General features: G+C 54.2%; 4 protein-coding genes across 5 annotated transcripts; 2 read left to right on the top strand and 2 right to left on the bottom strand.

Annotated features, from left to right (window-relative positions):
• Positions 1 to 1,311: 1,311 nt before the first annotated feature.
• Positions 1,312 to 2,441, bottom strand: LOC119919615 (ADP-ribosylation factor-like). The gene has a single exon (XM_038740175.1). The coding sequence runs from the start codon at positions 2,312 to 2,314 to the stop codon at positions 1,745 to 1,747; it is 570 nt and encodes a 189-aa protein (XP_038596103.1). The 5' UTR covers positions 2,315 to 2,441; the 3' UTR covers positions 1,312 to 1,744.
• Positions 2,442 to 7,252: 4,811 nt separating this feature from the next.
• TIMM44 (translocase of inner mitochondrial membrane 44) lies at positions 7,253 to 28,862 on the top strand. Its single transcript, XM_038772664.1, has 13 exons — positions 7,253 to 7,291; positions 12,121 to 12,225; positions 12,724 to 12,894; positions 14,296 to 14,376; positions 17,546 to 17,695; positions 18,898 to 19,037; positions 19,552 to 19,637; positions 21,748 to 21,840; positions 22,005 to 22,129; positions 22,429 to 22,479; positions 26,041 to 26,130; positions 27,085 to 27,195; positions 28,616 to 28,862. Exons 1-13 carry the CDS (start codon positions 7,262 to 7,264, stop codon positions 28,733 to 28,735), a joined length of 1,353 nt encoding a protein of 450 aa, XP_038628592.1. The 5' UTR covers positions 7,253 to 7,261; the 3' UTR covers positions 28,736 to 28,862.
• Positions 28,863 to 34,860: 5,998 nt separating this feature from the next.
• Positions 34,861 to 37,630, top strand: CTXN1 (cortexin 1). The gene is made up of 2 exons (XM_038772772.1): positions 34,861 to 35,002; positions 35,134 to 37,630. The coding sequence occupies exon 2, from the start codon at positions 35,196 to 35,198 to the stop codon at positions 35,445 to 35,447; it is 252 nt and encodes an 83-aa protein (XP_038628700.1). The 5' UTR covers positions 34,861 to 35,002; positions 35,134 to 35,195; the 3' UTR covers positions 35,448 to 37,630.
• A 3,281-nt stretch (positions 37,631 to 40,911) lies between these two features.
• SNAPC2 (small nuclear RNA activating complex polypeptide 2) lies at positions 40,912 to 42,923 on the bottom strand. Of its 2 annotated transcripts, XM_038739828.1 has the most exons (5): positions 42,723 to 42,923; positions 42,471 to 42,590; positions 42,296 to 42,364; positions 41,517 to 41,817; positions 40,912 to 41,350 (listed from the first exon to the last, which is right to left on the bottom strand). In XM_038739828.1, exons 1-5 carry the CDS (start codon positions 42,921 to 42,923, stop codon positions 40,959 to 40,961), a joined length of 1,083 nt encoding a protein of 360 aa, XP_038595756.1. In that variant the 3' UTR covers positions 40,912 to 40,958. The 2 variants fall into 2 exon arrangements, with proteins under 2 accessions (XP_038595756.1, XP_038595757.1); XM_038739829.1 differs by lacking the exon at positions 42,296 to 42,364.
• Positions 42,924 to 56,892: the final 13,969 nt, after the last annotated feature.

Genomic DNA, 56,892 nt, shown 5'->3' with positions numbered 1-56,892 from the left:
TCTTTCAGGGGGACGGGCGAGGGTGCGCACCTGCACAGCTGGGAAAGGCCTCCGCCTCCCTAGTGTTTTTTATTTGTTGAGCGCTTACTGCGTGTAGGGCCCTGTACTAAGCGCTTGGGAGAGTACAACAGCACTATGACAAATTCCCTGCCCACAACAAGCTTGAAACTATGGTATGTATGTAAGTGCTGTGCTATGTTTTGAGAACTAAGAAGAGTCCCTCTTCTCTAGCTAAGATGGGTCCCTCCCCCTATAGAAAGAGAGCTTCCAGGCCAATACAAGAGCCCTGTGGGAGTGGAGGACTGGCGATGGCCTTCAGGAAGCCGTAACCATCCTGCCTAGGACTAGGGATGTGCTTGGGGCCGGTGGGGGGGAGTAGTACACAGTACCGAGGCTTCCCCTGCCAGACCCAACAACTTCCTCGGTGGAACTTTTAGAACAAGAGCTATCCCCCTCATCCCTTTCCTCTCTGATTCCCTCTTGGGGTCCTTTACAGACCCCGCTGAAGAGGGAGCAGATGGGGTTCTTGCGGGGAGGCCGTTGACTCCATTTTTTTCAGCGCGAGGCAGCCCGCACAGATGGCAGAGTCTGGGATTCTTGCACAGTGTACTCACCCTGGCATAGGGATCGTTTCCCCTTCTGTGCCAACACCGCGCCCCCCGCCCCCCAGCCGAGTATTTAGTGTGTGATTGGCAGGCTCAATCAAATGCAGACGGCATGGTTGTAGTCATATTGTTTTTATTGAAAGCAAGGGATTAAGGGGACATGTAGGTGAGTGGAGCCGGCCCCTGCGGCCTTCACAAGTCCCTCCTCCCATCCCTCAACTGCACCCAGTGGAAATCGGGCCCTGACCTGGATGAATGGATCACTCGTGTTTCTTTTTCCCAGTGTTTTTCCTCAGAGCCATCGTGGGAGAGGCTGAGAGGGGGCGGGGGGGGGGGGGGGTAAGTACAAACTAGAGGAATGATACAAGTGGGGCTGCTCCCCTTCTCAGACACCCATGGGGGTCTCATGTCCCTAATACTCCCCACCAACAGGGTGGGGGCTGGAAGGGACTGTTGGCATCTAATAGGCACGTCAGGAGCTGCTGGGCCTGAAAATGCCTGGTTGGAGCCCTCCGTGAAGTCTTTAGTGAGCTCCGTGGCTGAAAAGATGCCCGTAGCCACGTGGGGTCGGGAGGAGGGAGAACAGAGCAGGCAGCAGAGTGATACGGAACAGCCTGGGAGAGTACAGTACAATAAACAGACGCATTCCCTGTCCACAATGAGTATACAGTCTAGAGGAACACAGTGAATGCTCAACGATCACTATTGAAACAAGCAGAAATTGAAACCCAGTAGGTTTGCCTAGCTGTGATTTTAAAATATCCTCAGATCACCTCAGATAAATGCCCTAGGCTTCAGCAGGCTCTTAGGCTGTCCAGGAGGCACGGTTGAAAACGATAGTACACGAATCGACGCCGCACGGGGCCGTCTCGGCAGGAACCTGGAAGGGGATCGGCAACGGTCCGTCGGTCTTCCCCCACCGGTGTGGGTGAGAGTCACTGTTGTTGGCGGTGTCGTATTCAAAATGGGGCTCCCTCAAACCTCCTGGCGGTGCCAGTGGAAAACCTTTTGACGCCTTTGCGGAAAGCAAGCTCCTAGCTAGGAAGAGATCTGGGGTTGGGGAGGGAGGGTCACCTCCCCAGGGATGCCTGGGCAGGCTCCGCTACTTGCACCTTGGCTAATCCTCCCCGGCACGCGCTTTATTTGACCCGGCCCGCCCGGTGCTGCTTCACCATGGCCGACAGCCTCTCGAGGCCCTCCACGAGCCCCTCCCCACTCACTGCGCAGCAGGCCTGCACGTGCCAGCTGTGCCCCTGTCGTTTCCGCAGTCCCAGGGCTTCGGCTACCTGAGCGGGGCTGTGGGCGCCGGGCAGGTCCTGCTTGTTGGCCAGCACGAGGCAGGGGACGCCGCACATCTCCTCGTGGTCCACGATGGCCCCCAGCTCGGCCGCGGCTTCCTCGAACCTCTCGTGGTCGGTGCTGTCCACCACAAACACCAGCCCCTCGGTGTTGGCGTAGTAATGCTTCCAGAGGGCCCGGATCCTTTTCTGGCCCCCCACGTCCCACACGGTGAAGGTGACGTGGCCCGGCAGCTCCAGGGTCTCCACGGAGAAACCCACGGTGGGGATGGTGTGGACGGCCTCGTTAAACTTCCACCTGTGCAGGATGGTGGACTTGCCTGCCGCGTCCAGGCCCAGCAGCAGGACGCGGGCCTGCAGCCCCGAGAACCCTGCCAGGGCATTCCAGAGCCGGGTCAGCAAGATCCCCATGGTTCTTCGGTCTTCCCGGTTGCCGGGGAGAGAGGGCCGGCTGCCGACGGGCTCGCAGGGGTCGGACGGGTGGCCGTCGGCCACCTTCTGCTCGGAGGGATTGCGGTCTCCTCGCCTGGATGGTGGCTCCGGTGGCTAAGCCTGCTCCGGTGCCTCTTTCCCGCCTTCCCTCCCCAATTTATTTCTCCCCCAACCTGTTCTCATTGGCTTGGCCCAGGCTGGAAAGGGAGGAGCGTCGTCCGGAAGTGTCTTGTTGGCTGCCGACTGCACAGGAGCTTCTGATGCAGGCAGGGGGATTCCCAGGCGCTTCCTGGACGTTTCGGGAGGCGGCTTCCTGCCACATCATTTTGGAGTTGTCAGCGCGGGATATGTGGTGGATTTTCAGCGCTCTTCCGTCTCCCTACCTCCAGGCAGGCCTACCTTTCTACAGACCTCACTGAAAGGGGTCGTTCCTCCTGGACCACCTAAGAGCCTGCTGAAGCCTAGGGCATTTATCTGGGGCGTTCTGAGGGAATTTGTCACTGACAGCTCGAGTGCTAGGGAATCCTACTGGGTTTCAGTTTCAGTTAGCGCTTACTGTGTTCCTCTAGCCTGTAAGCTCCCTCCAGACGACTGTGTACTCACTGTCCGTTTACTGTTGTTGCACTCTCCCAAGCGCTTCGTACAGTCACTCATTCAATCATTTATTGAGCACTTACTGTGTGCAGAGCGCTTGGGAGAGTACACTGCAAAATAAACACATTCCCTGTCGAATGAAAGCACTGTATAATCTAGCAGTCCATTCATTCAATCGTATTTATTGAGCACTTACTGTGTGCAGAGCAACATACTAAGCGCCAGGGAGAGTACACTACAAAATAAACACATTCCCTGTCGAATGAAAGCACTGTATAATCTAGCAGTCCATTCATTCAATCGTATTTATTGAGCACTTACTGTGTGCAGAGCAACATACTAAGCGCCAGGGAGAGTACACTACAAAATAAACGCATTCCCTGTCGAATGAAAGCATTGTATAATCTAGCAGTCCATTCATTCAATCGTATTTATTGAGCACTTACTGTGTGCAGAGCAACATACTAAGCGCTTGGGAGAGTACACTACAAAATAAACACATTCCCTGTCGAATGAAAGCATTGTATAATCTAGCAGTCCATTCATTCAATCGTATGTATTGAGCACTTACTGTGTGCAGAGCAACATACTAAGCGCCAGGGAGAGTACACTACAAAATAAACACATTCCCTGTCGAATGAAAGCATTGTATAATCTAGCAGTCCATTCATTCAATCGTATTTATTGAGCACCTACTGTGTGCAGAGCACTGTACTAAGCCCTTGGGTAAGTACACTACAACAAAAAAGAGAGACAATCCCTGCCCACAACGAGCTCACAATCTGGGGGGCGGTGGGGGGAGACAGACATCAATATAAAATTATATATATATAATTATATTATGTATATAATTATATATAAAATTACAGATCGTTTCTGTTTCTGCATTTGTCTCAATTGAGAAGCAGCTTGGCCTCGTGGGTAGAGCCCGGGCCTGAGAGTCAGAAGGACCTGGGTTCTAATCCTGGCTCCGCCACTTGTCTTTTGGGTGACCTTGGGCAAGTCATTTAAGGGCCCGGGCTTGGGAGTCAGAGGTCATGGGTTCTAATCCCAGCTCCGCCGCTTGTCAGCTGTGTGACTTTGGGCAAGTCACTTCACTTCTCTGGGCCTCAGTTACCTCATCTGTAAAATGGGGATTAAGACTGTAAACCCCACGTGGAACAACCTGATCACCTTGTATCCCCCCAGCGCTTAGAACAGTGCTTTGCACATAGTAAGCGCTTAACAAATGCCATTATTATTATTATTATTATTCTCTGTGCCTGTTTCCTCATCTGTAAAATGGGGATTAGGACTGTGAGCCCTATGTGGGACAGGAACTGTGTCCAATCCAAATTGTTTGTATCCACCCCAGCACTTAGTACAGTGCCTGGCACCTAGTAAGCGCTTAACAATTACCACAATGATTATTATTATTATGCACTTAACAAATGCCATCATAATAATAATGTTAGTTGAGCACTTAATGTGTGCAGACCATTGTACTAAGTGCTTGGGAGCGTGCAACAGCTTTAATAGACACAATCTCTGCCCTCAGTCGTTGTATAATCTAGATGAGAAGATGGATGCAATTTTTATTCTCATTTGGGTTTTATGTTTGTGTCTGTACCAACCCTGCTTTTCACTACTACTAGTACTACTACTACTACTACTACTACTACTACTACTACTACTGAAATCATATCTTCTCCAAAATTGTCCTAACCCCTTATTTCCACACTCCTATTTCGTCCTCCTTTCTGCAAGTCGATTCACTTCTCTTAAGCACTTAGTACAGTGCACTGTACACAGTAAGCACTCAATAAATACGATTGAATGAATATATGAATGAATAAATATGATTGATTCTCTGTACCTCAGTTACCTCATCTGTAAAATGAGAATTAAATCCTCCTCCCTCTGAGACTGTGAGCCCCATGTGGGACAGGGACCGTGTCCAACCTGATTAACTTGGATCTACCCCATCACTTAGAACAGTGCTTGACACATAACAATAATAATAATAATAGCATTTATTAAGCGCTTACTATGTGCAAAGCACTGTTCTAAGCGCTGAGGAGGTTACAAGGTGATCAGGTTGTCCCACAGGGGGCTCGCGGTCTTAATCCCCATTTTACAGATTAGGTAACAGGCACAGAGAAGTTAAGTGACTTGCCCAAAGTCACACAGCTGACAACTGGTAGGGCAGGGATTTGAACCCATGACCTCAGACTCCAAAGCCCGTGCTCTTTCCACTGAGCCACGCTGCTTCATAAGTGCTAGTAGTAATGGTCAACAAATACCATTAAAAAAATACCCCATACCCTCTGTGCCAAGCATTGCGCTGAACCCTGGGGTAAAACAAGATAATTGGAACACAGTCCCTGTCCCACATGGGGCTAAGAGGCAATAATAATAATAATAATGGTAATAATAATAATGGTATTTGTTAAGCGCTTACTACGTGTAAAGCACTGTTCTAAGCGCTGGGGAGGTTACAAGATAATCAGGTTGTTCCACAGGGGGTTCACAGTTTTAATCCCAATTTCACAGATGAGGTAACAGGCCCAGAGAAGTTAAGTGACTTGCCCAAAGTCACACAGCTAACAATTGGCAGAACGGGGATTTGAACCCATGACTTCTGACTCCAAAGCCCGTGCTCTTTCCACTAAGCCAAGGAGAGCAGATATCATTTTACAGATGAGGATCTGAGGCCCAGAGTTTGGTGATTTGCCCCGGAAAGAGGATGGGCTTGGGAGTCAGAGGTCATGGGTTCTAATCCTGGCTCCACCATTTCTCTGCTGTTTGACTTTGGGCAAGTCACAACTTCTCAGGGCCTCAGTTCCCTCATCTGCCAAATGGGGATAATAATAATAATAATGATGGCATTTATTAAGCGCTTACTATGTGCAAAGCACTGTTCTAAGCACTGGGGAGGTTACAAGGTGATCAGGTTGTCCCACGGAGGGCTCACGGTCTTAATCCCCATTTTACAGATGAGGGAACTGAAGCCCAGAGAAATGAAGTGACTTGCCCAAAGTCACACAGCTGACGATGATGGCATTTATTAATTGCTTACTATGTGCAAAGCACTGTTTTAAGCGCTGGGGAGGTTACAAAAGGGATCAGGTTGTCCCATGGGGGGCTCACAGTCTTAATCCCCATTTTACCGATGAGGGAACTGAGGCCCAGAGAAGTGAAGCGACTTGCCCAAAGTCACACAGCTGAAAATGATGGCATTTATTAAGCGCTTACTATGTGCAAAGCGCTGTTCTAAGCACTGGGGAGGTTACAAAGGTGATCAGGTTGTCCCACGGGGGGCTTGCAGTCTTAATCCCCATTTTACCGACGAGGGAACTGAGGCCCAGAGAAGTGAAGCAACTTGCCCAAAGTCACACAGCTGACAATGATGGCATTTATTAATTGCTTACTATGTGCAAAGCGCTGTTCTAAGCGCTGGGGAGGTTACAAAGGTGATCAAGTTGTCCCACGTGGGGCTCACGGTCTTAATCCTCATTTTACCAATGGGGGAACTGAGGCCCAGAGAAGTGAAGCGACTTGCCCAAAGTCACAGGGCTGACAATGATGGCATTTATTAAGCGCTTACTATGCGCACAGCACTGTTCTAAGCGCTGGGGAGGTTACAAAGGGGATCAAGTTGTCCCATGTGGGGCTCACCGTCTTAATCCCCATTTTACTGATGAGGGAACTGAGGCCCAGAGAAGTGAAGCGACTTGCCCAAAGTCACAGGGCTGACAATGATGGCATTTATTAAGCGCTTACTATGTGCACAGCACTGTTCTAAGCGCTGGGGAAGTTACAAAGGGGATCAGGTTGTCCCACGTGGGGCTCACAGTCTTAATCCCCATTTTACCAATGAGGGAACTGAGGCCCAGAGAAGTGAAGCGCCTTGCCCAAAGTCACCCAGCTGACAAGCGGCGGGGCCGGGATTGGAACCCACGACCTGCGACTCCAAAGCCCGGGCTCTTTCCACCGAGCCACGCTGGCGGGGCCGGGATTGGAACCCACGACCTTGCTCTTCTCCAAGACCGCGGGCCCCAGCTATCACGGTAAGCGCTTAACAAATACCGTCATCTAATCGTTATTATTATTAGCTAATAATTATTATTAGCTAATTATTATTATTAGCTAATCAACGAATCAACCCGTGGTATTTGGGGCCCCACGGTTGCGTCAGGGCGGCCGCGCCCAACATGGCGGCCGGTCGCCTCAGCTCGCTCCCTCACGCGGGCCCCGCCGCCGCCATTACGGGCCGTCGCCCGCCGATGACGCTTTGGGGCCGCGACGCGGGAAGGTCACACGCTCCTCTCCACCATGGCGGCGGCGGCGGCAATGCGGGCCGGTTGGTGCCGTTGTCCCCGGGTGAGTCCCGGGGAGCCTGCTTAAGCGCTTACTACAGTGCTCAGCACCCAGTAAGCGCTCAATAAATACGACTGATTGATTGCTGCCGGGGCTGTAATAACGATGGCATTTGTTAAGCGCTTACTGTGTGTCGGCGTGGAGTGGGAGGTTCAGCCCGTCAGAACCCCCCGCTCCGACCGAGGTGGGAGTAGGCATCGACATTTTTTAAAAAATGGCATTTATTTTCACAGTCTTTTCGACTGTGAGCCCACTGTTGGGTAGGGACTGTCTCTATGTGTTGCCAATTTGTACTTCCCAAGCGCTTAGTACAGTGCTCTGCACATAGTAAGCGCTCAATAAATACGATTGATTGATTGATTGATTAAGCGCTTACTCTGTGCCAAGCACTGTTCTAAGCGCTGGGGAGGTTACAAGGTGATCAAGTCGTCCCACGGAGGGGGGGGGGGCTCACAGTCTTCACCCCCATTTGACAGATGAGGGAACTGAGGCCCAGAGCAGTGAAGTGACTTGCCCAAAGTCACACAGCGGAGCCGGAATTTGAACCCACGACCTCTGACTCCAAAGCCCGGGCTTTTCCCACTGAGCCACGCTGCTTCTCTTTTAATTGCTTACAATTAACAGGACATTATTTATTTATTTATCTTGTACACATCTATTCTATTTATTTTATTTTGTTAGTATGTTTGGTTTTGTTCTCTGTCTCCCCCTTCAAGACTGTGAGCCCGCTGTTGGGTAGGGACTGTCTCTATATGTTGCCAATTTGTACTTTCCAAGCGCTTAGTACAGTGCTCTGCACATAGCAAGCGCTCAATAAATACGATTGATTGATTGATTGATTGATTGACATTTCTCCTCCTCACGTCTCTCCCGTTTGGTCTTCATCGCCGAGGGGCCTGTGACCCGGCGCTCGGGCCTTTTGTCACGTAGGCAGCGGCGGCGAGGTCAGTCTCAGAGCCCGCTCCCCGAACTTTCTCTTGGAAAGTTAAAGATTCCCAAATTCCTCATTCCCCGCGGTGGCCCCAGGTCCTGGAAGTGCGGGGAATCCGGCTCCTTGCTCCGCTGCCTGGCGGAATAGGTTCCCTTAAGCCCCTCGTCCTCGCAGGAAAAGAAAAGAGAGAGGAGGAGAAAGCGGAGCAGGGCTGTGTGCAGAAGACGCAGAGCAATCAATCAATCAATCGTATTTATTGAGCGCTTACTGTGTGCAGAGCACTGGACTACTGGACTACAATGAATACGATTGATTGATTGATTGGACTAAGCGCTTGGGAAGTACAAGTGGGCAACATATAGAGACGGGCCCTACCCAACAGTGGGCTCACAGGCTAGAAGACTGTCACTCAATCAGTCAATCAATCGTATTTATTGAGCGCTTACTGTGTGCAGAGCACTGGACTAAGCGCTTGGGAAGTACAAGTTGGCAACATATAGAGACGGGCCCTACCCAACAGTGGTCTCACAGGCTAGAAGACTGTCAATCAATCAATCACTCGTATTTATTGAGCGCTTACTGTGTGCAGAGCACTGGACTACAATAAATACGATTGATTGATTGATTGATTGGATTAAGCGCTTGGGAAGTACAAGTGGGCACCATATAGAGACGGGCCCTACCCAACAGTGGGCTCACAGGCTAGAAGACTGTCAATCAATCAATCGTATTTATTGAGCGCCTACTGTGTGCAGAGCACTGGACTAAGCGCTTGGGAAGTACAAGTTGGCAACATATAGAGACAGTCCCTACACAACAGTGGGCTCACAGGCTAGAAGACTGTCAATCAATCAATCACTCGTATTTATTGAGCGCTTACTGTGTGCAGAGCACTGGACTAAGCGCTTGGGAAGTACAAGTTGGCAACATATAGAGACGGTCCCTACCCAACAGTGGGCTCACAGTCTAGAAGCTGTTCACAGTCTAGAACAGTTTAGGGCTCACAGTAAGCGCTCAATAAATATGATTGATTGATTGATTGACCGTAGGCTGGAAGATTTGGGGACTCCCTGGTTTACCAGACAGGATAAAATCGACACCGTTGTAGTTCCCTACAGAGGTGGTCATTTTTATTCAGTCAATCAATCATATTTACTGAGCACTTTCTGTGTGCAGAGCACTGTACTAAGCGCTTGAAGTACAAGTTGGCAACATACAATCAATCGTATTTATTGAGCGCTTACTGTGTGCAGAGCACTGTACTAAGCGCTTGGAAAGTACAAGTTGGCACGGTCCCTACCCAACAGTGGGCTCACAGTCTGTCGGTACTGAGACCTTGGAGGTTGTGGAAGCCCAGGGCCAAACTAGACGTGGCCGTCTTCGCTTGGCCCTGTCCCAAATTGGGAAAACCTAAATGCCTTTGTGTTCTGGGAAGTAGCCCGGAAAATGAGAGAAACGGGCCTGAAATAGTCGCACGTGGGTAGAGGCATCCACTCACACCGCCGGGGGCCCAACACACAAAACACAGACTTGCGGCTGGTGTTTTCCCGTTTTTCTGCGGACATTGTGAGGCTGTTGCCGAGATGGGTTTTCAAACATTCCCCTCCCCGGAGGCCTTAAAGTGGGGCGGCCTGCACTGTGAATTTCCTCTCCCCTTAGCCTCCGATCCGTTTCTTTCCTGAGCAGTGTGCCGGCAGCAGCCGGGAGTTCTTCAAGGGAAGAGAAAGCTGTAGTTTGGGTAGTGGTGGCAGAGCGTTATGGTCCTCAAAGGGACAAGTTGTTGCCAACTTGTACATCCCAAGCGCGTAGTACAGTGCTCTGCACACAGTAAGCGCTCAATAAATGCGATTGATTGATTGACTGACCGTAGGCTGGAAGATTTGGGGACTCTCCGGTTTACCAGACAGGATAAAATCGACACCGTTGTAGTTCCCTACAGAGGTGGTCATTTTTATTAAACGTAAATGGCAGAAGAGAAGAACTGGGGGGAGGTGAGTGAAAAAGGACCTAATTGGGAAGAGTGAGTGGAAAAAGAAAATATAGTGAAGGCGTATAACTTAAGTGCTCATTGTGTGCCAAGTCCTGTACCAAGCACTACGTGATAATCCTGTTGTGATCCCCCTTCTAGACTGTGAGCCTGTTGCTGGGCAGGGATTGTCTCTATCTGTTGCCGATTTGTACTTTCCAAGCGCCTAGTACAGTGCTCTGCACACACACAGTAAGCACTCAAAAAATACGACTGAATGAGTAATCAAGTCAGGCAAAGTCCCTGTCCCATATGGAGCTCACAGTCTAAGGGGCAGGAAGACTGGTATGAACAGGCAATCTCCATTTTACGGGCAAAGAAGCTGAGGCCCAGAGAAGTTAAGTGACTTGCCCAAGGTCATTCAGCCGGCAAGTGGTGGAGCCGGGATTAGAATCCAGGTTTCCTGACTCCCAAGCCTGTGGTCTTTCTACTAAACCACCGTGTGTGCCTGAGTGTGGTTTTGGTTACTGTGCAAGGTGTGGAGGGAGGCCTGGTTGACTGAGGTCACAGGGAGTTTGACAGGAGGGTCATCCAACTGCCTTTTAGCCCTGCGGAGTGTGTGCCTCATGTGGGGATCTCGGAAAGGTGGGTGGGCAGAGGCAGGAAAGACACCCCCCCGCACACACACACACCCCCCGCACGCAACCATGTTGGGTCTCCTTTGGGGGGAACTGAAGGCCCTGGCAATGGGGGCAGCCGTGGCACTGCTACAGGTGCGTAGTATGTGGCCCGTGCACAATAGGTTGGGGCAGCCGTCCCCCCTAATAATAGTAAGTTTGGTGTTTGTTAAACACTTAGTGTGTGCCAGCACTCTGCGGAGCACCGGAGTGGATACAGGATAATCACATCGGACGCAGTCCCTGTCCCAGGTGGGGCTACCAGACTAAATAGGAGGGAGTACAGTTATTGTATCCATTTTCCAGACGAGGGAACTGAAACTGAGAGGTGGTGAAGTGACTTGCCCACGGTCACGCAGCAGGCAGTAGTGGAACCAGGATGAGAAGCCAGGTCCTCCGACTCTCGGGCGCCTGCTCTTTCTCCTTGGTCACACCGCTTCTCTTCCTCTTCCTCCTCCTCTTCTGCTCCCCACTTCAGAAGTCTGGCTGGGTGCTGACCGCCTCATTCCTGGAACTTGGTCTGAGCTCCAGAATCTATCTATCTCCAGCCAATAGCCTCTGCCCCCTGGTCCTGTTATGTGCTACTTCTGTCTGCTGACGCAAAACCCGGCCCCGGTGTCGCTTTCTGCGTTTCTCCGGGTTCCTCCTCTTTCCCTGGGTTCCTTTGGATCTGCTTAGGAAGAGGCATCGTGGGAGCATAGATATGATGCAGCAGGTGTGAATGGAAAACCTAATCCCAGCTCCGTCTCTTGTCTGCTGTGTGACCTTGGCCAAGTCATTTCTTCCTTCATCAGTTACCTCATCTGTAAAATGGGGATTATGAGTGTGAGCCCTATGTGGGACAGGAACTGTGGCCAACCTGATTAACTTGTACCTACCCCAGCGTCTAGTACAGTAAGCACTTAAATACCATTAAAAAAAAAAAGGCTGTGGACTGAGGACCCCTCGCCCAAATTGTTAGCGATGGTGCTTTTCTCTCTCTAATAGAGAGAGCTCTGTTGCCTAGGGCTGTGGGAAGACCACTCAATCAGTAGTTGAATGAATTTGTTCATTCAGTCCTATTGAGTGTATACTGTGTGCGGAGCAATGTACTAAACACTTGGGAGAGTACGGTATAACAATAAGCAGACACATTCCCTGCCCACAACAAGCTTAGTATTTATTCGGCGCCGACTGTCTGTGAAAAATTCCTGTTGTAATTCCGAGGAGGGGTCCCCTGTCCCTTGTTCGTCAAAAGCGTCTTTGGTTCTGGTTTCAGAAATGCTTGAGGAGCGGACTCCAGCTATTCCCCAGCCGGGGTCTCGTGCCCGGTACCCACGGCCCCAGCTATCGAATATGCGGCCCAGGCATCGAGTTGCAGCCGGTATGTATCTCGGTTGAACTTCGGGGCGCTCCCGGGTTGATTTGGGGAGAGGGACAGAGGGACCCTTGGTGGATGCCTCCGGGTCTTGGGAGAGGGGACCCCTGCTCGCATGGCAGTACTCTGGCTCACTGGCTCAGCCACCCAACTCCCACATAAGCGCTTAGTACAGTGCTCTGCACACAGTAAGCGCTCAATAAATACAATTGAATGAATGAATGAATCTGGCCTGTCCTTCCACGTGTCCTCTGGTGATTGACGGCAGCTCCGAGTGGCTGGATGGGTCCGTTTCAACTCCCTTGGATCTCGAGCGAGGCCCTTCAGATTTTAACTCCGCTTCATCTTAACGGGTGTGTCGTCAGTAATTTTGGATTTCCCGCTTTGGAGAGCTTTTCAGGTCAAGCCAGTGTTCTGCTCCTTGGGTTTTTTCCTAGCGGTTCTACCATCGACAAAAAAACTCCGGATTTCTCTTTGTGCTAGTCATGGTGTTTTGTCTTCTAGGCCAAGTGGTACTCCTCTGGAAGCAGGAAAGGCTTCCTCTCTGGTTTAGTGGAAAATATCAAACAAGAATTAGCCAAAAATAAAGAGATGAAAGAAAGTATAAAAAAATTCAGAGACGAGGCGAAGAAGCTAGAAGAGTCGGATGCCCTCCAGGAAGCCAGAAGGAAATATGTAAGTCCCGTTCCTCGGCTGGCATCGGGTCTGCCCGTCGTCCCTCCCAGAAGGGCCAGCTGTCGGGATTGTTCGGGACTAGGCAAGGAGCGGGAACTGCCCTGGGTGAGGCGAAGTCTGGGCTCTGGCACCCGAGGGGATTGAGCAACCAGTCGGGAGGATGAGAGCGCATGTGGAGAGGGAGACCAGGGATTTGATGCAGGCCAGACCCTCCTTGGGAGAGGGCGGTCAGTCCCCAGATCCGTTGCTCCCCCACTTCTCTTGCCCGCCAGTAACTCACCTCCTCGGGCCCTCTTTTGGCTGACCGGGGGGTAACCATAGCAACGAGGCTCCACGGTACTGCAAGATGCCGGTAAGTCCATCAGTTCCAGTGAGATGGCAGTCCTCAGTGACACCCACGTGTGGCCCCACTGCTCTCCCCACAAATCAGTTTGGGATCCCGGGCCCAACCAAATTGGCTCCGTCTTGGGGTTCTGTCTGAGCCCATTTTCCAGGGCTGGCGCTTGTGGGGTCTGTACACACGCCCCGAGTGCATCAGCCACGATCCAGTCAAGCTTCCTGAAGGACCCCACATTCAGGCAGACCGGCTCCGTGGCCCTTTGGGCTGGATCGAGACCGGGCGCGTGCGCGCGACCGTTTCTTCCGGCAGTGCATCGTGTTCGAGCCCTGTTGTCGGAAGAATGTTTTCCTAATTCTCCGCTGGCATTCTGTCCGAAATGCGTAGTGAAAACGCGTGCCATGAGAGAACTGAATGCGCCTCTTTTGGAATTCATTTTTGTCACTTTTCAAGCCACTAGACAGTTCAGGCCTGGGAGAAAGGGCCCATCCCAGCAGTGTCCCCATCCCATTCCTTTCCTGAGCTGAGATTAGTTCCCTGGTCCAGGTGGGGACAGGGCCGAGGGGGGCAGGAAGAAGGCCACCACCGCTCCTTTGGCCGGAGAAGAGCCAGTGGCGGGCTGGCTGGCGAGTGGGTCGAGAAAACTCCTTGTCCCCGCCAAGTGTCGATGAAGCCGCGGTGGCCGTAACCCACTCCTCTACTAGCCACGGGTGGTTGCCTGCGCTTTGGGAAAAGGAGCCAGCCGCTTCTTTCCTCACAGAGGGGGGAAGGCGACTCACGTCTGTGCTGCTGTCCCCCTCTTCCTCCCCTCCCAGTTACTGGAGCTTTTAAGGTTTAAAGCTTGGCTGCGTGGATTCCCGCACACTTCCCCCGTCCCCTGCAACCCTTTCCACCTTTGCCCTCCCCCCCCCGCCCATCTCAGTTAAGGGGCAGGTGGTCAAACAGAGGTCCAGAGGTGTTGAAGGGGAATTGGGCCCTGGGTTTCCAACTCCCCAGCCTGTGGTAGACCCAGCCAGTACGCCCATGTATGGCGAGTCCAAAATGTCATTTCATTTTCATTGCAGAAAACTATTGAATCTGAAACTGTCAAGACCTCCGAAGTCATTAAAAAGAAATTTGAAGAAATCACTGGGACCATGAAGGAGGTAAGGCTCCCTAGCTTCCAATATGCCAGTTTCTCCTTTTCTGGACCCTTCCTTGATGGGACCAGTTACTCCAACCACACCGTCCAAGGACTGGTCTCTTGTTACCTTCTCAAACAGCCCTGTTGCGTGGCCAGGGTGTGAGGTTCTAGACATCAGCCCTGAACAATCATCCTGCTTCCCAGTGCTCAGCATTTACTCCCCCCAGCCCCCAGGGCCTATTGACGAGGCTTACCCAATAGTAATAACATTGATTATTTATTAAGTGCCGACTCTGTGGTAAATTAATTCATGCAGTCGTATTTATTGAGGGCTTACTGTGTGCAGAGCATTGTGCTAAGCTGTGTAAACTGTGTGAACACAGTCCCTGTCCCATATGGGACTCACAGTGTAAGTGAACCAATCAATGGGATGTTTTGAGCGCTTACCCTGCGTAGGGCACTGTACTAAGGGTTTGGGAGAGTGCAGTAGAATTAGTGGACATGATCCTCAAGGAACTTAGACTCTAGCCGGGGAGACAGACACGACGATGATGGTATTTGTTGAGTGCTTCTAATGTGTAAAGCACTGTTAATCGCATTGGACGCAGTTCCTGTCCTACGTGGAGCTCACAGTCTAGTGGGGGGAGCACCAGAGTGTAAAGATCTGTACAAAATTGCTCTGGGGGACTCGGGAGTACCCAAGCGCTTGGGTGGTGCAGAAGAGCTGAAGCGGCAGTTGGCAGGGATGTGGGATGGGGAGATGAGAGATGAATCGAGGAAGGCCCCCTGGAAGAGATGGGATTTCAGAAGGGCCTTGGAGACGGAGAACAATGGGCTGCTGGCTGTGAATAGGGAGGAAGGTCCCTTTGGACCAAAAGCCGGAGGCATTTTTGGAGAGCTGGGGTGGTTCCTGAATGAGATCTGCCGTCTCCGTGAGCTGCCGTTGTATCTGGAAGCCTTGGTCAGTAGGGGATTTAGCTTGGGTGGAAAGTCTGCACATTTGAAAGTGCATGACCTATTAGTTTGTAAGTGCCTTGAGGGCAGGGATTGTGTCAGTTAACTCTCCTGCACCCTCCTAAGCTCTTAGTACCTTGCCTGGCACTCAGTAGTAGGTCCTTTTTTAAAGTATTATTATTATTATTATTATATTTGTTGAGCACTTAATATGCATCAAGTTCTGTTGTAAGCTCCTCAATACATGCCATCGATTCATTCATTCGGTCACTGAGTGCAAAGCACTGTACTAAGCACTTGGGAGAGTACAATATAACAATAAACTGATACATTCCCTGCCCACAACCAGCTTACAGTGGTAGTGATGGTGAGAATAAGAGAATAGTGGTATTTGTTAAGAACCTACTATGTGCCAAGCACGGGGGTAGATACAAGGTAATTGGGTTAGACACAGTCCCTGTTCCACGTTGGGCTCACAGTTTTCATCCCCATTTTACAGGTGTGGTAACTGAGGCACAGAGAAGTTAAGAGACTTGCTCAAGGTCACACAGCAGGCAAGTGGCAGAGCCAGGATTAGAAACCAGGACCTTCTAACTCCCAGGCCCGTGCTCTGTTCACTAGGCCACGCTGACTCCAGTTTTTCTATTTCAACTGTGAACAAACCCTGAACCTTCCCCCTCCTGTTTTGTCGCACTGAGCCATTGTTACTTTGTTCTTTTGCATTCGAAATTTACTGCTGTTAGTAGCTTATCCTTATTGTTCCAGGAATCTGTCTTCCCCTCCTTTGACTTGGAGCCCCATGAGGGATATTAGGGACTGTATTGGGTCTGATTATTTTTGATCTATCTCAGCACTTTGGCTGAGATAGACGAATGTTTGGCAATAGAGTAAGCCGTTATTACTGCTAGAGTTATAATAATGATGGCATTTGTTAAGTGCTTACCATGTGCGAAACACTGTTCCAAGCACTGGGTTCTTCCTAGGTGTCAATTACCAGGTGTCTTGACCATCCCAGACATGCATCATCATGCCTGACCCAAAGAATTAACATCATTCTTGGTCCAAGAAAGATTGTCAGGTGGCAATGGAAGGAACCAAGCCACCTTTGGTATCTTTTCAGCTCAGTGGAAAGAGCTCGGGCTTGGGAGTCAGAGGTCGTGGGTTCTAATCCCGGCTCCGCCACTTGAGAGCTGTGTGACCCCGGGCAAGTCACTTCACTTCTCTGTGCCCCAGTTACCTCATCTGGAAAATGGGGATTAAGACTGTGAGCCCCACGTGGGACAACCTGATTACCTTGTAACCTCCCCAGTGCTTAGAACACCAGGATTGAAGCCCGAGGGCTGGGTTGCCCTGGGAGAGAGGTGAGGATAAGGAGGTGGGAAAGAGCTGATTGAGCACCTTACTGATGGCGAGGAATTTCCGTTTGATGCGGTGATGGATGGGCAACCAGTTGGAGGTTTTCGATTTTCAAGTAGTGAGGGGTCCTGTGGAGAACGGTTTGGCTTTTTTTAGAAAAACGATTCAGGCCGCAGAGTGAAGTATGGCCTGGAGAAAGGAAAGACTGGAGGCAGGGTGGTAAAAAAAAGGAGGCTGACGCTGATGCCGTTTCACGTAACTTTCTCTGCATCTGCGTTTCGCCCTCTGTAAAATGGGGATTAAGTACCCGCTCTCCCTGCCCCTAAGAGTGAAAGCCCTATATGGGACAGGAACAGTGTCTGATTTGATTATTTATTTTTATAATGGTATTTGTTAAGCGCTTACTTTGTGCTAGACACTGTACTAAGTGCTGGGGTGGATACAAGCAAATTGCGTTGGACACAGGTCCCTGTCCCACGTCGGGCTCACAGTCCTAATCCCCGTTTTACAGATGGGGTAACTGAGACACAGAGTGAAGTGACTTGCCCAAGATCATACAGCAGGCAAGTGGCGGAGCCGGGATTAGAACCCATGACCTTCTGACACCCAGGCCTGTGCTCTATCTGCTACGCTAAGACTGTCTTATATCTACCTGTGAAACCCATGCGGAACAAAGACTGTGTCAGACCTGGTTGTCTTGTTTCTACCCCAGTGTAGTTCTTGGCACTTAGTAAATGGCTCAACAAATACCACAGTTATCTACCAAGCACTTGGCACTATGCTTGGCACATAGTAAGTGCTTAAATACTATTATTGCTGTTATTAATAATAAGAAGAAATGGGTCTCTCATAACGTGCCCGTATTTCTTTCTTTTCTCTAGAGCTTGGATGAAGTTAGTAAGAGCGATATTGGCCGGAAGATCAAAGAAGGGGTGGAAGAAGCCGCAAAAACAGCCAAGCAGTCTGCGGAATCTGTGTCCAAGGGCGGGGAGAAGTTGGGGAAGACTGCTGCTTTTAAAGCCTTTTCTCAGGTGAGTCAGAGGAGAGCACAGCACGTTGAGTCGTCCAGGCAGGAAGTTACAGCAGCCCCAGGTCTGGGTTTATTAGTGAAGCTTGATTGCCCCTCCGTTTTAGGTGCTGTTGGTTGGATTTTGTGCCTTGTGGGGTTGAATGCGTAGACTCCTGAGGACTAAAGGGGAGAACTCTCCCGATGGGTCTCTGACTCCAGGTTCTCTGAGCTGAGAGAGCAGTGCGTTAGAGTTGCTGCCAAGGTAGCGGAACAAAATGGCACGGTCCGCATTTTGTCGAGCGAAGTTGTGATGAGCTGGCGGCCCAGAGGACGCCGGTCTACAGCTGTCCTCTTCGGGAAGTGATGAACTTGGTTTGATCCTGAATTTCAAGTGACTTCTGTGGGCCTGCTTCTCCTGAAATGACACCCGTTCCAGGGACAGAATTGCTGAGAAGTGTAAATTTGCAAACGTGTTGCGGGAAGCTGCAGTTTCATTCATTCATTCATTCATTGTCGTATTTATTGAGCCCTTACTGTGTGCAGAGCACTGTGCTAAGCGCTTGGGAAGTACAGATCGTCAACATAAGGAGACGGTCCCCACCCAACAACGGGCTCACAGTCTAGAAGGGGGAGACAGACACTTAAGTTTCCCCACTTAAGTTCACCACCTCCGGGCTGGGACAGAAAGCAGGTCTTTGCGGTGACGTGTCAGGGACTGTCGAGCTCCTCTGAACCTCGTGGCGTCATTGCAGGGTTATCCCAGGGTGGCCCTAGGTAGTCTGGAGTAGGCTGAATCTCTCTTGGTTCCCACTCAGAGGGCTCCCGAGTAGGGGTTGGGGCCATTCCGAGGACACTCCCCTGGGATTCCACTGGGGTGTCCTGAAGGGATCCGAGTCCCTCCTCGGTCCTCGGTTGGAATACCAGGAGGCAGCCTATCATGGCCCAGTGCTTCCCCAAGCGCTCCACCAGGCTGACTCCAGCGCTGTCAAGGTCCCGGCTGCCCCTGAACCTGCAATCCCAAGGTCTGGAATTTGGGTCCCAGCACTGGGGAATCCCGCTGCCAGGGAGCGGCATCGGGCAGGGTGGCTTCTCCTAGGAAGCCAGGGCCAGGGCTCAGCTTGGACCGCAGACCGCCGGCCCGTCAGGTGTCCAGGAGCCGGCACTTGGACCGCGAGGGGCGTTCCGAGGGCCCCGGCGCGGGGCTGGAGAGTTATTTCCTTGCAGGGTGTTGAGACAGTGAAGAAGGAGCTAGACGAAAGCGTTCTAGGGCAGACGGGCCCGTACCGCCGGCCGGAGCGACTGAGGAAGAGGACAGAGTTTGCCGGAGAGAAAATCAAAGAGGAGAAAATATTTGAACCGAACGAGTAGGTATCGGCCAAGCCAGTGTGGTCGCGTCCAGCCGGCCGGCACTCCTCTGTAGCCTGTCTCCGGCGTGGGTTTTCCAAGGAAACGGCATCTGTTTCCTCAGTCCCTCCCTTATCGCTCCACCCCAGCCTCTCCCTCGAATCTCCCTGGGCCTCAGGTTCGGTCGGGGTCAGGGCTCCTGGTGCCCCCCTTTTTTCATCCGGATGCTCCCCGGGTCTCCGAAAGAGGATCCCTGCCGACTGGCCCCGGGCGGGGTAACGTCCGGCCGTCGTCATCCCTCCCGCCCCCACCCCCCACCGCCGGAAACGAAAATTCCCAGAGGGGAGCAGGGGGCCAGATTGCCTCCCGGGCCCGAGGAGGTCGGAGAAGCGGGGGCGCCGACGTCCGCAGGCGTGGAGAGTGCGAGGGGTGGGGAGAGGCAGCCCCCTCCTCGCCCCGTGGATTCTGTTTGTGGAACGCTTCCTCTTTGGCCGTGGCAGGCTGCTGTAATGAACGCCTTGTGCTTTTCTTCAGGGAGGCGATGGGAGTCGTGTTGCACAAGGATTCAAAATGGTATCAACAGTGGAAAGATTTCAAGGACAATAATGTGGTTTTTAACAGTGAGTGCGCCAAAGTTTTCTGGATCGTTTCAAACTTGGGTGCTCTTGGGCCGCCCCGGGGTCTGTGTTGGGCCCCCCTGAGGCCGGGGGGCAGGGGAGCCTGGCGGCCACCCTACAACCTGGGTGTGGAAACCGGGGACGGATGGATGGATGGATGGACGGACGGACGCGCGGGGGGGCCGGGGAGGGGCTCCCCGTGACCTCAAAGGCTGGATGGAGAAGGCCTTTTGAAGTGGGGAGATTCTGGCGCCGCCAGAGCCCGAGGGTCAGGAAGGAGGGCCATCTGGGATTGGTTACATAAGCCCGTCCTAGCTCGGAGCCGCAGCCTGTACTTTCCAGAGCCGGTTTCTGGTTCCTCTCTCGGGCCTGCCCCCAGGAGAAGCCAGGGAGCGGGTGGCCACCCCAAGTTCTCGACTAAGTAGCGGACCGACAGCCCCGGGGCCCTTCCGTGGTGCTTGTTTTGTGCCAGGACTGCCCGGAGGCCAGAGCATCCGGGGGTGGGGTGCGTCGGTGGCCCCTCCAGCTCCCCTTTGGGGCACCAGGAGGAGCGTTGGCTTTGGCCCTTCTCAGTTGGTGGACTGGGTGAGGCCCATGGTGCCTGTGGCTCATCCTTCACTCCCGCCGTCCCCCTCAGAGGTGGTAATAATGATAGACTAATAATAATAATGGTGTTGGTTAAACCCTTACTCCGTGCCAAGCGCTGCATTAAGCGCCGGGGTAGGTACGTGATAATCAGGTCGGACACGGTCCCTGTTGGGCATAGCCTAAGGGCGGGGAAGACCCTGTCTGGCAGGACCTGGCCTGAGTCCTCAGCCACTCGCGCCTCCTTTCCGTCCCGCCCCCGTTATCTTTCAGCCTTCGGTATAATAAATAATAATAATGGTATTTGTTAAGCGCTTATGGCGTGCCAGGCACCAAACTAAGCACTGGAGTGGCTACAAGCAAATGGGGTCGGACACAGTCCCCGTCCCATGTGGGGCTCACGGTCTCAATCCCCATTTTCCAGATGAGGTAACAGAGGCCCAGACAAGCAAAGTGACTTTCCCAAAGTCACACAGACAAGTGGCGGAGCCGGGATTAGAACCCGGGACCTTCTGACTCCCGGGCCCCTGCTCTATCCAGTACACCATCCCAGCAGCTTGTCTGGGGCCTGGTATTCATTCATTCATTCAGTCGTATTTATTGAGCGCTTACTGTGTGCAGAGCACTGTACTAAGCGCTTGGGGAGTGCAAGTTGGCAACATATAGAGATGGTCCCTACCCAACAACGGGCTCACAGTCTAGAAGGGGGAGACAGACAACAAAACAAAAAACGTGTGGTCAGGTGTCAAGTCATCAGAATAAATAGAAGTGAAGCTCGATGCACATCATTGGCAAAATAAATAGAATAGTAGAGAAAAAATCTGTACAAACATACAGGTGCTGTGGGGAGGGGGAGAGGGAAAAGGGGGCTCAATCTGGGAGAGGAGGGGGGCGATGATTCCCCACTTTCTTCCACCTGTCGCACTCCCTGCCCGGCTTGTGGGTCTGAACTTGAGATTCCCCCTCGCCCCCCAGAGAGGAACTGGCTGGCAACCCCTGGGGTCCCTTCCAGCGGGCTGGAGGGCCAGAGAGGCAGGTGGAGACAGGGCCAGGAGGATGAGGCGACAAGTGGGCTGGACCCAGATCAGGGAGAGACGGCGGGTCCCCCCGCGCTTAGGCTCACGGTTGTTCCTGTCTCCTCTGAGGCTGGCTGGGACCAGGCACGCTAGGGTTTTGGGGAGGAGAAGCTGCGTTGCTGGCAGAGGAGAGTGGCCTGGCCTCCCTTCACACTCGGAGCTTGAGATTGCCCTCCCCCCACCCCACCCCAACTCGGATGTACTGCTGAGGGAGGCCAGCCTACAGCCCATCTGGTCAGTGCCTCGTGGTGACCAGTCTGGCACCAGCGGAGCAAACGTCCAGCAGCCGTCTGATGGGCCAGGTCAGAATAAGGAGCAGCCCAGGGCAACCTGGCGGCTCTCCGCTGTCGGGGGCAGCGTAGCCCCATTCCCGTCCACTTACAGCCAGAGCAGTGGCGTCCAGAAGGATCCCAGAAGGATCCGCTGATGTTTCTCTCCGGTTTTCCCACCAGGATTCTTTGAGATGAAGATGAAATATGACGAGAGCGACAACGCCTTCATCCGGGCGTCCCGCGCCGTGACGGACAAGGTCACGGACCTGCTAGGTAAGGTCCCCAGACCGAGCCCGTCTGGGTTGGACCGAGCGGGCGGGGGGCAGAAGGCCGCCCGGGCGGCTCGGAACGGCTCCTCCGTCTTCTGATGGGCCCATGGCTCCCAAGTGGGGAGCGGCCGCGTCCTCCTGTCGCCGACGGGGCTCTGTGCCGGGCAGGGGGCCTGTTCTCCAAGACCGAGATGTCTGAGGTCCTGACGGAAATTCTCAAAGTGGACCCGGCCTTTGACAAGGACCATTTTCTGCGGCAGTGCAAGGATGACATCATCCCCAACATCCTGGAGGTGAGTGCTTCCGGCCAGAGGACGGCGCGGGACCCGGCTGCCGAGGGTCCAGCTGGCCTGTCGCCATCCGGGGAGCGTGCACACCTTCCCCTCGGGTCGGCCGGGAGGGAGGGAGGGGGAGCGTGTAACGCTCGAGAGGCCAGGTTTGCAGAAGGGGAAGCGGAGGCCCGGGAAGTCCTCCAGGATGGGATCTAGAGGGAGCTCCCCAGCTCCCTGAGTGCGCCTGGGAGTGGGTGGCTGCTTAGCACCTTTCCCTCTGAGGCCTCATCCCCGGCTCTTTCCCCTCCCTCCCTTTCTAGGCAATGATAGCGGGAGAGCTTGATATCCTCAGAGACTGGTGCTACGAAGCAGTGAGTACGAAAGCGGCCTCCAAGCTGGGAAGTCAGACGGGCAGGGGAGCATCTTGATTTCTGGGAGGAGAGTGAGGCGGGGGTGGCAGTGGGCGTGGGGAGGATGGCCTGGAGAGAGAGAAACAGAGAAATTGAAGGGGGAGAGAGAGAGAGAGAGAGCGCGAGAGTGTCCCCGCATGCTTAGGATAGAGAGGTGTCTCTTTAGTCAGTACTATTTCAGGCTGGCCAGATGCAGATCACAGAACACAGCCTCTGCCTTCTAAAAGGAGAGGTGTGATTCCCTGACTGGGAAGGAGATGCTAATCTTGGCTGTGCTGCGGCGGGAATCTAGGTGGGGGTTATCCAGGCCCCCGGCGTCTATGGTTCAATCGTCACCGTTAAAAGCATCCCTGGCACTGCTGATCCGTCCCCACCGCACGCGCCCCCCGGCCCCCCGTGCTTGGGAGTGAACCAAGGGAACTGGAGTTTGATCGGCAGCGGGGCTGACAAGGCTGTGGTGGGAGTCAGGCAGGGAGTGAAATGAAGGCTCATCCTTGCCCTCTGAGCTCTCCTTTGGCTCCTTGAGTTCTGGTCCATCCGTCCCGGCCCAAAGCTCGTTCCACCCGCTCCCTTCCTCGCGGTCTGACGTCCGGTAGGCTTTAGCAGGTTTTGCTCGTCAACAGCCCGGGGGAAGCCAGAGGAGACGTTCAAAATTTTGAACACTCCTCTGCACTGTGACTAATCCTCCAGGCTTTTTATGGGTTTTCTTGTCTGGGGCCATTAAAATATCGCCTGGTGTTCCTGGCAGATCGAGAGGAGATATTGTGCCTGCTGAAATATTGCTGAGCGGCAGTGATTGATTGTACGTGGTTCTTCAAGAAACAAGTAACAGGAGGACTTTGTTCTCTCAAGATTCTCTGTTAGATGCGGGAGAAAGTAGGGCCTCAGAGAAGAAACTTGTGCCTAACCGCTTAGATGTTCACCCTTCCTTCCCTCCCTGAGCACTTAGGTACATATCATTACACTCAGCTGCTTCCCTGTACCTTCACTGAGTTTAGTGCCTAGGCCCTCCCCCCCACCAGATGGTAAGCTCCTCGAGGGCAGAGATCATGTCTCCCAACTCTGTTGTACTCTCCCAGGGGCTTAGTACGGTTCTTGGCACTTGGTAGGTGCTCCGTTGTTTGCAAGTTAGGCGAGAGGTCAGGGCTGAAGAGGTCAGTTTGGGGGGTCGTCCACACAGAGGTGGTAGCTGAAGCCGCCCGAGCACCCTGGGAGGCCGCGTGTAGTGCCGGATCGTAGGGGTCCCCGAAGAGAGCCAGTTTGCTTGTATCCATCCCGGCGCTTAGTACAGTGCCTGGCACATAGTAAGTGCTTAACAGATACCATTATTAGAGCCACGAGGGGCATCAATGATGAAAGGCAGAGAGCAGCTAGAGATTAAGTGCCTTGAAGCTGTCGGTGAGGAATTTCTGTTTGATACAATGATGGATGGGCAACCACTGGAGGTTTTTTTTGGGGGGGGTGGGGGGCTGTGCCCAGAGCATTTTTTAGAAAAGTGATCTAGGCAGCAGAGTGAAATATGAACTGGAGTGGAGAGGGACAGGAGGCGGGGAGGTCAGCGAGGAGGCCGATGCTGTAGGTGAGATGGGATATTATAAGTGATTGCCTGGAGCAGCATGGTAACAGTTTGGGCGGAGAGGATGGGACAGATTTTAGAGATACTGTGAAAATACCTGTCCCAGCTCCCTTTTAGACTGCAAGCTCCATGTGATACAGGGACTGTGTCTGATCTGATTGTATCTAGCCAACGCTTGGCACATTGCAAGCACTTCACAAACAACACAATTACTATTATCGTCACCATTGTTATTGAGAGTGAGATTGCGAGCCCCGTGTGGGACAGGGACTGTGTCCGACCTGATTAACTTGTATCTACCCTAGTGCTTAGAACAGTGCTTGACACATAGTAAGCGCTTAACAAGTACCAGAATAGTAATAGCATAGAGAATTTCATATTCTATTTATTTTGTTAATATGTTTTGTTGTCTGTCTCCCCCTTCTAGACTGTGAGCCCGCTGTTGGGTAGGGACCGTCTCTATATGTTGCCATCTTGTACTTCCCAAGCGCTTAGTACAGTGCTCTGCACACAGTAAGCGCTCAATAAATAGGATTGAATGAATGAATGAATGAGAAGCTAAAGGAATGAGGGAGAGAAGAGTGGGGTAAGTACTTTTAGGAGGAGAGAGGCTGGGAGGCAGTTGGGTGAGGCCTAGTGGAAAGTGACGGGACTGGAAATCAGGAAATTTTTGGGTTCTAGTCCCGGCCCTCACCGCCTGCCTGCTTTGTCACCCTGGGTCAGTCACTTAACTTCTCTGGGCATCCGTTTCCTCAACTGTAAAATGGGGATCAAATACCAAGTCGTCTTTTTTAGACTGGTAGCCCCATGTGGGGCGGGGACTGTCTGATCTGATTGTCTTGTATCTGCCGCAGGGCTTGGCGCATAGTAAGCGCTTAATAAATACCATTGTTGTTAGAGTTGGGAGAGGGGGTGGGGCCCTTGGTGCAGGTAGAAGGGTTGGATTTAGAAGCAGCAGGAAAGCAGAATCAAGTTGAGGAAGGGGTAGTGAAGAAACTCTGGGTTTCAGTTTTGCCAACAAAGTAGTTGACTGGGTCAACAACGAGCGACGGGGGAGTGGGGACCACCAGGGGCTTCTGGAGGGAGTTAAATGTTGGGAAGAGTTGATGGGGGTTGTGGGCATGACAGTCGATGAGGGAGTCACAGCAGTGAAACCTGAGTTATGGAGAAGCAGCGTGGCTCAGTGGAAAGAGCATGGGCTTGGGAGTCAGCGGACATGGGTTCTAATCCTGGCTCCACCACTTTCCTTCTGGGTGAACTTGGGCAAGCCTCTTCACTTTCTCATCTGTGAAAATGGGGATTAAGACTGTGAGCCCCACGTGGGACAGCCTGATTACTCTGTATCTACTCCAGCGCTTAGAACAGTGCTTCGCACGTAGTATGCGTTTAACAAATACCGTAATTATTATTATTAATTATTGTTGCAGGAGCGGAGGGAAAGTGAAGCAAGTTCTCCCCTCCCCAAGCTCCCGATCCGTTCCCGACTGGGCTCTTCTATTGAATAGGAACAGCTGAGCTTGAACATCCCTATTCTAGAGCATCTTGGATGTAGTGAATACCGGAGTTGAGCCTTTTCTCCCCCCCCCCCGAAGTTTTGGACCCCTCATGTAGATGACGTTCTCAGATAACCTCATCCGGTTGAACAGTCTTTTTTCAATGGACCAGTGTTTTCCAGAAGCCCGTACTGAGTGCTATTGGAAGGCCGAGGACTGGGGACCGGTCTCTGCTCTAGAGGGCCGATATGTCTCCAGATCTTGCAGTGGTGGTGGTGGGCAGGTGTCCACTGAAAGGCGCACGGGGCCGCTGGGGATCAGGCGTTGGTGTCTCAGGTGTCTGCGGACCCCTGGGTGAGGGGTGCCTTTCAGGCAGGTCCCAAATAATGGGTTGAGGGTGAAGAGTTGAGGGGAGCTGTTCACTCATCATTCACCTGTGCGACCTTCTTGCAGACATACAGTCAGCTGGCTCATCCCATCCAGCAAGCCAAGGCCATGGGCCTGCAATTCCATTCCAGGATCCTGGATATTGACAACATAGACGTGAGTGTCCCGCTGGCCCTCCTTCCCTCCCTCCCAGCCCCCGGGGTGCTGCCCCCGCACCACGTTCAGCCCCGAATTGAAGCTGCAGGGTCTCCCGGAAAACTGGGTCTGTTCACTTTCCAACCTCTTGGGATGGGGTGATCCTGCCCCATCCAGGGCGGAGCCCCCTTCATCCCTCCCAGGGAAGGGCCTGCCTAGGGTGGGGGGCCTCACGGAGTCTGTGGCAGCCGGGATCCAGCCGGAGGTGGTTCTGGAAGGGAGAGGGGGAAATACAGCCTAGCGTGTTCCGCTGTTGGACGTCAGGGCTTTCCAGCCCCTTTCACAGGCGGGAGTTTGGGGGAGGGGGTCGGTGCCAAAGCACGAAGTGCTGAGAGGTATGTTCTGAGGCCCCAGATAAGAGAGATTAACGGGAAGATGATTCAGAGCAAAACATGCTGAGCTGATAAGGGTGATGTCATCCTGATGTGAGCTTTTAGCCTAAAGCCTATAAAATCCACAGGCAGAGCCACCGGCCACCTTCCCAGGCAGGAGGCTTCGATTGGTAGGGAGAAAGGATCGCTAAACCCCATGTTTCCTTCTGGAACCTTTCCCTGGGTCCTATACTTTGGGCCCGTGTGGCTGAAGGGGGAGGCGGGTGGAGAGGTTGGGATTGATCCAGGAGACGAGCGGCTGGGATTTTGTCCACCGTCTTCCTAGACAGTCTAGGAAGAGTCTTTATGAGAGTGACAGGGACACGGACCGAACAAGAGGGCGGGGCTTAGACTGCAGTAAGAGAGAGGTTAGACACGAGGAAGGATTTTCTGGCTCTTTATGGTGAGATTTGACCCTGGGTAGGGGAGAAGTGGTGGCTGTCCATCCCGAAGGCTTAAGCGTTTATGCTCCTCAGGCTCCCATTAGCCGACTTCCATTAATGGCATTTCCTGTCTTGTCTCCTCTTTCTGGCCCTGTCTGCAGCTGGCAATGGGGAAGATGATGGAGCAGGGCCCGGTCCTGATCGTCACATTCCAGGCCCAGTTGGTGATGGTGATCAAGAACCCAAAAGGGGAGGTGGTGGAAGGGGATCCGGTAAGAGTCAGGCCCAGAGCCAGCTGGGTTGATGTGGGTGGGGAGAGGTTAGGTGGAGTGGGAGGATGGGGGGTTCGGCACGTCCTCGACGCTTTCCGGGATCGGTGGTTCTCCTGCATGGGACCAAAATCCTCCACCTCGCTGCTCCACTGCCGGCCTTCTCCCGGGCTACCGTCTGAAGCCAAGCTGCCGTCGGGCTCTCTGCCCTCTGTGTGCCCGCTCCCCCCCCCCCCCCCTCAAAAAACCAAACCAACCAAAAAATACTACCAGCCTGAATTGAGGGCTCATGTTCTCCCTGATCATTGGCTGCCTTGGGAAGTGTGGTGTGTGAGCTGCTGTTCTGACAGACCCCCTCCCCGGGTTTGTGGAGGCCGGCCACTCTGCAAAGGTGAAATGAGTCACTCGGAACTAGGACTGGCACACGCATCCAGGCTGAGACGACCCGGGCTCCATCCTAGGCTGAATTCCAGTTTCTCGGCTTCGCTCCCTTCCTCCCGCCACCCCCATTTCCAGCCTCTTCAGGCCGAGCTGCTGGGAAGCGTTTGTCCCGTGCTGGAGTTGGAGCCTCCCTCCTCCCAAGGATCCAAATTTTGCAGTGTAGGGGGCGTCTGGGTGGTGTTGGGGCAGGGTTGCCCCTGCCTCGCCTCTAGGCATGCCGGGCGGACAGAAGGCCGGCGGATGGGCCCGTGGTCATTACTCACGCTGGATTTGGCTGTTGGGGTGGCTTTCTAGAAATCCCTCTGCTCGCTGGGTTTTCACCCGCCAGGCCATGGGAAAGAAGTTTAATCATGTCCAGAAGCTGGCAGGTATTAGCGGGGAGCCATTAACGTGAGTCAGTCTCCAACTCGGACCGAGCTCCCCCCCGGGAAGAAGACGGGAGCTCTGCCTTTGAGGGGCTGACAGATCCCCCTGGGACAGAGGCAAGCCATCAGACCAGAAAGGTGATAGCCCAAACCATGCTGCGGGAGATGGGACAGGAGTAAATGGACTCTGGGGTCAGGTTTTTTCTTTCTCCCCACCATACCCAATCCAGCACTTTGAAGATGGGGGGAGGGTTTTCCTTCCTAAGTGTCTTCTCGAGGTTCTTGGGAAAAGGACCGGATCCAGACTACCAGACGGCCTTCTCCCGTCAGCTGGCTGGGGCCCAGAGGCTGGCTCTCTCCAGAGCAGTAAGGCTAGGACGGTGGTCAAGGAGGATCCTTGCCTCTTGGCCTCTGGCCAGTGAGTAGGTCATGGCTCTAGAGGAGCCTGCGCCCGGCGCCAGCCAGCTGGTGTTGGAGGTGGATGGCCAGCCCAGAGCTGCTCCCTCCCCGCCGCCCGCCGCCCCCCACCCAGTTTTCCCCGTCGCTGCGGCCAGAGGGCCAAAGCCTGGGCCCCTGGAACATCCCGCTCTGCATCCAGGGCTGTCGTCTTCCTCCAGGACAAGGTGCTGCGCATGCTGTACGTCTGGGCCCTCTGCCGAGATCAGGACGAGCTCAACCCGCATGCCGCCTGGAGGTTGTTGGACATCTCAGCGTCTAGCACGGAGCAGATCCTCTGAAGGCATCGCCGGGTGGGGCGGGGAGAAGCGGGCCACCCGTGCCCCTCGGGGCACGTTACGGATTGACTCCTGGGAGAGGGGAGGAGGGTCTGGGAGGGGGCGGCCGCCTCGCCAGCGTTCTGGGGGAGCCATCACCAAGCAAGATGGGGTGGAGGCCGAGCTGAGCACCTGGGAAGGGGGGAGCTGTCACGCGACGGGGGCTGCTTGCCTCCGAAGCTTGGGGGCGGGCGTGGTGGGCGGTCCAGGCAGGTGGATTTGGTAAGGGTGCGAGGTGAGGTCTTACGATCGCTGGGGAAGCGGCTCAATTCTTGGGGTGGGGACGGGGCGGGGGGCTGGGGAGGGGGAAGGGGTGCTACCCTTCGCATTTGGCTGTCGGCCCTCCTGGGTCCAGTTCACACCAAGTGTTCCTACATCAAGCCACGCGGCTGTTATTGGACCACACGGGACGGGTCGAGTCGGGGTCGGGCTGGTTTCACAGGGAATTCACACTCCCTGTCCCCATCCTGACCCCCTGGGTGGCTTCCCCAAGTGCTGTAGGCCGGGGGTGGGGTGCGGGGACTCGAAGCCTGCAGTGGATCAAGAGTGTCACCCGTTGGGTGCCATCCAGCTCCTCAAGAGGGCCAGGCTCCCAACTGGCTCCAGGTGGAGGCTGAACAGGGCGTGTTAGGGGGCAAGGTGGCCGTGGAGAGGCCGGGGACAGCCACTGTGGCTATTGGGGAGAGGGAGGAAGAGTCCAGGGCGTTGATGAGACTTGGTGGCTGCTTAGCAAATCCTGAGGGTGGCAGCGGCAGCTGCTGATCTTGTCTCGAAAGTGAAAAGCACCCACCTTGATTCCCTGGCCCCAAGCTGGCAACCCCTGCCGGAGCCAGTGTGATCCTAGGAGCAGTGGAACTTGGGCCGAACAGCCCCCCCAGGGACAGTTGGCAGCTCCCAAAGTTGGGGGAGCCTGCGAGTGGGTGGGCACGGCTTGGTTCTGCCAGGGACGGTCCGTCAGCCAAACCAGGTGAACTCGGTTGTTTAACCAGGCATCTATAATTTATGTACATCTTGGCTGGGGTTTGGAAATAAAACACCCGACTGAAATCAAGGCAATGCCTGGGCTCATCCCAGTCTGACCACCTCCTGGAGGAAGGAACACTGCCCTCCAAGGTGCATGGGAAGCGCGTGATTTTCCAGGGGGGAGCAAGATAGCCAGTCATCTCCCTCTTCCCGTCCCCCAGCTGCCCCTGGGCTTTATTCCCCACCCACCCACCGCCCGGAGAGAGGTTCTTTGCTACCGACATTTGGAGGAGGGAGGGGCAATCCCTGTGGCTGCCTGGGTGAGATGGTATGGGGGAACGGTCCAAGCAGCGGATTGCCCTCCCAGCAGGGCACCCAGCGTGTAGTTGGGGCGGGGGGTGCCCAGAACTTGGTCTGGTCCCATCGGGTCCCCATCTTGACTGCTGTCTAGGAAAGCTGGGGAACTGGGTTACTAGGGGAAGTTGCAGGGCCACCGGAGATCAGGAACATGCCTGCAGAGCTGAGCATAAAGGATAGGGAGGGAAGAGCCCCGGGGCTTCTAAGCTGAGTAGCCACCAGCAGAAACAATGCCAGCTCGCTCCAGCTGCTGCCTTAGAAATGGAGGCTCTCGGAGCTCCTTAACCCACCTGTTTACAGGGGCACTTCCCAATTCCCAGCAGAGTTGGTGGGTTTGGGAGGGGCTCCAGCCTCCCTGTCTGCAGGTCAGGCCTCAGGCCTTTGCCCCAGTGTCCCTGGATCCACCTGGGTCAGTGTTTCTCCACCTCTTATGGTGTCTATTTTCTGGCCTCTGCCAGCCCCTATGCCCTGTGGGCTTCCCCCAAGTGGGGTTGTGGGACTTGAAGCAGCCTGAGGCCAGTGAGCTCTGGGGTCTGCATCGGTGAGGGGGAGAGAACGGAACAAACTGGCTCCCTGTCCTGTCGAAATCCTTGGTCCCGGCAGAAAGTCCGGCTGGTAACGTCACAACAACGTGGGCCTCACCCAGCGAACTATTGAACACAAGGCTGTTGTGTGAAGGCCAAGGTGCCCCAGGCCCTGCCGGGCTAAGTTGTACCAACCTATATTCTCTGTCGAATGTCCAGGAGACATTCCTCATGTTCAAGACCGAAGCCATGTCCCCCTGTCCCTTTAAAACCTGATGCTGGACGGATCCCAGCGACCTTGGGTGCTTCTGGGGGGCCGTGAAAGGCCCTGGAGGAGGGGATCAAGCGGGTAGAGGGACAGGGAAGGGGAATGGGAAAGCCACTCCCTGGGACCAGAGGGGTGGGGAGTGGGGAGGAGCCGGGGTGTGAGCGGAATGATTCCGATGCAGAAGACAACCGGAGTCATAAATCCTCCTCCTTTGTCTTGGTCTCCAGGCAGACAGGCTCTGGGCCCCGGGATTTCCACTCCCTGCCAGAGCTCCGTCCATGGCCGTTCCCACCCACACAGGCCCAGGACCGCACTTTCCCAACCCAGCTCCAAGGCTGTTTTGGCCATCGGCCCACACGTAGTGCCATTGCTGAGTCTGACCCAGGGTCTATCCGGCCCGATATTGTCTCCATGGTAACAGGATGCTGAGTGGAGCCATGTACTTTTGTCCTCTGGGACGTCCATCCTCCTGACTAAGGACAGGCCACCAACATCCCTTAACTCTTCCCCGCTCCACCCCTGACTCTCCCTCCAGCGACCCAGCATGGATCCCTTGTCCCTGGACCTAACCACAGTCTCCTGGAACTGGCCGGTTTTGCCTGCTGCACGATTTCCCGTGGCGGTGAAATTCCCTCTGTGTACCACCCACTGGGGAAAGGAAATGTTTCTCTGGCGTTCGTTTTGAACCTGCTACCCTCAAGCTTCAACAGGTGCGCCTCGCCCTGGGTTTTGTGGGATTTGGTTAGCAGAAATTCTTCACTTGTCCTGTCCACCCCTTTGAGATTTTGTAATATCTATCAATAGTAATAATAATAATTGTGGCATTTATTAAGTGCTTACTATGTGCCAGGCACTGTACTAAGCCCTGGGATGGATACAAGCAAGTTGGACTGGACATAGTCCCTGTCCCACCGGGGGCTCACGGTCTCAATCCCCATTTTCCAGTTGAGGCAACTGAGGCACAGAGAAGTCAGGTGACTTACCCAAGGCCACACAGCAGACAAGTAGTGGAGGCGGGATTAGAATCCAGGACCTTCTGACTCCCAGGACTCCCAGGCCTGTGCTCTATCCACTAGGCCATGCTCCCTCCCGTATTCTGTTCCCTCTGGCCTTTTCCAACGTCATCATTCTCGGCATCATCGTCAGTATGTATTGAGCACCTACCTTGTGTGCAGAGCTCTGTACTGGGCAATTAAGGTGGTACAAAAGAGGGTGAAGACACAATCCCTGCTCTAAAGGACTTTACAATCTAGTGGATTTAGGCTGTCCACATCTGGAAGCTCCTCTTGCCCAGTGGCCATCTTAGTTGGCCTTCTCTGGCTCTGCTCTGGCTCCGTTCGGCCCTTCCCGTGAGCTGCGGCCAGAACTGCCGGCGGCGTTCCAGCTCAGGGTGGGCCGTGGTTTCACTCAGGGCCCAAGTTGGGCCCCGCGGCTTGGCTTCTTCCCCCTTCCCAGCCACGTCCGGCACCCGGTCAGCCTCTGTGGCTGCTGCCACTCACCGGACCCTCAATGACGACTCCCTCCAGAGTCACGACTGGTAACTCTGGAGTCCGAGATCCAGGGGGCCGCATCACCTCGTCGTCACACTGAAGCTCCCCGGGCCCGTTCAGCCCCTCGCCGGGCTCCATGAGCAGCACCTGCCGTTTGTCCCCGTCGGCCCTGAAGTCGCGGTTCTCCACATTGCGCTTCCTGCCCTGGTTTGCAGTTTTCCTAATCTCCAACATTTCCCGATCCCTTTCCTTGCCCTTCCCCATGTGGAAGGTATACCCGTACCTGTCCCTGTCCCATGGGGGATTTCATCGCCCACTCCTGCCTGTTTGATTCCAAGGTTGTGAACCAAATGAGTCCCGGGGCCTCCCCTCTTCACACGTTTCTACACTCTGAAAAGTGGCTGTTCACCCTCCCTGCTCTGTCTCCAACCTTTTTTTTCCAGCAACTATTTTTCCTTGTGGGCTCCAGGACTAGATGTAGACCAGAAGCCGGTCTTTCATCCCATCCAGAAACACTACCTCCACTTCTCCTTCTGACGAGTTATCCCGCGGTCCGTGTGCACGTGACCGAAGTTTCCCGCTGGCACTTCCTGCCCAAGTTTAGAGTTTTCCTAATCTCCAACATATCCTGATCCCTTTCCTTGCCCTGTTCAAACAGCCAATAGCATACCTCTGCGGCAATACTTGTATTTTGTTCGAATTTTCTGTCTCAAGGGACTCCATAGTACTACCCTCCTCCAGTGAGGCTTTTACATTCTTAAATATGGTGCCACTCCCCCGGCCTCGGGCCCGTTCTTGTCTCCTCTGTCGAATTCCTGGTTTGGAAGCACTGGGGACTTTCGGTTTTCCTTTCTCCACCGGCTCTCAGAGACGCTAGTTATTTCAAGGTCCTCGCTAGCCACTGAGCCCTTCGTTTTTATTTATTTTTTTATTTTTTTGGACTCCTAGAATTAATGTAACTGCTTGTGAAGATTTTGGTGTAGTTTCTTTTCCACTTTCCACGGCTTCCACTTCCACCTTAGGGCAGTCGCAGTCCGCCCTCCTTGTCTTTCCGGAGAGTCCTAGTGGGTTCCCTCTGGGTCCGCCGCCTCACCCGTCCCGGCACTCCAGGGAGCTGGGTGAATCCTGATCTCGTGTTTTTCCGTACTCAGTGGCTCTCCCTGGGCATCAGCCTTCCCTCAGCCCTTGTCCCTCCCTGCTGGCCCCCACCCCTGATGCCCTTGCTCCCTCTGAGATCTGGGGAAGGGGTGGATGGGGTCCAGGGGTTTATGCGGCACAGGCCTTAGGAGCAGCAACGTGAGCAGCGGGGTTGAAGGGGCGAGCAGGACATCACCCTCCATCCACATTCCCCCCTCAGGGCTGGGCCGTGGTCCTCTCCACATGGGCAGAGCTCGAGTGGCTGGTGGTCCTTCACAGCTCACTAGGTGGTACTCATTCCGAGCTCTTTAGGGCCCCCCTGTTTTCCTAAGGGAGGATGGAGGGGGGTGGGGGGGATGTGTCTGCTGTAGGTAACGTGTCTAAAAGTAAGGGTCTTTTTTAAGTCTTTTAGACTGTGAGCCCACTGTTGGATAGGGACTGTCTCTATATGTTGCCAATTTGTACTTCCCAAGCGCTTAGTACAGTGCTCTGCACATCGTAAGCGCTCAATAAATATGATTGATGATGAAGGGTAAAGGACTATGGTGTGGGGATGTTCGCGCTGACACTGTAACAGTAATAACTGATAATTTTGGTATTTGTTAAGCGCCGACTATGTGCCCAGCACTGGGGGAGATACAAGGCAATCAGGTTGTCCCACATGGGGCTCGCGGTCTTCATCCCCATTTTCCAGACGCGGGGAACCGAGGCACGGAGCACAGCGAGAATAATGGCGTTTATTAAGCGCTTACCACGTGCAGAGCACCGTTCTGAGCGCTGGGGACTTCCCAAGCGCTTAGTACAGTGCTCCGCACATAGTAAGCGCTCAATAAATACGACTGATGATGATGATGGGGGAGGTTACAAGGTGATCAGGCTGGCCCGCGCGGGGCTCACAGTCTTCGTCCCCATCTTCCAGATGATGGGGGAACCGAGGCCCGGAGAAGCGAAGCGCCTTGCCCCGGGTGGGCCGGATTCGAACCCGCGACCGCCGCCTCCCGAGCTCGCGCGCTCTCCGCCGAGCCACGCCGTAAGTGTCGTTGCGGTGGGCCCCCCCGCCCCCCCCGGGCCCGCTGCCACCGGCTGCTTCCCTCCGCCCCGGGAGGGCCCCCGGGCCCCCCGGCATCCCCGGGGCGCGGGCCGCTTGACCCTCCCCTTGGGCCCGCGAGGCCGGCGGAGGGGCCGGGGGCCGGGGGGCGGGTCCTGGGCCAGCCCACCAGTTGCGGCGCTCCCCGGCCGCGGCCCAAGCTCCCTCCCGCCTCCCCCTCGGCCGCCTCCCCCTCGGCCGCCTCCCCCTCGGCCGCCTCCCCCTCGGCCGCCGCCTCCCCCTCGGCTGGGCCGCTGCCCGTCGCCATGGGAACCAGCTGCGAGTCAGGCTCCGCGGCGGCTTGCTCCGTTTCCAGAGGGATGCGAGCGGCGGCCCCGAGCGCCACGCTGCCCGCCAGCCGGCCGGCCGGCCCGAGAGACAGACGCCTGCCCTGCCCGGGCCGGGGTGAGCCTCAGGCCGGGGGAAGGACCGGGTGACGGGCCGGGGGCCACGGCGGGCGGGCCGGGGGGCTGGGGACCGGCCAAAGCCGGGCAGGGCGGCGGGCAGGGCAGACCTCCGCCCCGTCTAACTCCCAGGGCCCCGGGGGATGGCGATGTGAGCCCGCCGTGGCCCCCGCGGCGGGGCGGAGGCTCCCACCATGAGTGATGCGTGGACCCTGGACTACGAGGCCCTGTCGCCCTCGCTGGGGGGGCCGCCGGGCCCCGCGGGGCTGGACGCCGAGCAGCGCACCGTCTTCGCCTTCGTCGTCTTCCTGCTCCTCTTCCTCGTGGTGCTCATGGTCCGCTGTTTCCGCATCCTGCTCGACCCCTACAGCCGCATGCCCGCCTCGTCCTGGACCGACCACAAGGAAGGGCTGGAGCGGGGCCAGTTCGACTACGCGCTCGTCTGAGGGGCCCTGGGGGCTAGGGAGCCCGGGGACTCCCGGCCGGGGCCCTCTTTCCTTCTTTCTTTCCTTCCCCGCCGCCCGGAGGAGGGCGAGCCCCTTCTGGGCCCGGGCGGAGAGCCCGCTCTTTGAGGAAAGAAAGGGGAATCCCGGGAGCCGAGCCGGGAATTCCGAGGGGACGGACGGAGGCCCGGAAACCTGGGGAGGTGGGGGACCCGAGAAACTGGGATCCTGCATCCCAGTCTTCTCAGATCCATGACTTGCCCCGTCTCCTCCTCCTTTCCCCCTTCCCGCAGGGTGAGGGCAAGGGGCTCCCCGCTCCTGGCCCGGGGTGGGTGGGCCCTCTGCTCCCCGGCCGAATGCCCACGTTCCTTGGCACGCGTGGGGAGCTCTGCCCACTCTGAGCGGAAAGGGCCCTCCGCTCTGGTGCCCCCCGCCAATCCCTGGCCGGTGAGGAGCGGACCCCGGGCCTTCCCTGGAAGATCTGGGCTGTTGGGTGAATTCCTGAGCTCCACTGCCTCTTCCTCTCCTCTTCCTCCTTCTCCTCTCCAAGGCCCACCCCCCGGCCAGCTCCTAGGGCCCAGAGAGATGGCCAGCCCAGACAGTCAGACACAGCCTGTCTCCCGGCCGGCTGACAGGCTGCCAGCCCAGACTGGCAGACGGCAGGGCAGAAGCTAAATTCCTTCTTTCCTCTCTGGCTCTAACGCCGTTTTCCCTGCTATGTCTCCTCCCCCACCCTGAGTGTCATTTCCCCCTAACCTGTGCCCTTGCCCCTCGGCGTCACCCCCTCCCGCTGGGCTTCCCCCCCTGTTTTCAGATCCCCGCCGCATCCCTACCCAGGCTCGGGCCTTGGGTTTCCGCTCTGGCTCTAGACCGAGGTGCCCCATCCCGTTCCGGCCCCCTTCCGCCCCCGGTGCCGTCCCTGCACAGGGAGGGATAGGGAGGGTGGGGGGAAGTGGACAGGGGAGAGGCTTGGGGGGGTCACAGGCCTCTAGTGATGCCCCTTCTGCTGATCCTGCGCCAGCAGGGAGGCCATCAGGTGGAGAGAGGATGGGCGCTGCCCATCCTGGGCAAAGTTGGGGCTGCCTCCCTGGACACTGCAGGCAGAGCCAGGGAGGTAACCTCCCCCAGGAAAAGTGGGTGTTGGGACTGTGGGGAGGAGGGGCCGGGGATGAGAGGAAACAGGAGGGACCGGAGTCGGCGGCCCCCGCTGAACAGAGGGGGGAAGACTCAAAGCAGGAAGGGCTGGCTAGCTCTGTAGTCCACTGAGTCAGGGGCGCAAGGCTGGGATAAGAGCTCGAGTCCTGCATGTCATTCAAGGAAGGGGAAGACCCATCTGGGCCAGAGAAATCTCTTCCTCTACCTCCCCATGTCCCCTCTCTGCCTGGCCGAGATCCTGAACTAAGTAAGCTCTGCATCGTTTCCTTCCCTTCCCAGTGGGCTATGCAGGAGGAGGACCCAGACTCCTTGGCAGTCTCGCCCTGCACTGGGGAGCGTATCACGGGGGTCCATCCCAGTCACAACAGGGCTGAGCCCCGCCCGCCTCCCCCATTCCGGGGAGAGCGGGAACCTCACAGGCTCCTTCCCAGAGGGGCAGGGGCGATCTGGGTCTAAAGACAGCCCCCCCGCCCCTCCGGCCTACCCCTCCCAGGCCTGTAGACTCACGACTTGGACCCCAAAGAGAGGGATGGGGCCAGAACCAAAGTCTCCTCCATGTTGGCGAGTCCAGGAATCTCCGACTCGGACCCCCGCCGGAGATCCCACTCCGCCCAGGCGCAGATCCCCTAGGGAGTCCAAATGGCTCCCCTGGTGACCGCCCCTTGCCTGGAGCTCGCCCAGAATCCGGGGTGCCGACCGACCGCTCCCCGCCCCGCCTCATCGCCCTCCTTCCGGAGGCGACCCGGCTCCTGGCAGCCTTGTTCCCAAGGAGCCCCCGAGCGGACCCTTGTCGCCCCACCCTCAGTCCCCTCGCGTGCAGAGTGCCCTCCCGGGCCCCGTACCAAGCGCAGTGGCCCGGCCCCAGCCCCTGCCCTCTAGAACCTTCCAATCGAAATCAGGCAACCTTGACGTGGACGCGCCCGAAGGCCAAAGCGGCCCCGGGGAAATGTTGTACGACCAACTGCGAGGATGCAGAAACTGGGCCAAGCAAAGAATAAAATGAAAAATAAATATTTACATTGTGTCCAAAAGTGACCGTTTCTGAGTCTGGGGCCAGGGACAAGGCTTCCGGGAAGAGATGAGGCTTTGGAGGCCCCTTGTAGGGTACACGGGATGTGGAGGGGAAAGCGGTCAGCCTCAGGGAAACTGCAGGCCCCCCGGGGGGTTGGGATGCAGAGTGAGGAGAGCACGCTGGACTGTGCCCTCCTGGGGCGGCTCCAGGATCTTGTGGGGCTCTGACTGGTGCAGACACCCCAACCCTCCTTCAGCACCCCCGGAGAAGAACTACAGAACCACCCTAGTCTGCTTGGACCTTATTTAGGCTCGGAGTAAGCAGCCTGGTGCTCCGGGGTGGCGGGGGGGATGGTGAGGGGAGACTGTGGTCTGGAGAGGGCCGTCCTTAGAGTTTGCCAGGATGGGGGGCGGGCAGTGTCCCCCAGAGGCCTCCTGAAGGCTGCAGGGCACTCAGCCAGCCTGGAGCTTCCAGCACTCAGCAACATTGCTGCACTACTATTAGAAGCGGGTGGTGGGCGGGAATTTGGCAAGGTACCACCCTTCCACTGAAGGGTAGGGGAGAGAGAGTGTTCGATAGGGTGGGCAGTTTTGGAAAAATCTAATCTGGCCCTCCATGAGGAAAGGAAGCCCCCCAACCCCATATGGGAAGTACGGCCTGATGGGATGGGGAGGAAGGCGGCTGGCGGAATGGAGGAAATAGGCGAGGGATGGAAAAAAAAGCTGAGGTGGGTTGGGGGGCCACCAGTGAGTCCCAAGCAGACTCCCGGAGGGTGCCAATAGAGTAGGAGGGTGTCAAGAGGGCAGAGTTTTTACAGGGGAGCAAAAGCTGGGCAGGGCAAAGTTAGAGGAGACCCCAATTGGGGTCTTTTCAGCCCTGCTCAGAAACTAGGAGCTCTTCAGTTCTGTCTCTTTGGTCACCTGGGCACACACCGCCCCCGCCCCCAGGTGGCAACGGGCCCCCTCATCCCCAGGGGAAAGAGGAAAGGACAGCGCTGGGGGGCCGGGATGCTCCAGCCTCGCTCGGCGGTCCTCTGGAGTTAACCCCTTCTGGACCGTGAGCCCGTTGTTGGGTAGGGACCGTCTCTATATGTTGCCAACTCGTACTTCCCAAGCGCTTAGTACAGTGCTCTGCGCTCAATAAATACGATTGAAAGAACGAATGAACGAACCCCGGAGAATTTCTTACCACAGAGACAAAAACCTCATTGGACGGTGCCAACGGAGCTCAGTGATATCAAAGGCCCCCTGCCTTAGCCCTGGAAAGTTTCTGTCTTCTCTCAGCCCCTTCCCTGCCTCCGCTGGGGTGCGGGCTAATTTTACATAGGATTAAGCTACTCGGGCTGCAAGGTAGGTGGCGTGATGTATCGAATTCTACTGGTTCTGTTGCACTCCTCCTGAGTCATTGAACCACCGAAGCCCCTCCATTTGGCTCCCACCCAATGCCGAACCACCTTCCTCTGAAACCCCTCCCCACTCCAGCACAGCAGTGAGATGTGCCAACCTGGACATCCCCCTCGCCTGCCCCCGTCCGCAGTCACCAGGCAGCTCAGTTGGACCAGGGTGCTCTGTCCTAGAGAGGCAGGAGGGCATCAGGAAGAAAAGGGAGTGGGTGTGAGCAGCAGGGATGCCAGTTTTTCATATAGGGCACGGTGGGCACGGAGACTTGGGGAGAAGCCACGGGCACACCCACAGAGCCAGTGGGAAGGATGACAGGCTGGCACAAGGGGCCGTGGCGGTGGACGCAAACAGGTCACGCAGCGGGCACAAGGGAAAAGCAGCCCGGGCTTGGCGGGAAGCCCGTTCCTTGCTCAAACACCCTTTCCTGGCTGAGACGGGGGCACCCTTTGCCCGTTAAGGCCGAGGGCAGGAGAGCGCCGACACCCACGGCCCTGTTGCAAGGCCCGGCTCCTGGCCGGCCCCCGACTCCCCCCACCCGCGCGTCCTTGGACTTGGCACCTCTGAAAGGCAGGGCCGGAGGGAGAGGTGAAGTGTTGAAAACCCAAACGCGCAAGAGGGCGTGGACACGATTGGCTGCTGGTTCTGCCTGGCAACTGCGAAGGGCTCTTGCTCTGTGCCCAAGACCACACCCAACGGCTATGTTCCTGGGGAGGGCTGGACAGAATAGGCTCTGCGTAATGTCTGCTTCCCCCGTCTAGATGGTAAGTTCCTTGAGGGCAGGGAGCACCTCTACCACCTGTTGCACTGCACTTCCCCCAGGTACTCAGTACAGTGCTCTGCCCACGGTAAGCACTCGGTAAAAAGCATCCGTCGAATGATCCGCAACCGGCTGAAGGTTGAAGAGCTGGAGCAGAGGACGGTGCCATCCCGAAGTCTCGGAGAGACAGGCCGGGGCCCCGGTCCTGGGCCCCGGAAGGGGAACATATAAAGGCCTGGGGCCCAGGTCGGTTTGTGACGGATCCAGGGTTTCGTGGGGACGGAGGGGGGTTCGCGTCACGGGAGCGTGGGCTCGAGTGTGAACGAGGGTATGAGCGCGTGGCCTCTCCACCTACGCAGGCCTGTGCTTTTCTCTCTTCCTCTCTCCCCCACCCACCTCCATCCCAACGTCCCCTCGTTCATAGGGTTCTACTCCACCGGGGGGTGACGGCCCCCACAGCATTTTTGTGCTGAACTCCCAGGCTTGCTCAGGATCCAGTCAGGACCTAAAGACCTCAAACGGTGGATTTCTGGCCTGTTCGTTCTTTGAAGCCTGTCCCCTTTCGGGCCTCATCCCCCCGCTACAATCCTTGCCCCTTTCTCACCCCTGGTTAAGGCTCTGGCTGGACTCCGATCTCTCGTTCTGATGCATTTAATGCAATCGATCCTTCCCCTTGCCTGATCCTCTTCCCCCGTCATCAAGGCCACCCCAGGATGATCAAACAGAGCCGGGGGTTCCGGGCAGGATACCGGGGGTGGGGGGTGTTTAGAGACAGCTCCGTGCCCCCCAACCCGACGCAATCTTACTAGACCAGCAAGCCGAGCCCCCGCTTCCCTAGTGCGGAGCCCCGGCAGGATCGCTAACATGCGGCTCTTAACGGGGCTCCTCCCAGACGGCTCCGAGCTGACTCCAAGCTGCCTTGACCTGCCGGTCCCCACGTAAACTCTGATCTCCTTCCTGTCCAGGGCAGGCCCCCACGACACCAAGCTAGATGGGGAAGTGGGAAAAATCTAACTAAGACAAGTCCCTGGGCTTCCCGGGAGCGGAGGGAAGACACCAGGAATTCTGAACAGCACTTTATTCCTCTCCCACTTAGCTTCAAACCCAGCTAAGCGCCCTCCCCCCCCCCCCCCCGGCCCCCCGCAAGCCTGGTCCCCAAACTGAGTCCTCTCCTGGGCCCGGGGGCCGGCTCACCACCCCGGGTCCCCAGATTGAGTTAGGAGGCGTAGGGGGATTAGAAATGAGTTCAGAGGGCAGAAGTCCACCTCCTGCCAGGCTGATTGAGGGGCCCAGGGCCCCAGCTCTGTTGGGGGGGCAAGAGCTGTTGAACAGCTGTTCCTGTGGCTGAAGAACCCTGATGCCCCTGGCACAAGTCCACCGTCCAAGCTGCCGCTCCCGTGGTCCTCTGCCCAGTGTCCCGTTCCTAGAGGGCAAGGGGCCGGGCCCGCTGTCTCTGGCTGGCCTTTCTGAGGGCTAACCAGGTCCCTGTAGGCCTGACACATGTGGCTCTCCAGTCCCCCACAGTTCAGGTGGCTCAGCTCTTCGGGGAGGGACATGAGCAAATCCAGAAGGACGGCAGACTCTGGGGAAAGAGAGAGCAAGGGGCAAGAGGTGGGGGAAGAGGAGCGGAGGGGGAGGAACGTTCCCGCTCCTCCCAGGACTCTGCCTCCTGCTGTAAACTGACAGTCACCATGGCGACATTCCCTCTCTCCCCTCCCGCCCACCCTGGCCCACGCACTTTCACTCACCACTGGGCGTGAGCTCAGGCTTTCTCCCACCTCTGGCCAGGATGAACAAGTACCTATAGACCTTCTCAAAGTCAACAGTGAAGTTTCCTGCCACAGCAGGAGCGGTAGTGAGGATGACCTGGACGCCGTTGACCACTCTGCCTTCGGGGGACTCCCGGGCAGGGTGGAAGGCCACGGAAGACGGGGGTTCCCAGTTCCGGGCAGGAATGCCGCGGAGGATCTGTCGCTCGGTCACTTGGGTTGTTTTCCGAGGGATGGAGTGGCGCAGGCCGACGGGCTCCGTGGCGGCGATGGTGAGGACCTGGAGGGCGGAGAGAGAGAGGGAGAGAGAGAGAGAGAGAGAGTGGGGGGCAATGGGCAGGGCCCAGCCCTGGCGGGAGAGGGATGGCGTTGAGTGGGGGAAAAAAGGCTGATGGTGCCAGAAAGAAGCTCCATCAGTCCTAGGAGCCGGCACCCCAGAAGATGGGGCTGGGCTGGCCCTTGACCACTTGTTGAGCATGAGGGTTCAAGACCTCCGAGTAAGGGCAAACCCTTCAATCTCCCAAGAGGCAACCTGGTGCCAATGGCACCGGCTGGGGCCTGAAGGAAGAGGGCATGGGGCAGCATCACGGCCTGAGGCAATGCTTTGAGCCCCTGCTACCTGTGAGGATGCAGCGGTCAAGGGCAAACCCTTCAACCTCCCAGGAGGCCACCTGGTGCCAATGGCGGCGGCTGGGGCCTGAAGGAGGAGGGCACGGGGCAGCATCATGGCCTGAGGCAATGCTTTGAGCCCCCGGTACCTGCGAGAACGCGGCGGTCACAGCTCCCTCCAGCTGGTCAGCCACCTGCCCGGCCAGATCTGCCCAAACCTAGGCAGAGAGAGGGCCCCAGCTGGTCCCCTCCCCGAGCCTCGCCTCGCCTCGCCTCGCCTGGCCTCTCCTCCCGCGCCGCGGGCCCCCTCCCCTCCGGCATCACCTCGATGGGGGCGGGGATCTGGGCCTCCCACAGCTTCTGCTCCTCCCGGCAGCGCCGATGCTCGTCCCGGATCACCTCCCGGGCCACCTGGCCCTTCAACCCGTGCACGAAGCGGCTGATCTGGGGCCAAGGGCGGCGCGGCCATGAGGCGGGGGGGAGGGAGGGGGCCGGGGGTCCGTCCCTCCCTCCCTCCCTCCGTCCCGCCGCCGCCCGCGGTCCCCGGCGGTCCCCGGCGGTCCCCGGCGGCCTGACCTCGGCCTCGGTCCGGCGGGGCAGGCAGCCCGTCAGCTCCCGGGCCGAGGGCTCCCGGCGGCGCTCGCCCCCGCGGGCCCTTAGCGCGCGCAGCAGCCGCTGCTTCTCGTGCGCGTTCCAGGGCGGCCGCGCGCCGCGCGCCTCCTTGGCGGCCCCCGCGTAGCGGGCCGGGGCGGCGCGCCGCCGCGCCGGGGGCTTCATGGGGGCCGGGCCGGGGCCGCGCGCCGCCGCGCCGCCGCGCCGGGGGCTTCATGGGGGCCGGGCCGCGGCCGGCCCGCCCGCCCGGCTCGGGGAGCTCCGCCTGGCCGCCGCTCGCTTCCGCCTACGGCGGCTGGCCGGACCCACAAAGCCGCCGCCCAGGAGCCTCCTGCTCCGCCCCGCTCGCCTCCGGTTCTCGCTCCCGCGGCAGAGCCCACCCCTGGGGCCCCCGGCCCTTCCAGGCTCTCCCTCCCTCCCTCTTTCCTCTTTTTCTGGTATTTGCTAAGCGCTTACTATGTGTCGGGCGCTGCCCTAAACGCCGGAGTAGTTTGCTAGCGTGTAGATTCTTGCCCCCGCGGCGGAGACCACCCCTGTACACCCCCTCCACGGGCCCTTCCAGGCTCTCCCTCCCTCTTTCTTCTTTTTATGGCATTTGCTAAGCGCATACTATAATAATAACGATGGCATTTATTAAGCGCTTACTATGTGCCAAGCACTGTTCTAAGCGCTGGGGAGGATACAGAGTGATTAGGTTGTCCCACGTGGGGCTCACAGACTTAATCCCCAGTTTACAGATGAGGGAACTGAGGCACAGAGAAGTCAAGTAACTTGCCCAAAGTCACACAGCTGACAAGTGGCGGAGCCGGGATTTGAACCCATGACCTCTGACTCCAAAGCCCGGGCTCTTTCCACTGAGCCACGCTGCTTTTCTATGTGTCGGGCGCTGCCCTAAATGCCGGAGTAGTTTGCTAGCAGTTAGATTCTTGCTCCCGCGGCAGAGACCACCCCTGTATCAATCAATCAATCAATCAAATTTATTGAGCGCTTACTGTGTGCAGAGCACTGTACTAAGCGCTTGGGAAGTACAAGTTGGCCACATATAGAGGCAGTCCCTACCCAACAGTGGGCTCACAGTCTAAAAGGGGGAGACAGAGAACAAAACCAAACATACTAACAAAATAAAATAAATAGAATAGATATGTACAAGTAAAATAGAGTAATAAATATGTACAAACATATATGCATGTGCTGTGGGGAAGAGAAGGAGGTAAGATGGGGGGATGAAGAGGGGGATGAGGGGGAGAGGAAGGAAGGGGCTCAGTCTGGGAAGGCCTCCTGGAGGAGGTGAGCTCTCCGTAGGGCCTTGCCCTTCCAGGCACTCTCTCTCTCTCTCTCTCTCTCTCTCTCTCTTCCATCTTTTTATGGTATTTGCTAAGCGCTTACTATGTGTCGGGCGCTGCCCTAAATGCCGGAGAAGTTAGAAGGTAATTGGCTTGGACGCAGTCCTCGTCCCACATGGGGCTCACAGTCTTGATCCCCTTTTTACAGATGAGGTCATTGAAGCGCAGAGAGAAGTGAAGTGACTTACCCAGAGTCACCAGCAGACAAGTGGCGGAGTCGGGATTAGAACCCAGGTCCTTCTAACTCCCAGGCCCGGGCTCTCTCCACTAGACCACGGTGCTTCTCGTTTCTCTTACGGTCTCTGTCTTTTCTGTCTCTCCCCCCCCCCCCCGGCCCTCCTACAAATGTTTATTGAGCATTCACTATGTGAAGTAGATACAAGCAAACGAGATTAGACCTCATCCCTGTTGTACACTGGGTTCACAGTCTAAGAGGGAGGGAGAACAGAGAACGTGGCTCAGTGGCAAGAGCCTGGGCTCGGGAGCCAGAGATCATGGGTTCTAATCCCGGCCCCGCTACTTGTCAGCTGTGTGACTTTGGATAAGTCACTTCTCTGGCCCTCAGTTACCTCATCTGTAAAAGGGGGATTAAGACGGTGAGCCCCACGTGGGACAACCTGATCACCTTGTATCCCCCCCAGCACTTAGAACAGTGCTTTGCACGTAGTATGCGCTTAACAACAAATACCACCACCATTATTATTATTATCTTTTGAATCCCACTTTACAGATGAGGAAACGGAGGCACAGATTACTGATGTGACTTGCCCGAGGTCACACGGCAAGCAAGTGACTAGATCCTGGAACTCCTGATTTTTTGTCACTCTCATATGTGTGCTTGCATTGTCTCTCCTGGTTGAATAATCGAAGGGTATCTGAGAGGTTGAGAAGGATTAGGATGGTGTAGAGGCTATTGGATTTTCAAGAACGAGGTCATTGGTGACTTTTGAGGGCAGTTTCTGTGGAGTGAAAGGGGAAGAAAAGGGGGTCAAGAAGAGAATGGGAGGAGAGAGAGTGGAGGCGGTGGGTGTAAACAACTCAATAAGTTTAGAGAGGAATGGTAGGAGGGAGATGGGGATCAAGGGAGGGTTTTTTTAGGATGGGGGAGACATGAGCACATTTGAGGGTAATGGGGAAGGAACCATTGGAGAATTAATGGTTGAAGTTGGCAGGCAGAGAGGGAAGAAGGGAGGGGGCAAGTGCTTTGTTAAGGTGAGAAGGGATGGGGTCAGAGACACAGTTGTGTCGGGGGTCGGATTTTGAGAGGAGGCATGAGATGTCTTGAGGCACTGCTAGAAAGGATTGGAGAATAGATGAAGGAGCAGGAAGATGTTGGGACTGGAGAGGATCAGGGGAGACTGTAGAGAGATTACACCTGATTGGGGGTGGAGGGGGGAGAGAAGACAGGGTTTGAGGAGGGAGTTAAATGTCTGAAGCAGCTGGTGTGGGCAAGAGGCATGCGAGTCAATAAGGATGGAAAAATATTGTTGCTGGGCAGAGTTAATGCAGGTGAGGAGGTTTGAGGTGGATGAGATCAGTCAGGTGTCTGGATTTCCACCAGCAGCGCTTCACGGCTCGAGCACGAGAGTGGAGGAAGCGAACTGCAGAGATGATCCAGGACCGTGGGTTTGTGATATAAGATCGACAGAGGCTTGAGGGATTTGAGTTCAGTGGAGAGGGCGGGATACAAGGTAATCAGGTTGTCCCACGTGGGGCTCACGCTTTCAATCCCCATTTTGCAGATGAGGTAATTGAGGCACAGAGAAGTTAAGTGACTTGCCTAAGGTCACACAGCAGACAAATGGCGGAGCCGGAATTAGAACCCATGCCCTCTGACTCCCAAGCCCTGGCTCTTTCCACTGAGCCACGCTGCACCTCTTGCTCAAACCTTCTCTCTCGCCCGGAAATTCCTCCCCTTTCATATCTGGCAGGCCACTACTCTCTCCATTGATTGAGTCCCTATTATGTGCACAGCCGTGTATTAAGTGCCCGGAAGGGTGCAATAGGGGTCAAAGACAGTCTCTGCCCACAAGTAGCTTTCAATCCAACTGAGAAGGTTGTGCGGAATTCTCTCCCCCTTCATATCTGATAGGACGCTGCTCTCTCCATCCTCCAAACTGTACTAAATTCACATCTCCCATCCCTGACTAATCTCTCACCCACCCCATTATCCCTCCTATGCATTTGAGTCCTCTCCCCTTAGCCACTTCGATTCTCCCTCCTGCTCCCCCGAACCACAGCACTTGTGTACTTAGCTTTAAACTCCGTTGCTTTCCCCACCTGTAATTTATCTGAGTGTCTGCCTCTCCAGCTAGTTTGTCAACTCCTTGAGGTCAAGGAACGTGTCTGTTAACTCACTCGACTCTCCCAAGCACTCAGTACGGTGCTCTGTGCAGAACGAGCCCTCAATAAATGCTAATGATTGATTGATTGCTCTGTACAGAACAGGTGCTCACTAAATGCTATGGCTAGGTTCACTGATGCTCTCTGGCTGGCCAAGTGGGGAAGGGGATGGGGCTTCAGGGGCCCGGGAGAAAAGGTAGCGAGGGAATCGGTATTAGACACGACAAAGAGAGACACGGGCTGAGGTGACAGACACCGTCTCTCTCTCACACTGAGACACACACACATATGCAAACATCCTGGGCGTGGAGCAGACTGCAGAGGCAGGAGCATGTCAGGAGAGAAATATGAGTCGATGCAGCCTTTACTGTTACCATGGTTACCACCATTGCTGCTCCTGGCTTCTCCTCCGAGTGCCCCACTGCAGCTGTTGGGCTCTGCGTTGGGTCGGTCCCGCTAGAGCTGGGGGTGGTGACTGTAGGGGCTGCGTCGGTGGGTCGGGGGCTGCCAGGCCTGAAGCGGGACTTTGGAGGACCTCACTTTCTGGGTTGGGGCCTGCCCGGCGTATGTCGTGTTTTCAGACTTGCTTGTGGTCCCCGGGGGCTGTCGGGGTATCCCCAGCAGTCCACGGGGACCACTGAGCATGCTGGCGACATGAGGACATCATAAGGACGTGAGAGCACAAGCCCGTGGGTGCTGCCGTTCCCGGATCAGACCCACGGTCCGTCCAGCTTCTGGTTCTGACTCCGTGGCAACGAGATGTTTGGGGGACGTGTGTAATGGTTGCCCTCCTGAAGGAGTGTGACCCCCAAGGTTTCGGGGCCTAAGCCAGGACCTCAGCACCCCCCTTCCCTCAATCCCACCGAACCTCTGAGGGACCCTGTGATGAGTCCTTAAGCATAAGAAATTTCAGAACTCCCCAAGGTGGAGCTTCAGCTAGACCTCTTTGTGGATGACTCCCAAATCTACTTTCCTAGCCCCAAACTCTCTCCACTTATTTAGTCTTATCACAGGAAGGGGCAGGCACTCAGCATCCAGCCTTTCGGGGACAGGATGGGTGAGCTGAACCCCGAAAGCTTCTCATGCCTTTTTTTGTGGGGGGTCCCAACTCTAAGAGTTACAGGATAGTAACTCCCTCCTACTTGGACTGCTATGGGACAGCATTGGGTCCAACCTGATTAAATTGTATCTACCCCAGTGCTTGACACACAGTAAGCACTTAACAAGTATTATTATTATTACAGCAAACTTTGGGGCAGTCTCAGGGTGCACTCTTAGTCCTAAGGGCGTCCTTACCCTGACCGTCATTTGCTATGCCTACCTCCGTCTCTGTCCTCTACCCTCCTGCAGTGCTTTGCACATAGTAAGTGCTTAATAAATGCCATTATTATTATTATTATTATTATTATTTTAAGCTCCTTGAGGGCAGGGATCAGATCTACTAACTTTAGTGTACTCTCCCAAGTACAAGAGCACAGAGTAAGTACTCTCAATAAATACGATGGATTGATTGATTTCCCCAATCAGACCTACGGGCTTTGCTTATTGTTTTTTGTGTTCATTCATTCATTCAATTGTATTTATTGAGCACTTACTGTGCGCAGAGCACTGTACTAAGCACTTGGGAAGTACAAGTTGGCAACATATAGAGACGGTCCCTACCCAACAACGGGCTTATTTGCGTTCTCAACGAATTGTTTTGAGAGCCTCCCGCCGTTTCAATCTTTCTCTAGACCCCAGTTTTTCCAACTGGTCCAAGGGGAAAATAACCGCTGGCTCTCTCCCTGGCTCACCTCCACCGTCCCCTTCCAGGCTGGCTGGCCTTCTGGGAAAAGGGGCTGGGCAGCCTTCACGAACTGTGCCAGATAAAAGCTTCTTCCGTTGCTCGGGGCCAGGACGGAGCCAGGCCTTCATCCCTAGAAGGAGCCAACATCCCCGCCCCATCCCATGCCCGCACTCGCACTCCCCACCGAGCTCCGCCTTGGGCCCGTGGTACCTTTAGACAGATCTGGGGAAGGAATGGCCAGGAGAGAGGCCAGCGCAGCACCGTGGCTCTATCTTGCTGACCCTGGAGCCCGGAGGGAAACGCTGCCCACTCCCTTGGGTTTCTGCTTTCAGACCTTCAGGGCAGCACGCGTGTGGTCACTCAATACCAAGCTGCTTCCTTCCACCTGGGCGGTCCGCTCTATCCTCCCCCAGTCGTGGAGCGAAAGATCTCCTGGAGACCTCCATGATTTCATCCACGACATCTGGCCGGGTAAGCCGGCGGGTCCGGACGTGGGATCAGGTTATAGCGGCGGCCCCCAGCCCTAGCCCCTCGGATCTAGACTGTAAACTCGTGTGGGTAGGGAATGTGTCTGTTTGTTGTTATACTGTACTCTCCCAAGTGCTCAGTACAGTACTCTGCACACAGTAAGTGCTCAATAAATACGATGGAATGAATGAATCAATGGATCTGTGACCTTTGGACATTTGCTATTTGCCCCACCCCCAACCCCGCAGCACTTATGTACATACCTTTAAATTATATATTATAAATTATTTATTTACATTCATGCCTGTCTCCCCTTCTAGACTGTACGTCATTGTGGGCTGGGAATGTGTCTGCTAATTCTGTTGTACACTCCCAAGCTCTTTGTACAGTGATCTGCACATAGTAAGTACTGGATAATTATCATAGGTTAATTGGTATTAGTATTATCAAATATTTATTTATCAATAAATACCATTGATTGATGTGATGGTGATGGTAAGGATGATATTGGTGATAGTGATAAGGATGATTATGGGAAGGAGGCCTTCCCAGACTGAGCCCCTTCCTTCCTCTCCCCCTTGTCCCCCTCTCCATCCCCCCATCTTACCTCCCTCCCTTCCCCACAGCACCTGTATATATGTATATATGTTTGTACATATTTTTTTACTCTATTTATTTATTTAATTTATTTGTACATATCTATTCTATTTATTTTATTTTGTTAGTATGTTTGGTCTCTGTCTCCCCCTTTTAGACTGTGAGCCCACTGTTGGGTAGGGACTGTCTCTATATGTTGCCAATTTGTACTTCCCAAGTGCTTAGTACAGTGCTCTGCACATAGTAAGCGCTCAATAAATACGATTGATGATGATGATGACAATGGTGGCAGTGATGAAAGTGATAGATGTGAAGATATGAATGATGATTGTATAGTACAGTGCTCTGCACATAGTAAGTGCCCAATAATAATTATAATAATAATGATGGTATTTGTTAAGTGCTTACTATTTGTACTAAGTGCTGGGGTGGATACAAGCAAATCGAGTTGGACACAGTCCCTCGTCCCCCTCTCCATTCCCCCCATCTTACCTCCTTCCCTTCCCCACAGCACCTGCATATATGTATATACGTTTGTACATATTTATTACTCTATTTATTTATTGTACTTGTACATATCTATTCTATTTATTTTATTTTGTTAGTCTGTTTGGTTTTGTTCTCTGTCTCCCCCTTTTAGATTGTGAGCCCACTGTTGGATAGGGACTGTCTCTATATGTTGCCAACTTGTACTTCCCAAGGGCTTAGTACAGTGCTCTGCACACAGTAAGTGCTGAATAAATACGATTGATTGATTGATTGTCCCATGTGGGGCTCACAATCTCAATCAGTACATACCATCGATTGATCATTCATTCATTCATTCATTCATTCATTTAATTGTGTTTATTGAGCACTTACTGTGTGCACAGCACTGTACTAAGCACTTGGGAGAGTATAGTATAACAACAGACAGCTGTCAAAAGTTCTTGGGTAAATTAGATTTAGACTTCTCAATCCATGACTTATTAACTGCGAATCTCATCGATTCATTAGAGACAAAAGGTGTTCTGTGCTAAGGGCTTGGAAAGTACAATTCAGCAACAAAGAGAGACAATCCCTGCCCATATCTGGCTTACAGTCTAGAATGAGGGATATAGACATCAAAACAAGTAAACAGGCACTAGTATAAATAAATACTCATTAGGTGTGACAGTCTAGGAGAAACAGAGGGTTTCTGGAGGTGGGAGGGGATAACTGACCTTACTTTTCATAAATATGGCTCTGATTGACTGATTTGACATGTCTCAATGCAGAGCAGTACAGGGGAGTCTCAATTAGAAATCTCCATTGGTCAGATTTTTGCAGTGCAGACTCTAGAGCAGAAATTGGTCTTGCTGCCAAAAGAAGTGTTTCTCTGCACTGGCCGTCATCAAGGTAACATATTATTGGGATGATAGAAGGGAGGGGAAGGTAGGCTATCGCTATCCTTGTAATAATAATAATTGAGGCATTTGTTAAATGCTTACTGGGTGCCCGACACTGAATTAAGCACTTGGGGTGGATACAAGCAAATTAGGTTAGACACAGTCCCTGTCCCACCTGGGGCTCACAGTCTTCATCCCCATCGTTGATTCATTCATTCAATTGTATTTATTGAGCTCTTACTGTGTGCAGAGCACTGTAATAAATGCTTGGAAAGTACAATTCAGGAACAAGGAGAGACGCTCTGGGCATGTTACTCCCCTCCTCAAAAATCTCCAGTGGCTACCAGTCAACCTATGCATCAGGCTAAAACTCCTCAATCCCGGCTTCAAGGCTGTCCATCACCTCGCCCCCTCCTACCTCACCTCCCTTCTGTCCTTCTCCAGCCCAGCCCGCACCCTCCGCTCCTCTGCCGCCGCTAACCTCCTCACCGGGCCTCGTTCTCGCCTGTCCCGCCGTCGACCCCCGGCCCACGTCCTCCCCCTGGCCCGGAATGCCCTCCCTCCGCACATCGGCCAAGCTAGCTCTCTTCCTCCCTTCAAAGCCCTACTGAGAGCTCACCTCCTCCAGGAGGCCTTCCCAGACTGAGCCCCCTCCTTCCTCTCCCCCTCCCCATCCCCCCACCCTACCTCCTTCCCCTCCCCACAGCACCTGTATATATGTTTGTACAGTTTTATTACTCTATGTATTTTACTTGTACATATTTACTATTCTATTTATTTTGTTAATGATGTGCATCTAGCTTTACTTCTATCTATTCTGATGACTTGACACCTGTCCACGTGTTTTGTTCTGTTCTCTGTCTCCCCCTTCTAGACTGTGAGCCCGTTGTTGGATAGGGACCGTCTCTCTATGTTGCCAACTTGTACTTCCCAAGTGCTTAGTACAGTGCTCTGCACACAGTAAGTGCTCAATAAATACGATTGAATGAATGAATTCCTGCCCACAACGGGCTCACAGTCTCGAAGGGGGGAAGCAGACATCAATCAATCAATCAATCAGTCAATCGTATTTATTGAGTGCTTACTGTGTGCAGAGCACTGTACTAAGCACTTGGGAAGTACAAGTTGGCAACATATAGAGACAGTCCCTACCCAACAGTGGGCTCACAGTCTAGAAAGGGGAGACAGAGAACAAAACCAAACATATTAACAAAATATAATAAATAGAATAGATATGTACAAGTAAAATAGAGTAATAAATATGTACAAACATATATACATATATACAGGTGCTGTGGGGAAGGGAAGGAGGTAAGATATCATCACCATCAATCGTATTTATTGAGCGCTTACTGTGTGCAGAGCACTGTACTAAGCGCTTGGGAAGTACAAGTTGGCAACATATAGCAACAGTCCCTACCCAACAGTGGGCTCACAGTCTAAAAGGGGGAGACAGAGAACAAAACCAAACATACTAACAAAACAAAATAAATAGAATAGATATGTACAAGTAAAATAAATGAATAAATAAAGAGTAATAAATATGTACAAACATATATACATATATACAGGTGCTGTGGGGAAGGGAAGGAGGTAGGATCATCATCATCACCATCAATCATATTTATTGAGCGCTTACTGTGTGCAGAGCACTGTACTAAGCGCTTGGGATGTACAAGTTGGCAACATATAGAGACAGTCCCTACCCAACAGTGGGCTCACAGTCTAAAAGGGGGAGACAGAGAACAAAACCAAACATACTAACAAAATAAAATAAATAGAATAGATATGTACAAGTAAAATAAATGAATAAATAAATAGAGTAATAAATATGTACAAACATATATACATATATACAGGTGCTGTGGGGAAGGGAAGAAGGTAAGATCATCATCATCACCATCAATCGTATTTATTGAGCGCTTACTGTGTGCAGAGCACTGTACTAAAGCGCTTGGGAAGTACAAGTTGGCAACATATAGAGACAGTCCCTACCCAACAGTGGGCTCACAGTCTAAAAGGGGGAGACAGAGAACAAAACCAAACATACTAACAAAATAAAATAAATAGAATAGATGTGTACAAGTAAAATAGAGTAATAAATATGTACAAACATATATACATATATACAGGTATATATGTACTTGGTGCTTAGAAGATCACAACACAGCAGATAACTTCCCCGCCCACTTCGGCAGACCATTTCAGAAGAGAGCAGTCTTTACTGACTCATTTGGGAAAGACAATTTTCTCTAGCTTATCAATTGCTAACCCAATTTACTAGACCGCATCATGTTTTCTGCCTCTTCAGTACCTTTAGGTGACAGTCTTGCCGCCATGCTTTCTTGGAATAGAGGAGGGACTCTTAGATTTCAGCTTTACGGGGCCCTTCCCCTACGATACGAACACAACGGTGTAGACTGCTCGGAGCATTCGTAGAAGACCAGAGCGGAGAGGTTCAAGCCCAACAGACTAGCTCTACGCTGAGTTCATTCCGCAAAGCAACTCTAGCTTAAATCAGCCAGGACCGTTATTAAGATAAATAATAATAATAATAATGATGGCATTTATTAAGTGCTTACTATGTGCAAAGCACTGTTCTAAGCGCTGGGGGGGGGATACAAGGTCATGAGGTTGTCCCACGTGGGGCTCACAGTCTTCATCCCCATTTTACAGATGAGGGAACTGAGGTCCAGAGAAGTGAAGTGAGTTGCCCAAAGTCACACAGCTGACAAGTGGCGGAGCTGGGATTTGAACCAATGACCTCTGACTCCAAAGCCCGGGCTCTTTTCCACTGAGCAAGTATGGGTGCCCACAACGGGCTCACAGTCTAGAAGGGGGGGAAACAGACATCAAAACAAGTAACAACCAGCTCTGTTTCATTGTACTCTCCCAAGCGCTTAGTACAGTACTCTGCACCTAAGAAGAGCTCAGTAAATACCACTGATCGATTGATTCTCGCTAAGTCATGCATCACCAGATCCTGGAAGGGTTAAAAGGGCGCATTCTCCAAACCAGCCACCAGGCGTCGCTGTAGTCCAAGTAGCCTCCCCCAATCAATCAATCAATCAATCAATCATCATCATCATCAATCGTATTTATTGAGCGCTTACTATGTGCAGAGCACTGTACTAAGCGCTTGGGAGGTACAAATTGGCAACATATAGAGACAGTCCCTGCCCAACATTGGGCTCACAGTCTAAAAGGGTGAGACAGAGAACAAAACCAAACATACTAACAAAATAAAATAAATAGAATAGATATGTACAAGTAAAATAAATAAATAAATAGAGTAATAAATATGTACAAACATATATACATATATACAGGTGCTGTGGGGAAGGGAAGGAGGTAAGATGGGGGGATGGAGAGGGGACGAGGGGGAAAGGAAGGAAGGGGCTCAGTTTGGGAAGGCCTCGTGGAGGAGGCGAGCTCTCAGCAGGGCCTTGAAGGGAGGAAGAGAGCTAGCTTGGCGGATGGGCAGAGGGAGGGCATTCCTGGCCCCGGGGAGGACGTGGGCCGGGGGTCGATGGCGGGACAGGAGAGAAAGAGGTACGGTGAGGAGATTAGCGGCAGAGGAGCGGAGGGTGCGGGCTGGGCTGTAGAAGGAGAGAAGGGAGGTGAGGTAGGAGGGGGCGAGGTGATGGACAGCCTTGAAGCCCAGGGTGAGGAGTTTCTGCCTGATGCGCAGATTGATTGGTAGCCACTGGAGATTTTTGAGGAGGGGAGTAATATGCCCAGAGCGTTTCTGGACAAAGATAATCAATCGTATTTATTGAGCGCTTATTGTGTGCAGAGCACTGTACTAAGCGCTTGGGAAGTACAAGTTGGCAACATATAGAGACAGTCCCTACCCAACAGTGGGCTCACAGTCTAGAAGGGGGAGACAGAGAACAAAACCAAACATACTAACAAAATAAAATAACTAGAATAGATATGTAGAAGTAAAATAAATAGAGTAATAAATATGTACAAACATATATACATATATACAGGTGCTGTGGGGAAGGGAAGGAGGGAAGATGGGGGGGGATGTGACGCAGCTGGACGCTAGATGTCACCATTTTACTGGCATTCAATTAGTCCACGGTATTTATTGAGGGCTGCAACTCTGTGCACAACACTAAGCGCTTGGGAGAGTACACTACAAGAGAGTACCATCAAAGTAGCTGCCCCCTTCCCCTCTGGCCACCGAGGGTCCCTAGTCCCAGGATGCTCGGTTCTCCCCCTCGTCCCCCTCTCCATCTCCCCCATCTTACCTCCTTCCCTTCCCCACAGCACCTGTATATATGGATATATGTTTGTACATATTTATTACTCTATTTATTTTACTTGTACATATCTATTCTATTTATTTTATTTTGTTAGTATGTTTGGTTTTGTTCTCTGTCTCCCCCTTTTAGACTGGGAGCCCACTGTTGGGTAGGGACTGTCTCTATATGTTGCCAATTTGTACTTCCCAAGAGCTTAGTACAGTGCTCTGCACGCAGTAAGCGCTCAATAAATGCGATTGATGATGATGACCCTGGGCAGGGATAAAAGCTGCTCCCGTAGGGAGCCTCACGGGGGACGGGGACTGTGCCCAATTCCTTTCTGTGTAGTCTCTCCCAGTGCTTAGTACAGTTCTCTGCACACAGTAGGTACTTAATGAATACTACTACTACTACATAGAGTAGCGGATGGAACTCGGGCCTGAGAGTCAGAAGGACACGGGTTCTCATCCTGACTCTGCCACTTGCCTGCTGTGTGACCTCAGGCAAGTCATTTCACTTCTCTGTGCCTCAGTTATCTCCTCTGGGGATTGAGACTGTTGGCCCCACGGGGGACAGGGACTGTGCCCAATTCTTTTCTGTGTAGTCTCTCCCAGTGCTTAGTACAGTTCTCTGCACACAGTAGGTACTTAATGAATACTACTACTACATAGAGTAGCGGATGGAACTCGGGCCTGAGAGTCAGAAGGACACGGGTTCTCATCCTGACTCTGCCACTTGCCTGCTGTGTGACCTCAGGCAAGTCATTTCACTTCTCTGTGCCTCAGTTATCTCCTCTGGGGATTGAGACTGTTGGCCCCACGTGGGACAGGGACAGTGTCCAACCCAATTTGCTTGTACTCAACCCAGCGCTTGTACTCAACCCAGCAGACAAGTGGCAGAGTCAGGATTAGAACCCATGACTTTCTGACTCCCAGGACTGGGTTCTATGAGCTACCGCACGCAGCTTCTCTGAGAGAGCGCTCACCTCCTTTGAGAGCTTGTTGGGCTGCAGTGGCGTCACAGTCTCATAGCCCAGCCCTTTCTGCACAGATCTTAGCTCCCTCCTGGGTATCAATCAATGATAATAATAATAATAATAATAATGGCATTTATTAAGCGCTTACTATGTGCGAAACACTGTTCTAAGCGCTGGGGAGGTTACGAGGTGATCAGGTTGTCCCACGGGGGGCTCACAGTTTTAATCCCCATTTTACAGATGAGGGAACTGAAGCACAGAGAAGTTAAGTGACTTGCCCAAAGTCATACAGCTGACAGTTGGCAAAGCTGGGGTTTGAACCCATGACCTCTGACTCCAAAGCCCGGGCTCTTTCCACTGAGCCACACTGCTTCTCACAATGATATTTATTGAGTGCTTACTAGGTGCAGAGCATTGTACTACGCACTTGGGAAAGTACAATATACAATACGACAGAGTTGGGAGGCACATTCCCCGCCCACAAGGAGCTTGCACTCTAGAGAAGCAGCGTGGCTCAGTGGAAAGAGCACGGGCTTTGGAGTCAGAGGTCGTGGGTTCAAATCCCGGCTCCGCCAACTGTCAGCTGTGTGATGACTTTGGGCAAGTCACTTAACTTCTCTGGGCCTCAGTTACCTCATCTGAAAAATGGGGATGAAGATGGTGAGCCCCCCGTGGGACAACCTGATAACCTTGTAACCTTCCCAGGGCTTAGAACAGTGCTTTGCACATAGTAAGCGCTTAAGAAATGCCATCATTATTATTAGAGGTGTCCATTCATTCATTCATTCAATTGTATTTATTGAGTGCTCCCTCCACGTGTCCTTGGGGCTGTACCCTTTAAGCATTTCGATATTCACCCCATCCCCATCCCCACAGCACCTATGTCCATACTCTGCCTCTTCCGCTGTCTGTCTGTAGACTGTAAGCTCGTTGGGGTCAGGGAACGTGTCCACCAACTCTATTGAGGGGGAGCAGCGTGGCTCAGTGGAAAGAGCCCTGGC

This window comes from Tachyglossus aculeatus, chromosome X1 (genome assembly GCF_015852505.1).
Source record: "Tachyglossus aculeatus isolate mTacAcu1 chromosome X1, mTacAcu1.pri, whole genome shotgun sequence".
NCBI lineage: Eukaryota > Metazoa > Chordata > Mammalia > Monotremata > Tachyglossidae > Tachyglossus > Tachyglossus aculeatus.
Note: the sequence above shows the minus strand (reverse complement) of the source record. Positions and strands in the feature narration are given on the sequence as shown.

Coding starts and splice junctions, on each gene's coding strand:
- CTXN1 (XM_038772772.1), top strand. CDS start 35,196: ATGAGTGATGCGTGGACCCTGGACTACGAGGCCCTGTCGCCCTCGCTG.
- TIMM44 (XM_038772664.1), top strand. CDS start 7,262: ATGCGGGCCGGTTGGTGCCGTTGTCCCCGG. Junction 19,638..21,747: donor CAATAATGTGGTTTTTAACA/GTGAGTGCGCCA, acceptor TTTTCCCACCAG/GATTCTTTGAGATGAAGATG. Junction 22,130..22,428: donor TCATCCCCAACATCCTGGAG/GTGAGTGCTTCC, acceptor CTCCCTTTCTAG/GCAATGATAGCGGGAGAGCT.
- LOC119919615 (XM_038740175.1), bottom strand. CDS start 2,314: ATGGGGATCTTGCTGACCCGGCTCTGGAATGCCCTGGCAGGGTTCTCG.
- SNAPC2 (XM_038739828.1), bottom strand. CDS start 42,923: ATGAAGCCCCCGGCGCGGCGGCGCGCCGCCCCGGCCCGCTACGCGGGG. Junction 42,591..42,722: donor CCCGCCGGACCGAGGCCGAG/GTCAGGCCGCCG, acceptor CCTTGGCCCCAG/ATCAGCCGCTTCGTGCACGG. Junction 41,818..42,295: donor TGACCGCCGCGTTCTCGCAG/GTACCGGGGGCT, acceptor TCCGCCCTCCAG/GTCCTCACCATCGCCGCCAC.